We start from the raw sequence: 72,089 nt of genomic DNA, 5'->3' as shown, positions 1-72,089 counted from the left end.
GTTCTAGTCTTGGGTTGTTATCTGATGCTATTGATTCTCTAACCAGAAGACTCCCTTTAATTTCTTCTAATTTTGGTTTGGTTTTTACAAATTCCTTTAACTTCTGTTTATCTGGTAATGCCCTAATTTCACCATCATATTTGAGAGACAGTTTTGCTGGATATATAATTCTTGGCTGGCAATTTGTTTTCTTCAAGGTTTTACTTATGTTATCCCATTGCCTTCTTGCTTGCATGGTTTCCGCTGAGTAGTCAGAGTTTAGCCTTATTGACTCCCCTTTGCAGATGACTTTTCGTTTATCCCTAGTTGCTTTTAAAATTCCTTCTATATCTTTGGTTTTGGCAAGTTTGATTATAATATGTCTTGGTGACTTTCTTTTGGGATCTACCCTGTGTGGGGTTTGTTGAGTTTCTTGGATAGATATCTTCTCATCTTTCATGGTATCAGGGATGTTTTCTGCCAATAAGTCTTCAACAATTCTCTGTATTTTCTATTATCCCCCCCCCCCCCCGTTCTGGTACTCCAGCCACTTGTAGGTTGGTTATTCCTCTTGACAGAGTCCCACATAATTCTTAGGGTTTCTCCATTAAAGAAAAATTCTTTTACCTGATTTTTCTTAAAATAAATTGGTGTTAAGTGCTTTATCTTCAGTCTTACTAATTCTGACTTCCATTGCCTCAATTCTGCTCCTATGACTTTCTATTGAGTTGTATAATTCTGAAATTTTATTGTTAATCTTTTGGATTTCTATTTGCTGTCTCTCCATGTATTCTTGCAGCCTGTTAAATTTGTCATTATGCTCTTGTATAACCTTCTTAAGTTCCTCTGTTGCTTTGTCTGTGTGTTCTTTGGCTTGTTCTGCATTTTGCCTGATCTCCTTCCTGATCTCTTGAAGAGCTCTGTATATTAATCTTTTGAATTCTACCTCTGTTAATTCCAAGACCTTCTCTCCCTCTGAGATGTTTCTTGGTTATTTGTTTTGGTCATTTGCTGAAGCCATCATGGTCTACCTCTTTATGTGATTTGATATTGACTGTGGTCTCTGAGCCATCAATAAGTTATTACATTGATTTATTTTATGTTTTATTACTGTGTCCTAGCTTCTTGTTTTGTTTTGATATGCCCAAATAGGCTGGTCATGTGAGCTACTTTGATTATTGGTGTCTTTGAAGCTCTAACATCCTGTCACCAGGTGGTTACAGCTGTTACTAGGTACGTGAGCCCAGGAGTCCATTTACTTTTCTTGTGTGGATTCAGCTCAGGTGTCCAGGTCATCGTTCACTGAGTGTGTGGTGCAGGCTCTATCTACACTCCTAGATGGGCAGGGCTACATAGGGGTGATTGGAGTAGGCACAGGTATCTGGCTGCAGTGGGAGGTTATGTGCTGAGCAACGTAGGGCGTTGACAGCTGCCCCTGAATGCCTAGGTGGAAGGCATGTCCCTGATACCTAGAGTGCACAGGTGGGTGGGTTTTCCAGCTGAACTTTGGGCAGTGAGTGCTGTGGCTGGGAGGCACCACTTATTCTCAGACCCCTGTCATGTGTGGCTAGGTGGAGTGGGTGGAGCTAACCAATCCTCATTCTCTTGATGTGGGTAGGTGAGGACTCTGCTTAATGGGCAGGGTGCTGTCAAACTCCATGTATCTGCCACTCCGCCATAGCTGTTGCAGTTGAAAATAGGCTTCAGGTATATACCCTGATGTACTATGCCAGTGAGGGCCTATGCTGTTGAAATGGGCCCACACAGTTCTAGGCAGGCATTCAGAGTCCATGGACCACTAATACCTGTGCCTAGGCAATGGGACTGTGCCTGCCCTCAGTTCCCAGTTTAGGAAAGCAGGCAGATTTTTTCCTGTTTGTTAATTTGTTTCATCGCCAAAGTTGAGAGAATAGCTCGGGACATGCAAGGGGTCCCACTTCCAGCCCAGGAGGTGCGGCAATTGCTGAAGCTGGCCCAGGACTACAGTAGAGTGGGGAGGGTGCTGGTGAATGGCAGAGAGGTACTTCCCAGAGGGGGGAGGGTTTTTTTGATCCTGCGCAGTAGTTTAGACGATTACACTTAACTTTCGCAGATTCAGCATCGCTTCTCCCTGGTTCTGGAGGCTTGTGCAGACTCTCTGCCACTCAGTTTCTGCTGGTGTGGAAAATGAATCCTGAGTGCTACTGATTGCCTCAACCTGTGCACTGGCTGATCCAGCCTGCTGGGTGCCAGCCAGGCCAGGTCTGGCAAATTCTCACTGCTTATGAACTGTCTCTCCACCCCCTGCCCCTCAGTCCAACTCCTCAACTTTGTCTTTGATGGTCAGGACTCCTAGATTGTTATATATGATTGATTCACTTGTTTTTTTTTTTTTGATCTTTACTGTAAAAGGGACAACAGGAAGCGTATGACTACTCTGCTATCTTGGCCCCACCCTACCTCATTTTGCTAATTCTTGTACTCCATACAAATGAAATCATGCAGGACACAGTTTTTCATATCCACTGAGCCTTGGTATAAATGTCACTTCCTCAGAGAGGTCTCCCTGCCCTTCTGAGCCATTCCCCTCGGTAACTTAGATCGACCCAAATGTAAATTCATTAATGCATTATAGTTTTCCATAGCTTTCTCTGTCCTTATGACAATTTCTAATCATACATTTATATGCAATTACTTCTAACTGTTGAATTGGTGTATGTTTTGCTGTGTATATTCTCAACAACAGAATAAATAAAATTAATTAAAAATATATGCTATAAATGCTATGGGGCAGTTCTACTCTGTCCTATAGGGTTGCTATGAGTCGGAGTCAACTCGACGGCACTGAGTTTGTTTTTTTTTTTTTGTTGTTGGTATTACTTCTTTAATGCCTGTCTACCCCACCAGACCATAACTGCATGTGTGCAGGGCCTGGCTCTGTTTTGTTCATCTCTGTATCCCCAGCATCTAACACCGTGGTTCTCTCTTAGCAGTTACCCAATAAATATTTCTTGAATGCATGCATGCATGAATGAACTGTATAATTTACTGAGATAGGAAAGGAGCAGCTTTGGGAGGAAAGATCTTGAATGTAATTTGGACATGCTGAGTTTAGGAAGACTGTGAAATTTTCAAGTGAAGTCTCAGCCTTCCATAGCCCTCCAGATCTTCTATTCTGACCCCTGGGTCAGAACTTCCCATTTACGAGTCTGTTTCTCCCACCAGACTCCTGGCTACATGAAGGTAGGGACAATGACTAATCACTTTATGCCCAGTGACCAGCTTGGCACAAAGATTGGCTGAGTGGATGAGTGAGCATGTGGAGTAACTGCCCTAGTGTGCAAAATTTCCAGAGAGGGATAGAGAAGCAGGTAATGTTTCCTGCCTATGTCTTCCTCCAGCTGCGTCCCCAAAGCCCAGTGTCTAAGGCCCAGCACAGAGTAAATACTCAATAAATGGTTGTGGAATTAAATTGACCTTCCTCTACAGTAGTATAAGTATACACTTTGCAGTTCAAGCTACAGAATGACCTCCCCTAGAGTCTTGCTCTGAGATGCCAAGACAATAATGAAGATCATTATTTCAAAATCTGGGGGACAGTGAGGTTATCTGGTTTGAAGGAATCTGAAGGAAATCTCCTTTCTGGTGGTGGTGGAATAAAAATATTTTACAAAACAAAAGACCTTTTCCTGAGCAGTGCTACTTCTTGTACTTATATTCAATCTACTCATCATCAGTACCCAGGAATAAAAATAACCTTAACTTTCTATGAGCAAATGTGAATGCTTAAGGAATAATTAATTCTAAATCCAGAGAATTAAAATGGTCCAGACTCTGGTAGAACCATCATTTCTTGCAAATGGTGAAGAATCATCTGATAAAAAAGGCACAGGTCTACTGGATATGCATAAAAGCACATTGTATTAAAAAAGAGAGAAAATCTTAGGTCAATTAACGTGCTTGAAAAATATATCCCGTAAGAAGTTATGTAAGTACAACGGTATGATTATGTTATTGTGTGTGTTTAGAATATTTTGAATACTATGTTTACAATAAAATAGAATATCGTGAATTAGTGAAATTAAGTGACCATAACTTGGTCAGCAAGAAGATCTATTAGATGCAGGCATGATAAAGAGGAAAGAGCTGTACAGTTTTATACAGCTGATTATCAAGCTGTGTTTACAATTTGCTCTTTGCGTGTCTGTTTTGGCCAATACTCTATCACCATGGTGGCAGGGACTGTGTCTCCTCACTCATGCTGTATCCCAATGCCTGACAATAACAGATGCTTAAAAATGCTGTAGAGTGAACGAGTGAATGTGTGAATAGATACGTTTATAATCACAAAGGGAAGGCTTAAGCATTTATATCAAACACTTATCTCTTATTTTTATCCGATTTACCTAGAAATTTCACTTCCATGTAGTTTGAATTATACACACACAGGCATATATGTGTGTATATATAAAAAAATATATATATATATACATATCCATGCATACACATACATACATACATACAAAAAAGTCAAACCTGTTGGCATTGAGTCAGTTTCAGCTCATGGTAACCCCATATGTTACAGAGTAGAACTGCTCCATAGTGTTTTCTTGGCTGTAATATTTTACAGAAGCACATTGCCAGGCCTTCCTTCTGTAGTGCTGCTCAGTGGGTTTTAACTGCCAACCTTTAGGTTAGTAGTTGAGTGCAAACCGTTTGCTCCACCCAGAGACCTTATATAAACACATACATATCCATATACTCTTAAATATATATATATATATAACATAAAATTAAAAAAAATCAGCAAATACTAAGCAATGTCCTGTTCCACCACAGTCTCTATACGGCCCTCAGTGACTTTGGTGGCCACCCAGAATCTTACCTTGAGGAAGGTCAGACAATCCTGGTTCTCACTCTTGTCCCTGTCTCGTAGGTCGAAGTTGTAGAGGGCGCGGCAGAGCGGGGGTGGCTGGGGCAGTTGCTTGATGATTTCCACAGAGCTCGCTGGGAAGATCCCACTGACTCCATTGATCTCCCCCTGGTACCAGTTCTCATCAAGCTGTCTCCGGAGGAGGATGACATCTCCCTTATTAAACCTCAGGTCACCGGGATTCTGCCCTCGGTAGTTGCACAAGGCCTTTGCTCGAGGTACCTGTAGCGGCACAGACCAATAAAATATGTACTTAACTTAGAGGCTGGTGGGGCAGCGTGTATAATATTAATAACTAATTACTGAGCACTGCTGATGTGCTAAGTGTTGTATGTGGATGATCTTGTTTAGTCTATGTAGTCCTTCGAAACAGACATTCTCATTACCCTCATTATCAGATAGGGTAACTGAGGCACAGTGACTTGCCTAAAGTGACACAGCTGGAAAATGGCAGATATGGGGTCTAAACTCATGCTACCTGATTCTAGAGTTCTTGTTCTTAATCACCATGCTGGGAGCAGGCTTTGGACCTGGATCCACCACTACGTGAACTCGAGTAAGCCAGTGATGTTTTCTGTATCTGAATCCTGATTTGGAATTCTGGCTCTACCTCCTTTCACTGTGCGACTATGGCTAAGTTATTTAATCTTTCCAAAGCTGTAATTCCTTCATTTATAAAATGGGGTAATAATAGCAGTGCCTACTAGAGTTGTTGTGAGGAATAGATAATATTCAAAATGTATTTCACATATTGCCTGACACAGAGTATATGTGCTCAATGAAGGACTGCTCTTATTGTCCTCACCAACTGATGTTGTTAGTTGCTGTCGAGTTGGCTCTGACTCCTGGAGACCCTATGTACAACAGAATGAAACATTGTTCGATTCTGTGCCATCTTCACAATCGTTGTTATACTCAAGTCCATTGTTGTGGCCACTGTGTATTTTGAGTGCCTTCCAGCCTAGCGAGCTCATCTTCCAGCACTATCTTGGACAACATTCTGTTACAATCCACAGAATTTTCCTTGGCTAATTTTCGGAAGCGGATAGTCACGCCTTTCTTCCTAGTCTGTCTTAGACTGGATGCTCTGCTGAAACCTGTCCTCCATGGGTGACCCTGATAGTATTTGAAATACTGGTGGATAGCTTCCAGCATCATAGCAAGACACAAGCCACCACAATATGACAAATTGACAGACGGGTGGTGGATCTTTGTCCATAATGGGGGACCACTGGTGGCACAATAGTTAAGCACTTGGCTGCTAATCAAAAGGAGTTGGTTCAAACCCACCAGTGACTCCGAGGGAGCAAAGATCTGGCAATATGCTCCCGTAAACATTACAGCCAAGGAAACCCTGTAAGGCAGTTCTACTCTGTCCTATAGGGTCTATATGAGTTGGAATGGACTTGACAGCATCTAACAATGATAGCAGTTCTATCTACTCCTCAGTATTGATGGGAAGAAAACTGAGATGAAAACCATCTGAAAATAGAAGTGTTATATGAGAGTGATGTAGTATAATTTCTCTTCAGCCTTCTCTAGAAAGTGTAAACATCATGAATGATTGCATCATTAGGAAGCTCAAATGAGACAAAGAAACAATTAGTCAGAAATCAATCATCGATTTAAAAAAAATCTGCAAAAGAATCCTCATTTGTCAAATCAGTTGTCTGTCTAAATAATTACATCAAATTCTTTTTTTTTTTTTTCTATTTGAGATTGGTTTTCTCCACGCAGAAATGGCCTCACTCTGATCTTGCTCAGAGTTAGTCTGGCAAACTGAAAGTTCAAACAATTTAGGCTTACTAGAAAGCCCTTCAGTGTCACCTGGGATAGTATTTTGTTTTGTGTTTTTTCTTAGCGATGCTGTGAAATAGACCCCGCCCACGGTAGCAGTCTTGCTATTTATAACGGGGTGCAGGGAGGCGTTAGTTCAGCTCTCTGAGGACCTTCCAAATCTGCAATGTTCATTTAAAAAGGGATTTCAAGCAGCTTAGGGGTAGAGACAAGATCTGACCATCACTTTGCTGATGGGATGGTGGAGCGGTGTTTTTCTGCTGCTCCCTGAATACAGTAAGGGGACCCTAGGGAACTAGAAAACCACAGGAACATAGTTTATCCTCAGGAAACTCATGGGCAAGTGAGCAAAGACATGTGTACTAAGAGGTTTATCACAGTGCTGTGACTATACATGGCGAATTGGTTGAATACATTATGATACACCCATACAGTGGAAAAGCCAGCCATCATTAAAATTGATGATGTTGGTTTATATTTAATAACATTGACAGTTACTGACAATATACTGTTAAGTGTAAGAGAAGATGTTAAAAACTGTTATGTAGACTATGCTTTCATTATAAATGCGTATGTATATTTTTACCTGGGGAGACTGCCAGATGACTATATACCAATGTTTCAAGAGTGGTTATTTCTGAGTGGTGAGATTTTGAATATTAAAAAAATTTGTTTTCTTAAGTGCTTAGTTGTGTTTTCTAACTTTTCTAGCATGAAATAATTATATTACTTATTAAAATTGGACAATAAAGTGAAAATGAATGAAGCTGGAGAATGAGGAATGAAAGGTATTTTCTTTAGGAAGAAAACAAGCCAAGCTGAGTAGGATCAGCAAACCATGCAATTACCTATTTAGGGAAGATATTCCTTACCAGAGAATTAAGCAGGTAGAAGCAGGGATCAGGGCAAAGAATGACCAAGAGATGAACCAAATCTACTAGACTTCTAGGTTTGGGTAAATCAGAGAATAATTGTTGTCCCTCCATATTCCTTCTCAAGTTTCCATTGCAATGTAGACCCCGTTTTTCTAGGTATATGAGCACCTGGAATATTGGTCATATTTTCCAATCTCCCTGGAAGCTAAGTTCTGGCCAATGGAATGCAAACAACTTATAGGAAACGTCCTTACTGAAAGAGAATGATTCCCTTTTTCCTTTCCTCCATCCTGCCATGTGGAATGCAGACATGATTGTTGGAGCCCTAGCTGTCATCTTGGACAGATAAGGAAGTGGGTTACACCTAGACAGAGAAGGAAGGATCCTGCATTGCAGAGCTGCCCTACTAGTTCTGGACTGCTTTGCTTCCAGACTTCTGCTTGAAAGTTAAACTTCTATCTTGCCTAATGCATGGTTATTTTGGATTTATGAAAAGAAAAGAAAGAATGAAAAGAAAAAGAAACCAAGCACCTTTGACTTTGCATAGTAATGATAATATCAATACCAGAACCAAACCCATCGCCGTCAAGCAGATTCCGACTCATAGACACCCTATAGGACAGAGTGGAACTGCCCCATAGGGTTTCCAAGGCTGTAAATCTTTATGGAATCAGACTGCCACATCTTTCTCCCATAGACTGGCTGGTGGGTTCGAATCGTCGACCTTTTGGTTAGCTGAGTGCTTAACCACTCACTACCAGGGCTCCTTCTTAACACCAATAACTAATATTTATTGAATGCCTCTTCCTAAGTACTTATTTTTTAATTCTTACAATAACCTTTGAAATATGTATTATTTCTAATTCTATTTTTCAGATTAGAAAATTGGGGCTCAGAGAGGTTAAAAAGCCAACCAAGTTCATGAAGCTAAAAAGTGGTAGATTTAGAATTTGAACTCTGGTCTGCCTGTTTCCAAGCTCAGGCTCTTAACCAATGCTTCAATGTTTTCTCAAATGAAGTCTGTGGTTTACCTGTATCAGAATCCTGGGAGATGTTAAAAAATGCAGATTCCTGGACCTCATTCCTGACCTATTTGTTCAGAATCTCTTAGAGTGGGATTCAAGTAGTTGTTTTTTTCTCAAGGTCCCCTACCATTCAAGTTCGATGCTGCTGGTCTGTGCTATGGAGCCCAGTAATGGTCTGTGCTATGGTGGCATAGTGGTTAAGAGCTCAGCTGCTAACCAAAAGGTCAGTCGTTCAAATCCACCAGCTGCTCCTTAGAAATCCTACTGGGTCCCTATGAGTAGGAATCAACTTGACAGCCATGGGTTTTGTTTTTTTTTTGTCTGAGCTGTACCTTGTTCTAACTCAACTGGGAAGAATGTTGTTTTAATAGGAGTTTTGTAAATGGCTAAGATGTTTTCTTCCTTGTCTTTCTAGAAGATGTTCCAGTGCAACTTGCTTACTTTTTTTAAAATGGTTACTGAGCAAGTATATTAAACTGAAATTGCATAAAATGCTAAGATTCCTTTGAAGATGACTAAATTTGAAACTCTGAGATAGTACTAATTGCCTGACTGGCCATCTTCATTTTTTCACCAACTCCCCTCAGTACAGGGAAGTATTGCGGAAGTGAATCGTGAATTCTACTTTTAACATGAACACCGTCTTTCTCTTCACTTTGGATAATCCGTTTTCTGGTATTTCGAGTTCTACATTCACACTTATAGGAAACACTGGCTTCCATGTTGGAGAGAGAGAGGGACACAGAGAGTGAGAGACACAGAGAGACTGTCACAACTGAAAGGGAGGGAAATGAACATTAATTGTCCTTCTGCCAGGCCACAGAAACTTTTCTCACATTACTGCACTACTGCATTTTCCATGTATCAGCTCATTCATATGATCTCAAAGCCCTATGAAGTAGGTGACATTATTTCATTTTATTGATGAGGAAGCAGACGTTCTGAGATGTTAAACGCTACCAGGCCAAGGTCGCATGGCCAAGGTAGGGGTAGGTGCAGATTTGACCTGGGCTCCTTTGACCTCAGAGCCCCAGTGCTTCTACCACCCTGCACTGTCTCCCATCCCGCTGCTGTCCTCCAAGATGTTTTTCCATCACAAAACTCATCTGGAGCTCAGTTTTGTAATCAACATCTGAAAAGAGTGTGAAGGCAATTTGCTTGCTGATGGCTGTATTAGCATGAATTATTGAACTCCAGAGCCCTCTCATAAATGTTAAGCACCTGAAGAGACTCAGCTGATTGATTCTATCCAGTCCTCAAACTGTTCTCTCTAGGGAAAACGATTCCGAATTCACGTCAGCTATCGTCGGCTGTTCGGCTGTATTGGTGGTAATAGCGTTTATCGCCCGTAATTGTTTTCTGTCTCCAAAGGTGTAGTGGGAGGGAGCACGGGGGATAAAGGGCATGCAGGGGTCCCATAGCCAGGGCATTACCAAACTCTTATTTCCTGTGTTTTTCAGACAGTCACATAATCCAAGTAGAAGCTTGTGTATGTGTAAAAGGCTTACCTTTTCTGATATTCAAAAGGCTTCTGACTTCGCGCTCCTGTAATTTGTCTATTCAGTGAAACATGAGTCCCCTTGGTAGGGTCTGGAAATAATGAGGGTTATGCTTCTGATGGGGAGATAATCCACAGAACCCAGACACAAGGAAACAAGGGCAGCGTACGAAGATATTCATGGTAAAATTATACTGCTGATTGGCCAACCATCCTATTCTCTAAGGAACCACCTGTATCACTCTCCATCTTCTGATGGGTATGTCATTCACTCTGGTCACACCACACACTCAGGGGTATGTGGCCCAGACTGGCCAGTTAGAGTTGCATATCCCTCTGGCATAGTGATTGGTACAGGGGTAGGCATGTGACACAATCAGGGCCAATTAGAATTTTCCCTGAGATTTAGATGTGAAGAATCTTTTTACTTTTACATCATGAGCCTTAAGGTTATAGGCCTCAGAATGCCAGTGGTGATATTTCCCAGCCAGTAGACACACATTCCTGAATAAAACCACAGAGAGTACCAGAGCTACAGATATAGTGTGATAGACAGGTAAATAAATAAAAGCCCTGATGAAATTTGAACCCCTAGATCCAGCTGTGCCTGAAGGATATCAAGGGAAATCAGATAATATACCCAATTTATTGTTTATTACTTAAACTTCTTGGAGTTATTTTCTGACACTTGAAACTCAACAAGTCCTGGCTAATACTTACAGGAACCCAGAACAATAAAACCCTGAAACAATGAAACACCCAAATAGTAGATGCCAGAAACAGCAGGAGGTCCAGATGCCAAAGAGCCCTGAGCTTATTTCCAATTTGAAAGTAATGAAGAAAGGATGTGGATTGATAAGAGGGCTAGGGAAACGGAATCCAGTGAAGAAGAATCACCACAGCAACATGTACAAGGGGAAAAGCTGAGCTGGAGTGAGAACTCAACCTGCTATTGTGTAATGAGCTCTTTGCCATTCACCAATGACGCTTTCCATTTGTTTAGAAAAGGTTGGCCTGGTGCTCTCTACTCCTGGCTTCAGGTAGGGCCAAAATCAACATGCTGAGCTAACTGCTTACCTCCGAGCTGGTTATGAGACCGCCCACCACTGGAGGATGGTGCCAAGAATGAAATGTCCTAGCCTTTGGCTCAAGTTATCAATTTACCAGGCTATCAATTGTCTGCTGAAGGATTTGTGCCTGAAGCACCTCTGTATCTTTATCTCTAAGCCCTGGACCTAAAAAACAAAAAGCCAAACCCATTGCCTTTGAGTTGATTCTGACTCATACTTGTAGCAACCCTACAGAAGAGAGTAGAACTGCCATATAAGGTTTCCAAGGCTGTAATTTTTTTTTTTAATTGCGCTTTAAGTGAAAGTTTACAATTCAAGTCAGTTTCTCATACAAGAACTTATATACACATTGTTAAGTGACTCTATTTGCTCTCCTTACAACGTGACAGCACTCTCCTTCTCTCCAAGACTGTAATCTTTAATGACGTAGATGGAGTCAAGCTTTCGGGACCTTCATTTGCTGAAGTGGCACAACTCAAAATGAGAAGAAATAGCTGCAAACATCTATTAAGTATGGCTCTAGGAGAACTGGAATTTGTCAAACACGAATTGGTATGTGTCAAGGTTGTATCCTTTACCCATGAACACAGCTACCTGGCCAACTGACTGGAAGAGATCAATATTTGTACACATTCCAAAGGAAGGTTATCCAACAGAATGTGGAAATTATCGGACAATATCATTAATATCACATGTAAGTAAAATTTTGCTGGAGATCATTCAAAAGTGGTTGCAGCAGTACATCAACAGGGAACTGCCAGAAATTCAAGCTAGATTCAGAAGAGGACGTGGAACCAGGGATATCATTGCTGATGTCAGATGGATCCTGGTAGAAAGCAGAGAATACCAGAAAGATGTTTACCTGTGTTTTATTGAATATGCAAAGGCATTCAACTGTGTGGATCATAACAAATTATGGATAACATTTCGAAGAATGGGAATTCCAGAATACTTAATTGTGCTCATGAGGTAATTACTTGTACTTAAACCAAGAGGCAGTCATTCTAACAGAACAAGGGAATACCACATGGTTTAAAGTTAAGAAGGTGTGTGTCACAACTTGTACAAGGCAAGGTCATAGAAGCTCCACAGACACATTCAAACTCCCTCAGGGACTGAATTACTGGGCTGAGGGCTGCGGGGACCATGGTCTCAGGGAACATCTAGCTCAACTGGCATAACTTAATTTATAAACAAAATGTTCCACGTTCCACTTTGGTGAGTAGCATCTGGGGTCTTAAAAGCCTGTGAGCGGCCATCTAAGATACTCCACTGGTCTCAATCCTTTGAGGGCAAGGGGAATGAAGAAAACTAAAGAGACAACGGAAATATTAGTCCAAAGGACTAATGGACTACACCTACCACAGCCTCCACCAGACTGAGTCCAGTACAACTAGATGGTGCTCAGCTACCACCATTGACTGCTCTGACAGGGATCACAATAGAGGGTCCTGGACAGAGCTGGAGAAAAATGTAGAACAAAATTCTAACTTACAAAAACAGACCAGACTTATTGGCCTGAGAGAGACGTCAAGAGTATGGCTCCCGGACACCCTTTTAGCTCAGTGAAGTCACTCCTGAGGTTCACCCTTCATCCAAAGATTAGACAGGCCCATAAAACAAAATGAGACTACAGGGGCACACCAGCCCAGGGGCAAGGACTAGAAGACAAGAGGGAACAGGAAAGCTGGTAAAAGGGAACCTAGCGTTGAGAAGTGTTGACATGTCGTGGGGTTGTTAACCAATGTCATAAACAATATGTGTACCAACTGTTTAATGAGAAGCTAGTTTGTTCTGTAAATCTTCATCTAAAGTACAATAATAATAAAAAAAAAAGCACTGCATCAGAGTCGTATCCTTTCACTATACTTATTCAATCTGTATGCTGAGCAAATAATCTGAGAAGCTGGACTACCTGAAGAAGAATGCGGCATCAAGACTGGAAGAAGACTGATAACCTGTGATATGCAGTTGACACAACCTTCTTGCAGAAAGTGAAGAGGACTTGAAGCACTTACTGATGAAGATCAAAGACCACAGCCTTCAGTATGGATTGCACCTCAACATAAAGAAAACAAAAATCCTTACAACTGAACCAATAAACAACATCACTATAAATGAAGAAAACACTGAAGTTGTAAAGGATTTCATTTTACTTGAATCCATAATCAATGCCCATGGAAGCAGCAGACAGAAAATCAAACGATCCATTACGCTGGGTAAATCTGCTGCGAAAGACCTCTTTAAAGTATTAAAAAGCAAAAATGTCACTTTAAGGACCAAGATGCGTCTGACTCAAACTATGGTGTTTTCAATTGCCTTGTATGCATGTGAGTAATGAATAAGGAAGACAGAAGAAGAATTGATGCCTTTGAGCTATGCTGTTGTTGAAAAATATTGAATATACCGTAGAGTGCCAGAAGAACAAACAAATCTGCCTTGAAAGAAGTACACCCAGAATGCTCCTTAGAAGCAAGGATGGCGAGAAGTCTCACATAATTTGGACATGTTGTTAGAAGGGAACAGTCCCTGGAGAAGGATACCATGCTTGGTAAGGTAGAGGTCAGTGAAAATGAGGAAGAACTTCAACTAGATGGATCGACACAGTGGTTGCAACAATGAGTTCGAGCATAACAATGATTGTGAGAATGGTGCAGGACCGGGTGGTATTTTGTTCTGTTGTGCATACAGGGTCGCTATGAGTTGGAATTGACTTGATGGCACCTGACAACAAAAACGATCTTTATGGAAGCAAACTGCCACATCTTTCTCCTGAGGAGAGGCTGCTGGGTTCGAACTGCTGACCTTTTGGCTAGCAGCCAAGCACTTAACCACTGCACCACCAGTGCCCCTCCTGGATCTAAGGATATATTTAATAAATGCTTGATGGAGGGAAGAATTAGTAAATTAATAAGAATCACCCAGGAATTGTCATTCCCACAGGAAAAGGATGTGTGCAGGGTTAATAAATATGAGTGATAATAACGATTTAAGAGCAGATTTATTGGCATGAGCTAGATAAAAAAGCGCGGTTTTGGTCATATTTTCCAAATGACCCCAAATTCTAATGATTTGGTGTTACACACCCCCCAAAAGATTTCATACTCAAATAAGCAGTCAGTCCCTGGGTGGTACAAACGAGGTCATTCAACTGTCATATTGGGGTAGCTATAAGTTGGAATCGAAACAACATTGGTCGAAAGATTGGCAATCCAAATTCACTGAGAGGTGCCTTAAAAGATAGGCTGGGCAATCTGCTTCCGAAAGGTCACAGCCTTGAGAACCCTACGGAGCAGCTCTACGCTGCATACAGGGGGTCACCATGAGTCCGAACTGACTCCATGGCAACTGACAACAACAATCCAAAAAAGGTCAGGAAACACTGAATGAAACTCCTCTTTCCTGGGTGACTTCTCAGATATTTGACTCTGCAAACGTGATTTGTGTATTGGAATCTGAACCATTTTGCAGAATTAGCAGAGCCTGCTTTGGGAATGCTAGGTAAGGTAAATATGACTTCCACCGTGATTTCACTCTACTGCTGAGGCAAGGGATCAGCTAACTGTGTTGCATCCTAACTTTCTAGTTTCTTCTTAACCAACTGAGCCACCCTGCCTCCCTCACTCATGTTGACAATCCTTTTGGAGCAGGTTTGTAAAGGGAGATGAAGTGTATATTAGAAAGTGCTGACTGGCCCTTGTGCATGTTTCTGTGGTGAGGAGGGAGACCCCCAGTGCTCACTCAACTGGATCAGGTCAGCTGGGCTTGACAAATCTCATACCATCTGCTGCTTGTGGGCTTAAGGGAAAAGAGACCACCAGAAAGCCCATAATACCATGATCTTCCCAAGTGGAGACCCTCAAATCTGGAGCATTCAAATTGGAGACCTGTCTTACGTGATGCTCAACATGTGTTTCCTTTTCTGCAGAAAATTTTACTTGTTAGAGGGAGGAACTAGGGTGCAATAGTTAAGAACACAGATGCTAGAGTTAAGTAGGATGTTGGTTTGCCTCCTGGTTTTTGTTACTTAATCTAAATAATTTTGTCTCCCTCATCCTCAATTTGGATCATCTGCAAATTGGGCTAATAACTTCCTGTGCTGTAAAGGACAACACAGAAAGTCTGCATTGTCAAAATCCAACGCATTCCAAAGAAAGCTTTGGCTCTTGACCTGTTCTTGGGAGAGAACTCATAAGCCCCTGGAACATCCTAATAAAAACGTCTTTATCTGGTGGCCTTAGGCCATGCCAGATGGTCATTGCTTACAAGGTGTTTTGTGGCTGGGGCCTTGGGCCATATAGTAGCAGCTTGACCTTTGTAAGGGCTGGGATTAAGGTCAGTTATGTGGGTGGTCAACCATGTCTACAGGACAAACTCCCAATAAAAAACCGTGGACACCAAGTCTTCAGTGAGTCCCTGGTTGGCAATATTTCTTGTGTGTTGTCACACATGGCCGCTGGGAGAGAGAAGCACTATTCTCAGGACTCCACCAGGAGAGGACAACTGGAAGATTGTGCCTGGTCTCCTCTGGGCTCTGCCCTGTGGGCCTTTTTCTGTTGCTGATTTTAATCTATATCTTTTTTTAAACACAGCAAAGAAAAAAAAATTAATCTCCAAATGAATTAAATCTTGAGATTCATCCTTGTTCTTTCAATGTGGCTTTGAAAGTACAAGCAACTAAATTTATAATTTCTTTTTTTAATTTTATTGTGTTTTACGTGGAAGTTTATAGTGCAAATCATTTTCTTATTCAAAAATTTATACACAGATTATTTTGTGACATTGGTTGCAATCCCTGCAATATGTGAAGCACTCTCCCCCTTTCTCTTTATAACCTTGGTTCCCAGTGCCCGTTTGTCTGGGTTCCTTGTCCCTTCCTGCCTTCTCATCTTTGCTTTTGGGCAAGTGTTGCCCATTTGGTCTGAACTAAGAAGCATGTTCCACATGTATGTTATTGTTTGTTTTATAGGCTTGTCTAATCTTTGCCTGAAAGGTGGACTTTGGGAGTGGCTTCAGTTCTATATGAGTATCAATTTGGCTGGGCCGTCATTCCCAGTGTTGTGTGATTGTCCACCATTTTGTCATCTGATGTGATTTTACTGTGTGTTGTAAATCCTATCTCTATTTTTTATGATGTTGATGAGATGGGATTGGCGGCAGGACTCAAAATACAAGATTGAATTGTGTCTTCAGCCAATCTCTCTCTCTCTTTTTTTTTTAATTATTCTTTAGATGAAGGTTTATAGAACAAACTAGCTTCTCATTAAACATTTAGTATACATATTGTTTTATGACATTGGTTAACAACCCTACAACAAGTCAACACTCTCCCTTCTCAACCTTGGGTTCCCTATCACCAGCTGTCCTGTTCCCTCCTGCCTTATAGTCTTTGCCCCAGGGCTGGTGTGCCCCTTTAATATAATTTTCTTTTATGGGCCTGTCCTATCTTTGGCTGAAGGGTGAACCTCAGGATTGAATTCATTCCTGAGCTGAGAGGATATCCGGGGGCCATATTCTCAAGGTTTCTCCAGTCTCTGTCAGGCCAGCAAGTCTGGTCTTTCTTTTTGGGTTAGAATTTTGTTCTACATTTTTCTCCAGCTCTGTCCGGGACCCTCTATTGTGATCCCTGTCAGGGTAGTCAGTGGTGGTAGCAAGGCACAATCTAGCTGTACTGGACTCAGTCTGGTGGAGGCCATGGTAGATGTAGTCCATTAGTCTTTTAGACTAATCTTTCCCTTGTCTCTGTAGTTTTCTTCATTCTTCCTTGCTCCCTAAGGGGTGAGACCAGTGAAGTATCCTAGATGGCCACTCACAGGCTTTTAAGACCCCAGACACTACTCATCAAAGTAGAATGGAGAACATTTTTTTTTATAAACTATGTTATGTCAATTGAACTAGATGTGCCCTGAGACCATGGTCCCCACAGCCCTCAGCCCAGCAATTCAGTCCCTCAGGGAGTTTTGATGTGTCTACGGAGCTTCCATGACCTTGCCTTGTACAAGTTGTGCTGGCTTCCCCAGTATTGTGTACTACTTTATCCTTCACCAAAGTTACCACTTATCTATTATCTATTTAGTGTTTTTCCATCCCCACCCCTCCCCTCTCTCGTAGCCATCAAAGATTGTTTCTTTTTGCATGTAAACCTTTTCATGAGTTTTTACAGTAGTGGTCTCATACAATATTTGTCCTTTTGTGTTGAGCCAATCTCTTTGAGATATAAAAGAGAGAAGCAAGCAGAGAGACAGGGGGACCTCATACCACCAAGAAAGTAGCACCAGGAGCAGAGGGCATCCTTTGGACCTGAGGTTCCTGCTAGGAGAAGCTGCTAGACCTGGAGAAAATTGATGACAAGGACCTTCCTCCAGAGCTGACAGAGAGAGAAAGTCTGTCCCTGGTGCTGGTGTCTTGAATTTGGACTTCTAGCCTACTAGACTGTGAGAGAATAAATTTCTCTTTGTTAAATCCATCCATTTTTGGTATTTCTGTTACAGCAGCATGTCATGGATTGAAATATGTCCCCCCAAAAATGTGTATCGATTTGGCTGGGCCATGATTTACAGTATTGTGTGGTTGCCCTCCATTTTGTGATTGTAATTTTACGTTTGAGAGGATTAGGGTGGGACTGCAACACCCTTACCCAGGTCACATTCCTGGTCCAAAGTAAAGGGTGTTTCTCTGGGGTATGGTCTGCACCACTTTTTATCTTAGAAGAGATAAAAGGAAAGAGAAGCAAGCAGAGAGTTGGGGACTTCATACACCAAGAAAGCAGGGCCGGGAGCAGAGCATGTCCTTTGGACCTGGGGTCCCTGTGCAGAGAAGCTCCTAGTCTGGGGGAGGACTGATGAGAAGGCGGACAGAGACAGAAAGCCTTCCCTTGGAGCTGACGTCCTGAATTCAGACTTTTAGCCTACTTCACTGTGAGAAAATAAACTTCTCTTTGTTAAAGCCATCCACTTGTGGTATTTCTGTTACAGCAGCACTAGATAACTAAGACACAGCACTAGATGACTGAGTCAGGTCCTGTAAGAAAAAGATGAGGGAAGCAGTTTACATTGAGTTGGCAGAGAAAGAGCTGTTCACAATTGGCAGCCTCTTTGCAAGTCGCCATTAGCATATATATACATACATTTTTCCTCCAAACTGCTCTCCTAGATGGTCTTGGGGTGATCTTATTTCCCCATTATAGGATGTAATCCCAGACATGTTCATAGCCATATCTACAGCTCTTAATATAAGTTGGTTCTCAGTAAATGGCTTGGAATTGCTTTCAACATGGGCTGGGAGTCAGGTCCTGGAGATGTTCAATGGGATAGCACTGAACATTCTTCAGGGAGCCAAAGCATTTCTGTACTCATCTCTTCCTCCAGGAGGGCAAAGGGCACCTGTGTGTAGGAGTTAGAAGGACAAGGAGAGGCACTATCTTACTTGGCTGGCCTTGGAGGCTATTCTGCTCCCATCCATTATGCCAGTTTCCACAATGAATTTTTCCAATAGAGATGGCATCTAGTAGATAAGTCTCTTTCAATATGGTTTGAGAAGCTGAGCCCAATCCACCATGCAGAGTGAGGAAAGATGAGTCAAATGGTACTCCCACAACTACCTCTCCCCAGCATATAAAAATAAATAAATAAATAAATAAATGCTCTGGTTACATGTACTCCAGCTTTCTTCCCAGAGTCTTTTTCTCACATTCACCTCCATGTGGAGGTTTCTGGAGCAGAAGAAGGAATGACTGGTGACAGCATGACCCAGGCAAACAGGAATTTTCTGAAAATGGGGAAGCAATCCAGTCCGGCAGCTGGAGGGGTGGCCTTGAGAGCTAGTCCACAATTCACAGACTTCTGTCCTTGATGAGGTACTGAACCTCTCTGGGCCTCATTTTCCTTAGCTGCAAAGCAAGAAGGTGATTTTTTCCATCTCTTCCAACTCTAAAGATAAGAGTATTTTAAGGTGAATGATTAAAGCCCTAGGAGTATCTTTAAAATATTTCAGAAATAAAGGTGATAGATTAGATGAAACCAAATTGGCAAAATGTCAGCAATTGTTGAAGTTGAGTAGTGAGTAGAAGGCTGTTAAATATTATTTTTTCTACTTTTTTTTGCATGTGTATGTGGTACTCTTTAGAACTGCCAGTGAGGTGAAGGTGCACCAGCATCACAGGCTGTCATGGAGAGGAATGAACTGACTGCAAGTGATTGCAGATCCTTGGGGAAAATGACTTTGAAAAGGACAGTGAAAGTGGCTGAGCTTGTCCTCTATTGTCAAAAAGTTATATCTTGATTTCAAGTGGCTTAGGTCTTAATTAGCCTCCGTGCTTTAAAACTTGCAGGTTTGTGTAAGTGCATGTTGTTGTTGTTGCTGGGTGCCGTCGAGTCGGTTCCGACTCATAGTGACCCTATGCACAACAGAATGAAACACTGCCTGGTCCTGCGCCATCCTCACAATCGTTGTTATGCTTGAGCTCATTGTTGCAGCCACTGTGTCGATCCACCTCGTTGAGGGCCTTCCTCTTTTCCGCTGACCCTGTACTCTGCCAAGCATGATGTCCTTCTCCAGGGACTGATCCCTCCCGACAACACGTCCAAAGTATGTAAGACACGGTCTCGCCATCCTGGCCTCTAAGGAGCATTTTGTCCGCACTTCTTCCAAGACAGATTTGTTCGTTCTTTTGGCAGTCCATGGTATGGTTGATACTCTTCGCCAACACCACAATTCAAAGGCATCAATTCTTCTTCTGTCTTTCTTATTCATTGTCCAGCTTTCACATGCATATGATGCGATTGAAAATACCATGGCTTGGGTCAGGCGCACCTTAGTCTTCAAGGTGACATCTTTGCTCTTCAACACTTTAAAGAAGTCCTTTGCAGCAGATTTACCCAATGCAATGCATCTTTTGATTTCTTGACTGCTGCTTCCATGGCTGTTGATTGTGGATCCAAGTAAAATGAAATCCTTGACAACTTCAATCTTTTCTCCATTTATCATGATGTTGCTCACTGGTCCAGTTGTGAGGATTTTTGTTTTCTTTATGTTGAGGTGTAATCCATACTGAAGGCTGTGGTCTTTGAACTTCATTAGTAAGTGCTTCAAGTCCTCTTCACTTTCAGCAAGCAAGGTTGTGTCATCTGCATAATGCAGGGTGTTAATGAGTCTTCCTCCAATCCTGATGCCCTGTTTTTCTTCATATAGTCCAGCTTCTCGGATTATTTGCTCAGCATACAGATTAAATAGGTATGGTGAAAGAATACAACCCTGATGCACACCTTTCCTGACTTTAAACCAATCAGTATCCCCTTGTTCAGTCCGAACAACTGCCTCTTGATCTATGTAAAGGTTCCTCATGAGCACAATTAAGGGTTCTGGAATTCCCATTCTTTGCAATGTTATCCATAGTTTGTTATGATCCACACAGTCAAATGCCTTTGCATAATCAATAAAACACAGGTAAACATCCTTCTGGTATTCTCTGCTTTCAGCCAGCATCCATCTGACATCAGCAACGATATCGCTGGTTCCACATCCTCTTCTGAAACCGGCCTGAATTTCTGGCAGTTCCCTGTCGATATACTGCTGCAGCCATTTTTGAATGATCTTCAGCAGAATTTTGCTTACGTGTGATATTAATGTTATTGTTCTATAATTTCCACATTCGGTTGGATCACTTTCTTGGGAATAGGCATAAATATGGATCTCTTTTAGTCAGTTGGCCAGGAAGCTGTCTTCCATATTTCTTGGCATAGACGAGTGAGCACCTCCAGTGCTGCATCTGTTTGTTGAAACATCTCAATTGATATTCCATCAATTCTTGGAGCCTTGTTTTTCTCCAATGCCTTCAGAGCAGCTTGGACTTCTTCCTTCAGTACCATTGGTTCCTGATCATATGCCACCTCTTGAAATGGTTGAATATCGACTAATTCTTTTTGGTATAATGACTCTGTGTATTCCATCCTCTTTTGATGCTTCCTGCATCAATATTTTCCCCATGGAATCTTTCACTATTGGAACTCGAGGCTTGAATTTTTTCTTCAGTTCTTTCAGCTTGATAAATGTCGAGCGTGTTCTTCCCTTTTGGTTTTCCAGCTCCAGCTCTTTGCACATGTCATTATAATACTTTGTTTTGTCTTCTCGAGAGGCCTTTTGAAATCTTCTGTTCAGTTCTTTTACTTCATCAATTCTTCCTTTTGCTTTAGCTGTTTGACGCTCAAGAGCAAGTTTCAGAGTCTCCTCTGACATCCACCTTGGTCTTTTCTTTCTTTCCTGTCTTTTCAGTGACCTCTTGCTTTCTTCGTGGATGATGTCCTTGATGTCATTCCACAATTCGTCTGGTCTTCGGTCACTAGTGTTCAATGCGTCAAATCTATCCTTCAGATGGTCTCAAAATTCAGGTGGGATATACTCAAGGTCATATTTTGGCTCTCATGGACTTGCTCTGATCTTCTTCAGTTTCAGCTTGAACTTGCATATGAGCAATTGATGGTCTGTTGCACAGTTAGCCCCTGGCCTTGTTCTGACTGATGATATTGAGCTTTTCCATCATCTCTTTCCACAGATGTAGTCAATTTGATTTCTGTGTGTTCCATCTGGCGAGGTCCACGTGTACAGTCGCCGTCTATGCTGGTGAAAGAACGTATTTGCAATGAAGAAGTCGTTGGTCTTCCAAAATTCTATCATTCGATCTCCGGCATTGTTTCTATCACCAAGGCCATATTTTCCAACTACTGATCCTTCTTCTTTGTTTCCAACTTTCACATTCCAATTGCCAGTAATTATCAATGTATCTTGATTGCATGTTCGATCAATTTCAGACCGCAGCAGCTGATAAAAATCTTCTATTTTTTCATCTTTGGCCGTAGTGGTTGGTGCGTAAATTTGAATAATAGTCGTATTAACTGGTCTTCCTTGTAGGCGTATGGATATTATCCTATCACTGACAGCTTCGTACTTCAGGATAGATCTTGAAACGTTCTTTTTGACAATGAATGCAACACCATTCCTCTTCAAGCTGTCATTCCCAGCATAGTAGACTATATGATTGTCCGATTCAAAATGGCCATGTGTCTGTCAGTTTGTCGTACTGTGGGGGCTTGTCAGTTGCTGCGATGCTGGAAGCTATGCCACCGGTATTCAGATACCAGCAGGGTCACCCATGAAGACACGTTTCAGCTGAGCTTCCAGACTGAGACAGACTAGGAAGAAGGACCCGGCAGTCTACTTCTGAAAAGCATTAGCCAGTGAAAACTTTATGAATAGCAGTGGAACATTGTGTAAGTGCATACACATACATATTTGCACTTTAATTTGGTGATACCAAAGGCAAAAGTATGGCATGACCCCTGTTAGAGAAACCAAGTTGTGGGGGAAGTTCAAATTCTTCTCTTTCAGCTCAGGGATTTTTCACCATCAAGACCTTTGCAGATGTGTATTTTGTCTGCCTCTTTCAAATCAAAATTCAAAATACATCTCTCATTCATGCCAAATGAAACACACATGACCTTGGAGAAAAAGTACTTTGCCTACCTACAGAGCTGGACCCCATGGAAGGAGTGAGTGGCTACACATCAATCAGTGAGATGCTTAAGATCCCTATGTCATCTGTCCTACTGGGTACTGGCTTATTTCTTTCAATGTTGTTGTTGTTAGATGCCATCAAGTTGGTTCCAACTCATATGTACAACAGAATGTAACACTGCCCCATCCTGTGCCATCCTCACAATTATCGCTATGTTTGAGCCCATTGTTGCAGTCACTGTGTCAATCCTCTTATTGAGGGTTTTCCTCTGTTTCGCTGACCCTCTACTTTACCAAACATGATGTCCTTCTTCAGGGACTGGTCCCTCTTGATAACATGTTCAAAGTGCATGAGACAAAGGCTCACCATCCTTGCTTTTAAGGAGCATTCTGGTTGCACGTCTTCTAAGACAGATTTGTTCATTCTTTTGGCAGTTCATAGTATATTCAATATTCTTCACTGTCTTAGTCATCTAGTGCTGGTATAACAGAAATACCGCAAGTGGATGGTTTTAACAAAGAGAAATTTATTTTTTCACAGTCCAGTGGGCTAAATGTCTAAACTCAGGGCACCAGCTCCAGGGGAAGTCTTTTTCTCTCTGTCGGCTCTGGAGGAAGGTCCTCACCTTCAGTCTTCCCTTGGTCTGGGGGCACCTTGGCACGGGAACCTTCGGTCCAAAGGACGTGGTTTGCTCCTGGCACTGCTTTTTTGGTGGTATGAGGTCCCCCAGTCTCTCTGTTTGCTTCCTTTATATCTCGAGAGATTGCCTCAAGACACAATCCAATCTAATAGGTTGAGTCCTGCCTCACTAACACAACTGCTGCCCATTCTCCTTCATTAACATCATAGAGGCAGGATTTACAACATATAGGAAAATCACACAACATGGGGAATCATGGCCCAGCTCAGTTGATACACACATTTTTGGGGGGACATAATTTAATCCATGACATTTGCCAACACCACAATTCAAAGGCATCAATTCTTCTTTGGTCTTCTTTATTCATTGTCTAGCTTTCATGTGCATATGAGGCGATTAAAAATACCATTTCTTTCAATAGAAAGCCTGAATATATGGAAACCCTCCAAAAGGCCCTGAGAAACGCTTCCCATACTTGTCTTATAGCAGTCATCACACTGTATTGTAATTGCTGGTTTACTTGTCCACCCATCAGGTTGAGAATTCTGTAGCAGTAGGGCTGGTGAGTTGTTTATCTCTATATCCTGAGCACCTGGCAAAGTGATGCCATCCACTTATTCACTGACCAAAAAATGTATTGAGTGCCTACAATAAAGAAGACTGATATAGTCCTTGCCTTAATGGGCACTGTATTCTAGCAGCACATAATAAACACTCAACAAATATTTGTGGAATGAATAAATAAATGAATATTTAATAACACCATGTCACTTAAACTCAACTCCAATTTGGATATTTTGCTTGTTCTTGGCATAAAACTCCAACATGCCTAAGTAGCTATTTCTCCAGGATTGGGGCATATCCAGGCATGCTAGTCACTGTAAAATACTATAAATATAGTATTTTTCTAGGTCCTCCTTGAAAAAGGCCCAATTACTTAAAACATGTTTTGAGCTAAATTCACATCCCAGTTTTTCCAACTGGTACCTGCTTTGGAGATGCTCACTTTTGGATGACTTTTTTTTTCCCCACATGCCCTCTATACCAAGTAAGTAATCTCCATTGCAGGCAACCATGGTGAGTGACAAAAAATACCAGCTGGCTGCTCCAGGAAAAGGAGCAAGAGGGAGCAAGGAGGTATCTTTTTCCGCCTATTCAGAACATTGAAATCCAATTTATCTCTGGTCATAGGAGCCAAAGAAAGCCGCTCTCGACAGCTGTTGATCTGAGAGGCTCCAATCTCATTTCCACGATCTGGGTATCATTGACACTCCTCTGGCACGGCTGGGAATGGGTTGGCATGAAGGAGTGGCCCTCTTGTTCTCTTTCTTAAGGTCTGGCTTTGGGTGAGTGTGTTTCGGATGGCAAAAAGAGGAATACAGTAACTCTTCCCAACACTTGCCAAAGTATTTTTTTGTTTTTGGTTGTGGGTGTCCATTCCTTAATAATTGCTGCCCAAGAATCCTATGCTTCTCATTACCTTCACCCTCACTCAGTGGTGTGCTGGTAAACCAGCTCTCAAAAGAAAGAGAAAGAAAGAAAGGAATGAAGAAGGGGACAAAGGAAAAAAGGAAGAAAGAGAAAGAAAGGAAGGAAGGAGGGAGGGAGGGAGGAAAGAAAAGAAAGAAAGAAACGTGGCAAATTTCAAGCTGCAATGTGACATTATTCACCGTGGTGAGTTGGGAAGAGATGTGTACTATCACCTTTTGCAAGCTATATGGCTCCTTGTCTAATTCACACTTTATCCAGAGGTGAAAGGTTGCTCCAGACTAAGTACTACTGCCTTTCTACAAATGGAATTTTGGGATAGGGTTTGTAAAATTCTAATGCATCTGCTATGTCATTGGGTTCTCACCCCACATTGTGTGATAAGTATTATTATGCCTATTTGGTAGAGAAAGAAACTGAGGCATGGAGAGACATGACTTTCCCCAGCTCACACAGCTGGGATTTACGCAGTTACTGCTCCACTCTCATTTCTGGCCTCTCACACTGGCCAGTGCAGTGGAACCCAACATTGTTTTGTACTACTCATGCCTTGTACTCTCTCCCAATTAAGTGTTTCCCAGAATATTCTTCTCACACTCTCCCTGTCCCCTCTCCTGCTACTTGTTTTTAGGTCTCAGCTTAAATGTCACTTCCCTGAATGTTCATGTCAGGACTGGGATCTCTCCCATGTGCTTTTATGACACTCTCTAGTACTGCCATCATGGTATTCGTCAAACAATGTTGAAGTGGCTGGTTTATTTATCTGCCTCCTCTACCAGACTGTAACCTTTTTGGGGCAGAGGTTTTTATCTAGGTCACCCTTGATCCTACTGCCTGGCGCACTGTCTGGCCCAGTAAGTACTTTCAGAATGAATGAGTTAATGAATGATGATCTCTTAATCTCAAATCCACTGAATGTTTTGTTTTCTTTATCTCCTATCAGAATAGCCTAGGCCCCAAAGCATCCATTTCCTCATAGATTGGTTGAGGTTTTCTCAGGAACCTGGGAAGGATTCTGCTAGAATATACAGCCAGCTCGACTTCTCCATTGGCTGGCTGCATGTGCTCACCTCCTCTGGCTCCTCTAAGCTTCAAGAAATGGCACAGAAGCAAGTTGAAAAACCTGTTTGGTGTGCTATAAAATACAGTCATTACACAAATGCCAAGATAAAGACAAAGTCAGGAAGAAGCTTCCAGAGCACTTGCACCTTAAAGAAAAGACTACGTAATGTGCAGGAATATTCTGGAGCCAGCATGTCCTATAAAAACTGTAAGACTAAGCCCTACGGATTAGAATTGATTCCCTCTGAAGAGGCAGAAAAGGGGTTTTGGGCTGCTTCTATGCTAGAGAGATGATGATCTTTTATCACTACAGAATCTCATACATACCTGAGGCACTCATTACAAACAGCTAATCATCTTCTGTAAACATAGGCAGCTGCTACTTAGAACAGGCAGGAGTAGAGTCTGGTGCATATTAGTTACTTCCCTTATAACACCCAAGCCTTCCTAGTAATACAAACTTCCGGCTGTTTATCTTTGCTCTTGAACAGATATGAAGAAAATAATTTAGCAATCATTAGAGGATCTGATGACACCTCTAGAAGCATTGGTGTTCAATAGAATTTTCTGCTATGATGGAAATAAGTTCTTCTATGTTATTGAGCACCTAAATTATTGCTAGTGCAACCAAGAAACTGAATTTTACTTTATTTAATTTTAATTAATGTACATTTAAATTTAAATAGATACATGGGGCTAGTGGCTACTGTACTGGACAGCACAGCTCTAGCTGTAACTACCAGTTACAAGAAATAAAGAGGACTGAAAAGCATATTAAATGACACTAGAGAGATACAATAAGAAAAATTGAGAATGTAGGAAACCATAAGACAAATGGTTCAATTCCTTTAATAAATATATTGTAAGAAAAAAAAAGGAGAGGTGTGTGGGGGAAACCTATAAATTAAAAGAGACTTAAGAGACATATCAACCTAATGTACCATGTGGACCTTGATGATCCTGATTCAAACAAACCAACCAATAAAAAGTATGAGACAATTAGAACAGATATTTGTATACCCATGTTCACTGCAGCACTATTCACAACAACCAAAAGATGGAACAGCCTCAATGACCATCAACAGATGAATGGATAAACCAAATGTGCTACATACATACAATGGAATACTACTCAGCCATAAAGAGAAATGAAGTTCTGAGGCATGCTACAACATGGACGAACTCGGAAACATTATGCTGAGTAGAATAAGTCAGTCATAAAAGGTCAACTACTGTATGATTCCACTGATATGAATAAGTAAGTATATGAAAATCAAAGTTCATTAGTGGTTACTGGGAATGAACGAAAGGGTGGAGAAATGAAAACAACCCTTAGGGAACACTGAGCTTTTGTTAAGTGTGACAGAACAATTCAGGAATGATGCTGGCTGAACAACACAATGGACATATTTAATGTCACTGAACTATATTTGTGAAGATTGTTGAAATGGTAAATGTTTTCTTATCTATATATTTACCACAATTAAAAAAAAAGTAAGAGGCAACTGGAGACATCTGGACACTGTCTGGATATTTGATGATATCAAGGAAATGTTTACATGTGATAATGATATTGAGGTTATGTTAACAAAATACAGAGTCCTTATCTTTTAAAGGCATTTTTTTACTGAGGTGTTTACAGATGAAAGAATATGATGTCTGGGTTTGGCCTCAATTTCTTCTAGTAGGGGGAGAATGTGGATGGGGTATACATGAAATAAGACTGGACTTACGTTGATAATTGTGGAAACTGGGTGATATGTACATAGGGGTTTATTATTTTTATAGTCTGTATTTTTTATACTAAAAATTTCCATAATAAAAAGTTTTAAAAAGTCATCAGAGGCATATCAGTGTTGATGAGAAATGGGCAAACAGGCACTTTTCTTCTTCAATTCAGGAGCTTTAAATCGTACATTGAGAAGGCAATTTGGGTATATTGATCAAGATTTTAACCTATGCATTCCCTATGATCCAGGAGTCTTAATTTTAGAAATTTCTCCTGCAGACATTCAGAAGTATGCAGGAATCTATGTAAGAAATCGCAGAGTACAGGATTATTTATAATAACAGAGAACTGGAAACAGCCCAAATGTCCTTCAATCAGGGATCGTCCTTACCATGAAATGCTAAGCAGCTTTACAGCAAATGAGATAAATTGGTATGGACATCATGGGAAAGACGTTCATGATATATTGTTGGACTAAAAAGAAAAGCAAATTGCAAAAAAATAGGTATACTATGACCCAGTTAAAAATCTCTCATGGAACTACATATGTATATACAGACATGTATCTCTGTACAGTCATGCACCGCCTAATGTCACTTTGGGCAACGTCTGACCGCATATATGTCCACGGTTCCATAAGGCTATACAGACTGTTCTCCTGGGTTATAAACATCCGACTTAATACAAGCAGTAGTTACGAACCAACCTCCATGAAGCCTATTATACTAAAAATTTGAGGTACATATAGTGGGTCATAATAACAACTGGACACTATTTTGAGATGAATGCCAAAACACTATTATTATTATTGTATTATCATGTTAAAGATGTTTTAGTGCATCTGGAAGTGTTTCTTTAAAGTTTTTATGCATAGAAATGTACACTATATACGACACATTAAGACAAATATTTGACTAACTGACGTTAGATACAAACCATACCTGACTGTTCCAATTTATGTATAAATTCAGCTTAGGTCAGATTTAGGAACAAACTTTGTTTGTAACCTGGGGACTACTTGTATATAATACGGTGTTCACACAACATCCAAATCATATAACGCTCTATTTCACAGAATATATTGTGGACATTAAGTGGCACGTGACCATGTATGCACAGATAAAGCCTGGAGAAATACATACCAAATTGTGAACGGTGGTTACTTTAAAGTGTAGGATAGGTGAGGTCAGAGGTGGGCTTTCATCTCTTATTTTATACAATTCTGTATTTTTTACATATAATAAGTATGTATTGCCTTTGTAATTAGTGTAAAACTTGCAAAAGCCGGAATCTGCAAGGTGGAAACCTGTCAGAGAAGGAAAACTTAAAATATTTTGCATTAAAATGAGTGATAGAAAAGTGGTAGGACTGCACCCTGTCAAAGATGGAAAACCTGTGAGACCCAGAAAAACAAGGCAGTCCTGTCGAGTTCCGGCTTTCAGAGATTTCACTGTATTTTAAAGAGGGAAAAAAGTAATCGGAGGGTATTTCACAAGGATATAATTACAGGAAAGAGAATCGTTGGCGATGTTCTGCCTTTAGGACCAACTCCGATATAAGAACATCGGTTCTGAATCTGCCTATTCAGGGTGCTAATAATTTAGGTTTTTGATTCCTTTTCTTCCTTGCTGTTTCCTTTTTTGAGAAAAGTTTGACATTTTTCTGAAGGGTGGTCTGGGGAAATCAGATGAGCTGAAACTCAAGCTTGTCTGGGAAATGATCTGAGGAGAAAACCAAAAACCAAACCCAGTACTGTTGAGTTGATTCCAACTCATAGTGACCCTACAGGACAGAGTAGAACTGCCCCATAGAGTCTCCAAGGAGTGTCTAGTGGATATGAACTACCGACCCTTTGGTTAGCAGCCGTAGCACTTAACCACTGTGCTACCAGGGTTTCCCTGAGGAGAGAAGGTGCTTCTAACTCTTCTGAGTTGTTGTGTTATTTGTGGATGTCAATTAGCTAGAGGTTCTCACGATCTATTACCATGAATAATCAACAGCTGGCTCTCCCATCTGGCAATCTGGCCCTTCCCCCCAGAAGAAAAGAAACATGGCTTCTGCAAGCTGAGATGTTTCATTCAGCATCAAATGTCCATCCTTACTTTCAAAGCTGAGAGGCATTTAGGAAACTCATTTATGTCATAATAATAGCTACCAGTTACTGAGCTATGAGCTTTATACATATGTATCTCAACCCATGGGCTCTGGAGTCAAACTCAGGTTCTTCCATCCACTAACCTTAGTTACTTGAGCTCAGTTTCCTCATATATAAAATGGACATAATAATAGTACCTACCTAATTGACTCGACGGCACTGGGTTTGGTTTTTTTCGTTTTGATCTTATTGTTATGAGAGTTCAATGGGATCATGCATATTAAGTGCCTGGCACATTTAAGTGCTCAGTAAAGGTCTGCTAAATTTATTTTCTCACTTCAACATTCTAATAACCAATGCTATGAGGTAAATACTATCATTACATCCATTTCACAGATGATGATTAAGTCTTAGAGATAGTGGCATGATGGGGCACGAGCTTACCAGAACCAATTGTACAATTCCAGGAATTTTGTGAGTTGGCTGACATAACATTGGTACTTGAAATTAGCCATGTTGCAAGTATTTATGTCATGGAAATCAGCAAACACTACATTTCCCCCAGAAAGCTGTTTGTTAAACATTTATCAGCTGAGAGCAATTAGGTAACTTGTCAAAGGCTCCATGCTGATAAGTACCAGAACTTACCATTTCTGAGATTTGAATCCTGCTCTGCCTACTCCCAAGGTCTTAACATACCATATGCTTTGACTAAATCCCTCTTCAAAAGAAACTCTTCTCTCCTGGACCAAGCCTACGGGAAAACGCTCTTCGATATCATGTTTCTAATCAATTTCAGCATGCATGAAAACCACCTAAAAGGCTTGTTAAACAGATTGCTCTCGTGCCCCCTGCCCCCCAGGGTTTCTGATGCAATAGGTCTGGGGTGGGGCCCAGAAATCTGCATTTCTAAACAGGTCTCAGGAGATGCTGATGGTCGTGGTCTGGGGACCACACATTGGAAACCATTGCTCTAGTGCAGTACCAGAAGCTCTGTGTTGGTTATCTATCTTGCCATCATCTTACTCAAAGTCATGGTTTAATCAATTCTTCTCAGAGCTGAAGATGAGAGCTATTACCCCAAGGTTTAAAGACTGGTTCTAGGTCTGGGGGCTTTCACAGGAGATCATTTTGGTAAGATATTTGTGCTCTGAGCACTGTGAGCACAGGGAAACAGGAACCAAATCTTGGTGCCGCTCTCTTCAGCTGGCCCTTATTTTGCTCTGGCCAGCATTCCACTAGCCTGAGCCTCTCCCTACCTGCAGCAGGAGGCAAATAAAAAAGAAACATTTCAAAGTCTATCTTTAAAAGGCTGGCAGAAAACTGGCCTATAATTACACTAAGTGAGCTAGTTACAACTTCTCTGGTATTGATGCAGGATTATTATGAGATTGCTCACACAGTCCTGTGGAATTCAACTAATGAATTTAGAGGAGCTTTAATTTTTTAAATCACATTTCTCTTGAACCACCTACTGCCTCCTAAATATCTTAGAATACAAAGCCAGGAAGGAAAATGAGGTAAACCCTGAATTAGTGTTCCTAATCAGAACATGTTTATTTATTGAAATGATTGCTGCTTCTAGAAACATAGTTTTCCCAGTCTAGTTTCCTGACTTGACCTTTTTTTTCTTTCCTGCCTTAGATGGGTGAGAAAGCAGGAGGGCATGGCGGTATATATAAAAACTCACTTGTGGCCATCCGTTCAAAGGAATCTAGAGAAGCTCGGATGGAGGATTTGGCTGTACCAAGTTTGCATATATTCAACTTATTCTCCCCAAAACACTGTTTTATGAATATGCCTGGCCAGTGTTGTAAAAGGAGATAGACCAGGACAATGAGCACTGGGGAGTCACTTTTATAATCCCAGTTTTGGGAGACGGGACAGAGGCCTTGGCTGAAAATGTACCACAGGCTTTTTACCACTTGGTCTTGCTTTGATTCAGGTAATATGAATTCTTGCAGATAACTGGAATCCCAGTTTCTTGAGAGTAGGAACTAAATCCTCTTAATTTGTGTAAGTCCCACATTCCCAAACACCATAATTAGTGTTCAATAAACTCAACAAATGCCTAGGAACGACAGAATGTTATTATGGAAAGAGCAAGGGCTGTAGAGTCAGAGTGATTTGGATTTAAATCCCAGCTACATTTCCTACCATCTGTTAGGATCCCTAAGGTTTCCTTTTTGGGGGGTTTTTTAAATTAGGATCCCTGGTGGTGCAGTGGTCAAGTGCTGGGCTGCCTAACCGTCAAGATTGGTGGTATGTACCCACCAACTGCCTCACGGGAGAAAGATGTGGTAGTTTGCCTCCTTAAAGATCACAGCCTTGGAAACCCTATGGGCAGCTCCATGAGTCAGAACTGACTTGACTGCAATGGGCTTGTGTTTTTGGGTTGGCGATCTGTTGTTGGTTTTGGGTGCTGTCTAGTGCATTTTGACTCCAAGCGACTGCATGTGACACAGCAGAACCGCCCCTTAGGGTTTTCTAGGCCACAATCTTTACAGGAGCAGACCACCAGGTCCTTTTCCCACAGAGCCACTGGGTAGGTTCGGATGGTCAACTTTTCAGTTGGCAGCTGAGCATTTACTCCTTGCATCATCAGGGTTTCTGAAAAAGCAACCATTGAAAAAAACCCTATGGAGCACAAGTTCTACTCTGATACACACGGTTCACTCTGAGTCAGAATCGACTTGATGGCAACTGGTTTGGTGTGACCTTAAGCAAGTCACTTAGCCTCTTTGACACTCAGTTTCCTCACTTGTAAAATGGGTTCAGTAAGTTCACACTTATTTACTGACTGCCTGCATGTGCCGACACTGTTCTAGACACTGGGGCTGCGTCAGTGAGCAGGAGGTCAGAACCCCTGCCCTCAGGATGCATGTACATGTGATATTAGCACGCAGTCCCGCTGCCTTACAGGGATTGAGTATATTATGGTGGTTAAGGGCATGGGCTGAGGGTCAGACTACCTGGATTCAAATCTGCCTCTACACTAACTAGCTGTGTACAGCAAGTTGATGGTCATAAAAAAACATATAGGACAGGCCATATAGGGTTGTATCCGTAGCACCTTTATGTACATTTGAAAAGAGTAGCTCTTTGGGCAGATGAGTTACAACAAAGAGGTGCTCCTGCCTGGCGTTGATGTGGTCTCATTTCAGGGCTTTGTAAGCAGAGGCTGGAGTAAGCCTCCAGTGTATCTTCTTGACTGGGTACTTTATACATAAAGCCCATAGAACATGCCTGGCACAATGTAAATGCTTAATACATGTTAGCTTTTATTATTGTAGGCTTGTGGTGAGAATTTAACGTAAGCAAGGCATCACAGCACATAGCTGGTGTTCAATACCTGCTCGTTCCCTATCCTCTCATCTATGGACAAATAGTAAACATATCTGCCAAAACAAAGAGTAGGTGGTCTGGCCTGGTCAAAGGAGCCATGGGCTAGGAATCTAAAGACATGGGTTCTGCCTCCAGCTTGCCTATTGCTTGCCCTCTAATTGCCCAGGCGACTGACCTTCATCAAGCCTCATTTTTCTCATCTGTAAAATGTATGGATTGGCTAGGTCATGCACTGATATTATCACCTGAATTCATTTCACTGTAACAAGTCTTTATGTTGCCTAGTGCGTGTATAGACAAATAAAGGTGTGAGCCATACTCAGGGGAAAGTGGTGAGTGGGTCTTAGAGGTGCTTTTTGTTCCAACATGCCTTATTTTGCAGACACAGAGCCCTCGTGGCTCAGCAGTTAAGCACTTGGCTACTAACAGAAAAGTTGGCAGTTCGACCCCACCAGCTGCTTCACATGAGAAAGGTGTGGCAGTCTGCTTCCATAAAGATTTACAGTCTTGGAAACCCTATGGGCATTTCTACTCTGTCCTATTATAGGGTTGATGTGAGTCTGAATCGACTTGACGGGAATGAGTTTGATTTTTTTTTTTGGGAACCGAGATAATAGGACTTGCTCAAGATCACATAGTGCATTAGCTCTAGAAGGGTTTCAGGTGAACCATGGGAAAACTTGGGCAGCTGAAATTCTGTTTCATGTTCTAACTAGTCTTGCCCCAGCTAGCGGTGTGACTGTAGGAAAGTCATTTCCTTCTCTGGTTAATTTGGTCTAAGATTCCATTCATCTCAGACATTCTATTAGTCAGTGTCTAATATCTTCCATTTCTCATTGACTTTTCCAGTTAAGACTAGGCTATTCAAATTCTCAAGCAGGCTTGAATGATGCATTCTTCCTTTCAACTTGGAGAGTGCAACTACTGCAAGGAGGCTTATGATTTTAGCCTTTGGCAAGCACGTTTCAGGAAATGCCTTTTTGTTTCCCCTTCTTAACTCCATTAGTCTGTAAAATAGCTAATAAAAGCTACCATTTATTGAGTGTTTTCTATGAGTCAGGAATTGTGCTAACAAGCATTTAGGTGCAATATCTCATTCAATTCTTACAACCAACCTATGAGGCAGGTTATTACTATCATTTTACAGTGAAAAAATTGAAGCTCAGAGAGAAGTCACCTGCCTAAAGTCACACAGCTGAAAAGTAAGTGGTGGGGTCTGAAGATAAAACCCGACCTCCTTCTTCTGCAGCCTCTTGCAGCAGATATATAATTTAATGATCAATTATTAATAATCCCTTTGTATGCAGCAGTATGGGAAGAGACTTCTTGTGTTATTGCTGTTGCTAGGTGCCATTGGGAAATCCTGGTGGCGCAGCGGTTAAGTGCTACAGCTGCTAACCAAAGGGTCAGCAGTTTGAATCCGCCAGGTGCTCCTTGGAAACTCTATGGCGCGGTTCTACTCTGTCCTACAGGGTCGCTATGAGTCGGAATCGACTCGATGGCACTGGGTTAGGTGCAATTGAGTTGACTCCAACTTACAGTGACCCTGTGTACAACAGAATGAAACACTGCCTGGTCCTGTGCCATTTTCACAACCGTTGCTATGTTTGAGCTCATTGTTGAGCAGCTGTGTCAATCCATCTCTTCCTCTTTTTCACTGACTCTCTACTAAGCATGATGTCCTTCTCCAGGGACTGGTTGCTCCTGATAATATGTCCAAAGTATGTCAGATGAAGTCTCCCCATCCTCACTTCTAAGGAGCATTCTGGCGGTACTTCTTCCAAGACACATTTGTTCATTCTTCTGGCAGTCCATGGTGTACTCAATATTCTTTGCTGACACCATAATTCAAAGGCATCAGTTCTTCTTTGGTCAATATTCCAGGTCAAATAACGTTCCACAAGTATTTACTAAAAACCCACCATGTGCAGAGGAAAGCTCTTTATTGCCGTGCGTGTGATCTGCCACCATCTCATGTGAGATGTGTCGTTGTTTGTTTATATATGCTGTACACTACGGATTCTAAGCTTTTCAAAAAAGGCTACCGTGTTCACTTCTTTTGCGTGCCTACTATGAGTAGCATTTATTGGTCAAATATTACTAAGTCCTCTATGAAGTGTCTCAACAATAATCCAGGAGTAGTGCCCCTGATCATCTCCACTGCATAGACTGGGATCCTGAGGCCCAGAGCGGGGATTTGTCTACAATCCTACTGCTTGAGAACAGCAGGGCCAGGCAGGTCTGAGAACATACTGTCTTCCTTTCCTTTCACCCTCTGCTGAGTGTCCAGGGCCCCTGTGTAATGTCTGAGCTCAGTACACGTCTATTGCTTGGTTAGACTCTGGCAGGGTTGATTGTAAACCACAGGATCAATGGTTTACTCTTCTCTCCCTCTGGGCAGGTGGGGTAAGGCTGGGGCTTTTTAAAGTCAAATAACGCAGGCAGCTGGGCTGGGGGCTGGACTAGTTAGCTGACCTGCCTGCCCTGAATTAGTGAGAGGAGGATCCAATTGCCCAACCTCCCTTTTTGCCACACTGCTGTGAGTCACCTGTGTCTGCTATGCGTACTGCTGTGCCTTTAAGGCAAGAGGCTCAGCCAATTCAGGGAGGATCCAGGGGTGTGCCCTGTTCATGATCCTTCTTAGAGCAAGTGTCAGAAAATGCTGATTCTGACGGCTGACACTGAACAGAACCTTCAGAGCCATCTCATTAAAGTGCTTATTGGGAAACTGAGCTCCTGTGTCAGCTGGGAAGGACAGAGTGTCCAGGAATAGAACGGGGACATTGCAAATGAGCCGTGAAAAGCAAACCCAGGCTGTGCCCTGGCCCGCCTGAGCCCAGATGTGCTCCTGCAGCAGTTTGGCAGAACATGGGCATGGAACACTGCCTGGTTGAGCCAGGCCCATATCCAAGGTTCTGGACACAGCTGGGCTGTCGTGTTTGGCTCTAACTCCTGAAAAGCTCAGGTGGGCCAGCAGAGGGTTCAGAAGCACAAGACTCATCTGTAGTCCCCTTGGCTTTAGTTGAAGATCACGTTTTCCTGACTGGCTGGTTTCTGCTGAAATCAATCCAATATATTGTAGACCTATGGGTCTCCTTGGAAACCCTGGTGACGTAGTGGTTAAGTGCTACGGCTGCTAACCAAGAGGTCTGCAGTTCAAATCCACCAGGCGCTCCTTGGAAAATCTATGGGGCAGTTCTACTCTGTCCTATAGGGTCGCTATGAGTGGGTTTGGTATGGGTCTCCTTACTGATTGCCAAATCCAGTAGTAAAAATTTGTATTTGTTTGGAATCTCTGTTCTCACTTATTTCTCTTTTATGCTCCTTTTTTTTCTTTTCTCATCCATTCTCGCTCTTAAAATACAGCTTAGTAGTTATAAGCTTGCGCTGTGGAGCCTAATAGAAAAGAGTATGAATCTAGGTTTTATTTTTTAAACTGTGTGACCTTGGGAAACTCGCTGCATGTTTCTGAATCCCAGTTTTTTTTTTTTTGTAAAATGGGAAAAATCATGACTCAGGGTTTGGCAGAAGATTCAATGATAAAATGGTAAAGTGCATGCTAAGAAACCTGGCACAGCACCTGTCACATAATACATGGCTAATAAATGCGACACATACCTAGATCCATTTTCCTCCTCCTATTTTTCCTTTCTTCTCCTTGCCCTTTTCATTTCTTTTCCTTCCCTTCCTTATCTGTCTGTGGCAGACAGACTCTAAGGTGGTGCCATGTAACCCACCTTTTGGTGTCATGCGTTTGTGTGTGAGCAGGACCTCTAACTTGTTTCTAACCAATAGAATATATGACAAATACAATGAGATGTCACTATGATTTTTATTATTATTATTATATAAGACTTCATCTTGCTAGAAACTCTCTCCCTTGCTGGCTTTGAAGAAGTAAAAGGCCATATGAGGCAGTCCATGTGGCAAGGAGCATGGGTGGTCTCAAAGACCTGAGGGCAGTCTTTCAGCCAACAGCCAGCAGTAGGCTAGAGTCCTCACACTTAAAGCCACAAGGAAATAAATTCTGACTGTAACCTCGGTGAGCTTGGAAGTGGACGCTTCCCCAGTTGGGCCTCCAGGTGAGACCCCCCAAGCCCTGGCCGACACCTTAATTGTAGTTTCACAATGAATCCAGCTAAGTTGTGCCCAGACTCCTGATCCACAGACACTGAGATAATAAATGTGTGTTGTTTTAAGCCTCTAAATTTGTGGTTATTTGTTACACAGCACAGAAAATGAATACACCACCTTTTCCAATTCTTCCTGTCTTTTTTCCACTACTTCACAGCTTTCATAATTGCCACATACATGTTGTAAGTGGAAAATGTAGTAAAACCACATCATATATTCTTTGCTGAAATATTTAGAACATAATTTTGTCTTGAGGTGAAAAATAAAAACAAACAAAACAAAAATAACAACAAAGGTGAAAGGGCTCAGGTATCCTTGGAGAAAGATCTAAGGAAGCTGCAGTTATTTTTACGGCCAAGTAAAAGCAGAATCTCCTATATGGGCCAACAGAGATTTCAGCAATTTCTCATCCTTCTTAGAAAGATGAAACTGTTTTGAAACATCTTCACACCTAGCACACATATGACCCAAAAGCTTGAAAGAATGAAATAGACTGAACAGGCTTATTTTGGAGAGAAGTTCAATTGGCTTCATATCCATTGCCTTTCTTGGATGGTGTGGAACATAATGCTGAAAATGCTCAATGCCTAAATGATCATATCACTCTTCTCTTCAGAACTCATCAGCAGCCTCCCCATTCCCCCAGGATAAAGTCTAGATTCCATAACATAGCTTAAAGGCCACTACCAACTTCTTCAGCTTCATCGTCACTCTTCCTTCCTCTGATGTTCTGAGTTCTTTCTTGCCTCAGAGCCTTTGCACATGTTGTTCCTCTGCTCTGAGCCCTCTTTGCCATATTTTTCCAATTGGCTAACTCTTTCTCATCTTTTAGGTCCCAGTTGGGATGTCATTCCCTCCAGAAATCCTTTCTTGATTTCCAAGCACTGGCTGGGTGCCTGTCCATGGTACCCTTTACTTTCCCAATCATAGCCCTTATTCCACTGCATTTTAGTTTCATATTTACACATTTGTCTCACTCCAATAGACCATGAGTTTCTTGAGGGTAGGATTCATACCTTGGTTCCAGGTGTATCCCTTATGCCTAGCTATATGCCTGGCACTATGAATACAGCAGCAAACAGGACAAAGTCTTTGCCATCATGGAACTCAAACTAGGATCTAGGTAACATAAACTGCCAGCCCCAACTTCACCTTGGCCCCGACAACCCTCAAAATTCTTTCACCAAATAGGTCAAGCAACTTGCCATAATGCCAGACCATGAGGCAAAGTCCAGGGGTAAAGATAATTCACGAAGCCTCTGTATCTCTTGGAAGGGTGCAAAGGATGTAGGAGCAACTACAGAGCAGATGCCTATCTCTGGGGTGATGTAGCCGAGCAGATACTTCTCCTTCTGGTGGTACTCACCCCTTGAAACAGTGCTCAGGTTGGAATAGGACTTCACATGCAGTCCATTGTCCCTTCTATGGCTCTGGGCAAAGACAGGTCATTGCTGTGTGACTAGCACCCTGAAATCTGAACTACAGGGAGCAGATCAAGTATTGTGGGTAGGCGGTAGTGGTGGTGGTGGGGGCCATATTCTTCTAATGCCTTTACCCACCCCTCATTCCCTTAGGAGGTAGCAAACTGATTTGTCCTGAGGAGAAGAAACAGAGCCTTTGCTATTCTAATGGGATGCTGGAATATTCCTTGTCCTCTCCACCTAGTAGAGCGAAGAACACGGTCTTCCTTTTTCTTTTCCTCCCTTGCTTCCTCGTTCCCTTCCTTCCATCTTTCCTTTATTTTTTTCTTTCTTCCCTCCCATTTTTGTATCATTAGGTTTATTTTACACATGAATGGATAGTAAACCCATTGCCATCGAGCTGATTCCGATTCACAGCGGCCCTACAGGACAGAGTAGAACTGCCCCATAGAGTTTCCAAGGAGCACCTGGTGGATTTGAACTGCCAACCTTTGGGTTAGCAGCCATAGCTCTTAACTACTATGCCACCAGGGTTTCTGAAGGATTTCTGAAGGGATAGTAAGCCATGTTAAATAACCTGCCCAAGGTCATTAGATAATGAATGGTACAGTAAGAATTTGAACAAAGTCTACCTGACTCTAAATTCCAAGAGGCATATTCTTTGAAGAAAGAGAGATCTGGGTTCACAAATCAGCTCTTCCACTTCTAGCTGGGTGACCTTGGCCCAGTCGCCTCTTCTTTAAAAGGGGATAAAATAACACTCGCCTTATACAACTGTTGTGGGACTAAATGAGACAGTTCATATTACAAAGCTCAGAACGTGGTACATACTCAAAAACTGTTAGCCATTATCATTATCGTTATTACTTCTTGACTATTCCAAACCTTACGTTTCATCTAGTGTCTTAACCTTTGGGGTTGATCTCACTTTGGCCATTCCAGAGATGACAGTCTTGTTTGCCAACTCTGCTGGGGTCAGCTAAAACTGGTTGCTGTGAAGTCGATTCCAACTCATAGTGACCCTACAGGACAGAGGAGAACGTCCCCATAGGGTTTCCAAGGAGCGGCTGGTGGATTGGAACTGCTGACCCTCTGGTTAGCAGACGAGCTTTTAACCACTGTGCCACTGGTGGTCTCTGGGGTCTGCTAGGACCATGTAACTTTCTTCTTCAGTGCCCGCCATAACACTTAGCACATAGCTGGCCACAAGTGGTCTCCTGGTCAATCTTTGTGGAGGAACTGGTAGAATGACTGCACTTCATTAATTTTTACCTTAGCCTGCATGCCTTATATTTCTGCTTGGCCTCCCCCTTCCTAGAAAGCAGCGCAGTGTTGAGGAACAAACAGTGTTTTTGTAGCTTTAAGCCACGAGTTGGCAAAGACTATCAGGTAAACTGTGATAGGAGGTGGTCAGTATATACTCTACCATTATTCACTCCCCTACCCCCTTAATCTGACAATTCTCTACTTTCCCAAGAAAGAAAGATTGAGGTGAGAAATAAATCCTACTCGTATTGCCTAATAATAATGATGGCTAATAGTGACCAAGCCCTTACTCACATTAGCTTTACATGTATTAACTCATTTAATTCTCAACAAAACTTCTGGCAGATGTACCATTATCATCCCCTTTTAGAGACCATGGAACTGAAGCTCAGGGATCTTAAGTGATTTGCCCAGATTCCTACTGCCAGTCAGTCATCTGAACTCAAACCCATGCTCTTAACTCCTATGCTGTATCTGCTTTCCTTCCTTATGGGAACTGACTGAAAAGACAGTCAGTAAAAGAAAAGGAAATATTCTTTCTATTCCCAGGCCTCTAGAAACTATGTGAGTTCAGAGCTTTGAGGCTTTTTTTTTCTTTTAAACTGATGTGAACTTTATAGACTTGGTGTCTATCTGATAATTTATAAATGTGTCATTGTCACTGGCATGATTGTAAATGCAATTTGATCTCTACATGATTCACAGGGAAATTGAAGGTGGGGGGAATTAATTTCTTGTGAAACTAGGAGTTGTTTTCAGATCATAAGGAATATTCATGGTCTTCCAAATCTAAGCAGTCTTTGAGGATTCTTCCTCACTGGTCAAGAACTCAGAAATCCAGCCTAAAGAGTCTGGTAAATGTTACCCACATGTTTTCACACCCTTGGTCATGACTTCCATATCAGGTGTGTTCTAGCCAAAGTGGGTTGTCTGGCGGGACCTGAAAAGCAAATTCAGGTACCTGTATGTTCAGCAGTTCAAACCCACCAGCCACTCTGCAGGAGACAGATGTGGCACTCTTCCTCCATAAAGATTACAGACCTGGAAACCCTATGGGGCAGTTCTATTCCGTTCTCTAGGGTCGCTAGGAGTTGTAATCGACTCGACGGCACCTAATAACAACAACATAGAATGCATTAAGAAAATATTCCCCTTTTGCTTTTTCCTCTAGTCCCATTCTCTGGTCAAGATACCCTTTGTCGGCAGTTTGATGTATACACTTCTAGACCTGCACTGTCCGATATGGTAGCCACCAGCCACATCTGGCTATTAAGTACTTAAAAGGTGGCTAGTGGGTTTTATAATGTGCTGTAAATTAAAAATACACATTAGATTTCAAAGACTAAGTATGAAAAAGAATGTAAAATATCTCATAAATAGTTTTTCTTATTCATTACATGTTGAATCAATATTCTTGATATATTTTTTTCAGATAAAATAAAATTTATTATTAAAACTAATTTTACCTGTTTCTTTTCATTTTTTTAATGTGGCTACTAAAGAATTTAAAATTACACGATACTCACGTTATATTTCCATTGGGCAGTGATGTACTAGATTTCTTTTTCTATGAATATACTAACACACATATATAACTTTTAACGAAAATATGTACATAGCAAATGTAGATATTGTTCTTCGACTTGCTTTTTTCATTTAGCAGTACTTTGTGGACATATTTTATTAGTATATTTATAGCAACCTCATTATTTCGAACACCTGTAATATCCTTTGTGTAGATATATCACTGTTTCTTTAACAAAGTCCCTATTGCTGGGTTTCAGGGTTGTTTCCAGTGTTTACAAACAAAGCTGCAATAAGCATCTGTGTACAAATATCATTAAGCACCTCACCGGTATTTCAAAAGTGAGAGTATTAAATCAATAAGTAAACACATTTTAAAATTTGATAAATTAGGCCATATTATTAACACTTTTGGGGTCATGGACCCCACTGAGAATCTGATGAAGGCTATGGACTCTTCCCCCAGGAAATTGTACATAAGCAAACATCCATACAATGATTCATATACTGTCAGGAGGGTCACAGATTTCTTGAAGCCAAACCAGTTAAGAAGCCCACTTCTAGAGAACCAGTTCACCATAAATTCAGTTTCCATGTGTCCTGATTGCTGACTAGAAAGAAAACAGTCCCACATAGCAGTCAAGACCTCTCACTCTGGTGTTAGCCAGGCCTAAGTTACAATCACCGCTCTGCCACTTATAATTTGTACACCCACAGGATCATTCCTGAAACTCACTGAGCCTCAGTTTCCTCCCCCAGGATATGGGGGAATGAGACCTACCTCATGAGGCCTGACACATGGCAGGTGCTAAATAAATATCACTTTTCATTTTTTTGGCATTTCTATTGAATTATTTTATCTTGAAGCATCTTTGTTCCACTGGTAGAGTTAACACATTGCTTGAAGTGCTCAGCTAACATCCAGTGACTGACTAGGGCAGGATTCATAAATGGGCAAATTAAAGGATCCAGCAGGTATTTATTTAGCGATTACTTAAACATTTGGAGTCATTTCTTCACACAAAACTACTGTTTTGAAGCAGCTGCCTAAATAGGAGCCTTAAAAATTATTCAGCTCATAGTAGGACTTCTTTCCCAATATCATTGTTGTAACTAGAGAATTTTCACCTAAAGTATCAAAGTTAGAGAGTTCTGTTTATTCCTCCGAAGTGTGTTTGTGTCCCTATCTATAACAGTAATTACATGTATTTGTTTGATGGGTATTCAGCCTCTGATCTCTTCATTCCTACCCATAAAATTTGGCATATCCTATGTGCCAGAACCATATCTTTCACTTTTGTTCCCACAGCAGTTGGTACAGTGCTGGATATAGAATGTGTATTTTAATCCTTGTGAAAGTGAACCCCTGTCAAGGGACCAGGGTGCTTCCTAGAGTAAAGACGCGAATTTTTATTCAAACTATTTCCATTGGTCTCAAAATAATAAAAACAACAGCTAACATTTATGAGCATTTACAATGTGTCAAGCATTGTTATAGACTCATTAGGTACACTGTCTTCCTTTATTCCCAAAACCCTGTGATATGGTATTTTTAACATTTTTGGAGTCCCTAGGTGGTGCAATGATTAATGTGGCTGGCTGCTAACCAAAAGGTTGGAGGCTTGAGTTCACCCAGATACACCTCAGAAGAAAGGCCTGGCGATTTCCTTCCAAAAAATCAGCCATAGAAAGCCCCTGGAGCACAGTTTTACCCTTTTAGAATCAACTTGATGGCAACTGGTTAACTCCACTTTTACAATGGAGGGAATGGAGGCTCCAAAATAGATTTCAAATATGTCACTTCTCTCTATCTCCTCTTCTACCATCTTAGTTCACGCCACCGTCATCTCTCTTGGCCATACTCTCCTAATAAACCCAAAACCAAACTCATTGCCTTTGAGTCAATTCCCACTCATAGAGACCCTATAGGACAGAGGAGAGCTGCCCCAAAGGGTTTCCAAGGAGTGGCTGATGGATTTGAACAGCCAACCTCTCGGTTAACAGCTGTAGCTCTTACCCACTACACCATCAGGTTTTCCACTCTCCTAATAAAAAATAAAAAATAGGTCTCCCCAATTCCACTTTGCCCTCATCTAAGCCTTCTCACTAATGCAACCTGAATGATCTTTAAAAAAAAGGAAAAAAAAAAGTAAATTGGGCCATACTGCTCACCTTTCAAACCTTTCAGTGGTTTCCCACTGCCTTTAAAATCTGATCAGACCCTTCTTTCCTCTTCCCTCTTCCCTCACAACCCATATCTCTCCTCTTCTTCCCGAAGCCTAAGGTCATGTCCTCTAACAGTTCAATCTCCCTCCTCAGAGCTTTTGCACAAGCTATTCCCTTTGCCTCAGACACTTTTGTCCAACTTTTTAGTAGTCTCATTCCTACTTATTTTGGGGCCTCAATTTAAACTTCGTTCCCTCAGGAAGTACTTTTTTTTTAAATCCCTCATTTTAATTAAATCTTCCTTCTCAAATATTCCCTCCCTTAGCTTTCAGACCTTTTTTCTTCTTATTACTAACCACATGTTGAAATTATATATTTACCCGTGTGTCTTGCTACTTAACATCTCTCTGATGAGACTGAACACACCATAAAAATGTAGTAGTTTGTCTGACATATGGTGGATGATAAGTATTTGTCGAAAAGACGAATGACACTTAGAGAAGTCAGTGTCGACACTGATTATCTTAGTTCTTTTCAACTTTTAAAACTCCTGAATGCCCAGGCTAGTGTTCTCTGTTCAGAAGTCATTCAGTGTTTGTTGAAATGAATAGAACCGAACTTCAATTTTCTTTCCTTCTCTTAGTATAACAGACGACTTCCATCACCCTAGTCCAAAATAATGTTGGCACTAAAAAAAAAAAAAAAAAGGAAGTCGTCAATTTTCTTTCCTTCTCTTAGTATAACAGACGACTTCCATCACCCTAGTCCAAAATAATGTTGGCACTAGACAGCAAATAATGATAGTTCAGAACACTTTTATGATGATTTGTAACAGAGTGTGTCAATTGGTCGTTTACTATGGGGCTAATACGGCCCCAGATAGCCAAGTGAACTCACAGCACTCTTGACTTGATGGCCACCTTCAGAATCAGACAGTGCCCAAAGGTAAACACCACTGACAAAGCAGAGCAGTGCCGTTCCTATGAGGAAAATTGAAAAACTGCAACTAGTGGTTGAAACATGATTCTTCTCGTTTTTGCTTTTGAAAAACCTTGCTAGAAATAGCAAAAGCCTAAAAAATGAGTGTACCATTTCATTTAATTACTCTCAGAACATACAAGAAAATGTCTTTCTACAGGAGCATTTTTTTCCTGAAAACCAAGTGGAGCTCTGAGGTGAATCACTTAAGGACCTAGAGTCAAAACTGACAGGGCAAATCTATACCACCTGCTCACCTCTTGTTTTTGCTGTAAATATAACTTAATTATAACTGCAGTTTGGACTTTTTGGTGATACAGAGATGCAGCAATAAAAACAAAACAAACAAACAAGCAAACCAAAATAAAGAAAATCCTACGGAATCAGAGTTGGGGGTAAGGAATGGAGTTGAGGAAGGTCAACCTAACATCATATTATCCAATCCCCTACCTTCAGGGGACTTGGAAACCAGTTACAAGTGATAGTAGGAGGGGTTTTGGTGTTTAATCATCTTAACAGAACAGAGCTCTTCATTATAATAAAAAAATCCTCTTGTGCAATAGTTTAAATATGTTCTATGCATTTCCAATATTGTTTTGATGCTTTCCATTATGAAATGGTCGTTCACTCAGCTAATCTTAATCCCTTAGTTCTTTGACCTCTTTCTTATTGGGAAAAGGGGAAAATTTGTCAGAGATTACAACTAACTCTATAAAGTCACTAATTCATTCAGCCATCCATGTATCCACTATTTATCTTGTGCAAGGAACTGAAAAAAACAGTTGGACAATAAGAAGTCATTTCCCTCAAGGAACTTCAAGTACAGAAGGAGAAATAGGCAAGATATAAATTTCCATAGAGGGAGATTAAGTGTTATAACAGGGGAAGTATGGAATGCAAAGGAGTTCTTGACTCAGACAGCCCCTTTTCTTCCTTTATTTTGCCCTCTTACTTAGATGTTCTGGCAAAGCTGGCTCTCTCTTTATCCTGCATTCGATCCTGCATTCACCTTGTCATCTTCTGACCTGTGGATTTTGGAACATGAGCCAGCAGGTTGCCACCTGACCCGCAGATTTTGGGTTTGTCAGCCTCTGTTACCACGTGAGTCAGGAGAAGCCTCCAGCCTGATATCCAACCCACAGATTTGGTGCTTGCCAGCCCTGGTGGCGTAGTGGTTAAGAGCTATGACTGCTAACCAAAAGGTATGCAGTTCGAATCTACCAGGTGCTCCTTGGAAACTCTATGGGGCAGTTCTACTCTGTCCTTTAGGGTGGCTATTTGTCAGAATTGGCTCGACGGCAATGGGTTTGGTTTGGTTTTTAGCCTCCACAATTTTCTGAGCCATTTCCTTGAAATAAATCTCTCTATATTTATTACATGTCACTGGTTTTGCTCCTCTAGAGAACCCAGTGTAAGACACTCACCCAGGGCAAATGAATCAGGGATACACAAGGGACACAAGGTAAGTTAATTGGAGTCTCCTTGGCAGAATGGTCATGGAAGGTGTCCTCATTTTCTCTAAGGTTAAGAGCTTTAAGTATAGTGTAGGCTGGGACTGCCAGTAGTCTTTTTCCTAGAAAGAGCTGAGAGACAGAAATACAGAACCCAGATGATTGTGAAACATGGATTCTGCCATGCCTAAAGTCCACCCTTCAAAATTCCATGAACCAACAATCCCCTACTCCCCCTGGTCCCTTTTTGTGCTAAAGGTCCCTGGGTGGCACAAGTAGTTCAAAGTAAACTTGGTGGTTCAAACTCGCCCTGCAGCACTGTGGAAGAAAACCCTGGCAATCTGCTTCTGTAATGATTATCGGCAAGAAAAAACCCTGTGGAACAGTTCTACCCTGTAGCACATGGAATCGCCATGAGTTGGAATTGACAATGACAACAGGTTTGGTTTTTTGTTTTCTTCTTCTTTTTTTGCTTAAGCCAGTTTGAGAAGGCATTTTGCCATTACAACTGAACAAGTTCTCACTCACAGAGCTGATAAACGGTGTTGACGCAAAGAAAATTTTCTTGGATAAGTTGGTCAAATTTGTATTAGTAAAAATTGATATTTCAGGCAAACACCTGGCTTCGCCAACTTGTCTCTTCAGTTAAAATGATAAAACCATTGTGGCTAGAGCCACAAGGCCAAGTGGCTGCCCAGACTTGTATTTTTCAGTCAAAGCTACAAAATTCTTTTAACCACTAATCATTGTGATTTATGTCCTGTACTTTAGGTATTTGAATCTTTTCATTCCAAAGAATCCTGAAATAGTTCCTGTGAATGCAACTTCATCCACTTCTGAAATGTCCTCTGTCTCCTCATCCCTCCCTCTGCCCCAGGCCAGAAAGGGGCAGTGGTTGTCTAGAGTCAAAGAATGTGCCTTCTTGGGAAAAGAGAAATTTCTTATGAGTCATCATGTCCTTAAGTCTACAGCCAAATAGGGAGAACTGTCACAGTAACAACTAAAGATGACCCCTTAGGATTTTCTCTTGTTACAAACTCTTTTGAATGGATAAGAGGCAAAAAAATGAGGAGGGGTGCAGGCATGGTCCTGAAAAACCCTATTGTCTTCAAGGATAATATCCGTTTACCCTCTTCACTTATCTCCATGGGCAACTTTGCAAGAGTCAGGGCTGGCTGGTATTCACTGTAGGAATATATGTTAGTGAAACTAATTTCAGCATCTGTATAAAAATTTCCATTAGTTGCTTGCTGCTATCAAATATCACACTACCTGTGAAAGCTCTTTGAGGGATTGCATTTTAACTTCCTGCCTTGTTTTTGAGTGAAACTGAGAAATTGTATTTGCCAGCTGCCTTGCTTATTGGATTCTTTTTGATCCCAGTTTTGACCCTTCTAATGGAGCTTTAAGTGCCAATAGCAATTTTGCATCCTGTTAGTATTCTTCCTAAGTAAGAGTCTCATTTTCCATTTCAGTAGTCTTCCAGTGTGGAGCTCTGGTGGCACAGTGGTTAAGCTTTTGGCTGCTAACCAAAAGGATCAGCAGTTCGAATCTAAAAGCTGCTCCTTGGAAATCTTATGAGGCAGTTCTACTCTGTCCTATGGGGTTACTATGAGCCGGAATTGACTTGATGATGACAGGTTCCGCCCCCCCCCCTTCCCAGGGGTAAAAGTGCCAGGTTTCCATTTATTGGAAATATAATGTTCCCTTTTCCCTCAGAAAAAAAAATTTAGACAGCCATAAATGTTAAATACAAGTGAGAAGAGGTAGGTCATCTTTAAATGAAAGTTCAGGGAACAAATATTTTAGACATAAGGAAACTACGGATATATAGGACTTTAATTTCCATTGTAGTTTTGTCAGTTCTAGACATAGAGGAGTATTAGGACACAGAATCAGCCCTTATTTGTTAAAGTTTCCAGATCATTTCAGTCCAACAGATGTTTACTAAGTGCCAGTCACCGAACCAGGTAGTGGTGGAAGACACTTTCCTTTTTCTCTGGGGCCGGGAAGCTGGAAAGATGAAAGCCTGGGCTGTCTGCTGCCATGTTTCTTGCAGTGCATATCTGTGATTCTTTCGACTGCCCAGCATCTGAATACCTTTTCTGTGTTTGGGAACGCACCCATCTTGTGAGTTTTAGTGGTGGCAGAACCTGTCTTAAAATAACAAGTTGAAAATGCCAGCTTTGCCAGCTGCCTTAGTCATCCGGTGCTGCTATAACAGAAATACCACAAGTGGATAGCATTAACAATGAGAAGTTCATTTTCTCACAGTGAAGTGGGCTAAAAGTCCAAGTTCAGGGCATCAGCTCCAGGGGAAGGCTTTCTCTCTCTGTAGGCCTTCTGACTAGGAGCTTCTCCACGCAGGGACCCCGCGTCCAAAGGACACACTCTGCTCCTGGAACACTGCTTTCTACCAAGAAAGTATGAGGTCCTCCTGTTTTTTTTGCTCACTTCTCTCTTTTATATCTCAAAAGAGATTGCCTCAAGACACAGTCCAATCCAGTAGGTTGAGTCCTGCCTTACTAACACAACTGCTGCCCACCCCCCCCCCCATTAACATCGTAGAGGCAGGATTTACAACATATAGGAAAATCACAAAATGCCAGGAATCATGGCCCAGCCAAATTGATACACACACTTTTGGGGGGACATAATTCAATCCATGATACCATTGCTTACAACCAAGGATATAGGTGTTGTTATTAAATGTACCTGACATGGAACACCAGATTGAGTGTTAGTGGCACAAAGTGGGCAGAGAAACCTCCTACCCATCTTTGTGTGAAGATGGAGGTGGCTAAAACAAGGTCCCATTGCAGCAGTAGGGGTGGGGTCAAGGGAGGCCTCAGTGTTGAGTGCCAGCCAGGTCAGTACTGGAAGCAAATACTTAATCATTTGAGGTGTCTGAAATCAGGCTTTCCAGCTCTTCCAGAAAGGTGTATGTCAAGGCTGCATCCTTTCACCATATTTATTCAATCTCTATGCTGAGCATAGAAGCTGGACTATTTGAAGAAGAACGTAGCATCAGGATTAGAGGAAGACTCATTAAGAACCTGCAGTACATAGATGGTAGAACCTTTCATGCTGAAAGTAAAGAGGACTTGAAGCACTTACTGATAAAGATCACAGCTTTCAGTATGGATTACACCTCAACATCAAGAAAACAAAAATCCTTACAACTGGACCAATAACAAATGAAGAAAATACTGAATTTGTCAATGATTTAATTTTACTTGGATCCACAATCAATGCCCATGGAAGCAGCAGTCAAGACAATAAACAGATAGGACTTCTGACCAAAATGGCACCGTAGACAGAAGCACTATGCCATCCCTCCACAGCAAAGACCTGAAAAACTAAGAAAAATAGAGACAAACGTCATTCCTGGAACCCGAAGTGTCAAATGAACAGATAAAGAACTCAGCCAAATACTGAATAGGATAAGAAACTGACAGAGAGCAGAGAACGAGGAGAGATAGGTGTGGAGGTTCCCTATTAGCTAACACAGCACGGATACACCTTCTTGAACTCCTGTTGGAGATCGGTGGACAGGGAGCGTGGGAAAGCAGCTTCACAGAGCTCCCAGCAGGAGACAGAGCACCTGGTAATCAGTGATACACATGGTGGCTCAGCTGGCTGGGAAATGCAGCGTCTGTGCTGCTTGGATTCACCCCGTCCACATCAGAGATCAGCAGACAGGAAGTACGGGAAAGCTGCTTCATGAAGTTCTCAGCAGGAGACAGAGCACCGGGTAACCAGCGATACATGCCTTCCTAACCCCTACCCTTCTCCCCCCTCCTTCGGCCTCCTCTGCCTTCTGCCAGTTGCAATCTCTTGGCTGAAAGGCAACTGCTTTGGCCCTGGGGTGCTTGGATTTGCCCTACCCACACTGGCTGGCTCCCTGAGTGCTAGTTGTCTGTTGCTGATATTGCTTTTTTCCGTTTCTTTTGGTTTCTTCTGTGCCTCCCACCACCTCCCCCTCCTTTCTCTCAAACACCTGGCTCTGGGTGCCATCTTTGCTTCTCCCTGAAAGGCTGTGAAGCACTGCTCGACTGGGGAACCACTCCCCTGGCCCATGACACCATGCTGGTGGGACCCCTTGGGCTTTTTTTTCTGTGCTTTGTTCTGTTTTGTTTTGTTTGTCTTCTTTTTCTTTTCATGGCTTGGGAGCCCTTTCTAGTCAGGCTGCACTGCACAGCTTAGGGGCCACTCCCCCAGTCTGTGCTGACCCTGGGGGCATTTCTTTTTTCTTTGTCTCTCTCTTTTTTCTTCTGCCTTTTTCCTTTTTGTCTTTCTTCATTTCTTAGTTCTTGTCTCTCTATACTTACCTTCTTCTCCTGTCTCCTGATTACCTGGTGCTGACATCTATACCCCCTCCAGCCAGGCTATACTGTGCAACCTGGGAGCCACTTCCCCAGTCTTTACAACCGCATCAGTGGGACACCTGGGGGCTTTTTTTTCCCCCCAATTTTTGTCTACTTATTTTTTTTTCTTTCTTTTTCCCTTTCTCATTTTTTGCTTTTTGTTTTTCTCCATTTCTCATCTCATCACTCCAATGGCAAGCTCCCTTAGCACTCTTTTTTCTGGCTCCTGTTTCTTTCTCCTTTCTCTCCTCTTTCCCATACCCATATTAGCTCCACACATTATAACCTCCCCCATCCCTCCTGCCTACCTGCACTGTGCACTGAACATCACACCCCCGAGCAGCACAGGCACAGCCTACCAGAACCTGACTAGCACTGATTCCTGGCCTGCCCTGTTGACACTAGTATGTGCCACAAACTACCCATCCCAACCCCTCCCCTTCAGTTGAACCTACCCTGCTGCACCATAGCTGAGTGATTGGCCCTGCCCCTTGGACAAGGAGGTGAAAAGTATTGTGACCACAGACGAGCAAACAACAAAGAACACACAGCCCACCTACTCAGACATAACCAAATAAAACAAAAAAGTAGGATGAAACAAATAGATCTACAACTAATAAATGAAGAAAATAACTACTGAATGTCCCGAAGACAGCAGACAATACCAAAACATATAAAAAAGAAGGACAGGATGGTGCCAGTAGGTGTCCAAAATAAAACACCAGCTGACTTTCCAGTAGAAGAAAAGGCACAAGAACTACCTGACAGGGAATTCATATCTCTAATATTCAGAGCTACCCAAGAGTTGATGCAAAAAGCAAACAGAAATGAGGGAAAAAAATAGACAAATTCATGGAAAATACAGACAAAAAAATGGAAGAATTCAGGGAAATAATACAGGAACAAAATGCCAAAATAAATTCACAACTAGAAATTATACAAAAATAACAATTAGAAATTCAAAAGATAAACAACAAGATTTCAGAAATGGACAGTGTCATCGAAGGACTGAGGAGCAGATTTGAAATGATGGAAGATAGATTAGTGAAATTGAAGACAAATACTTGGATACAACTCTGAGGAAAAATCAGAAAAAAGAATGAAGAAAAATGAAGCAACCTTGAGAATTATGTGGGATACAATCAAAAGCAAAAATCTGTGAGTGATTGGAGTTCCAGAGCAGGGGGAGAAAACAGAAAACACAGAGTGGATCATTGAAGAATTGCTGACAGAAAACTTCCCTAATATCATGAAAGATGAAAATCAGACCATCCAAGAAGCTCAATGAACCCCATATAGGATAGACCTCAAAAGAAAATCACCAAGGCATATCATAATCACACTCACTAAAACCAAAGACAAAAAAAAAAAAAATCCTGAGAGCAGATTGAGAAAAAAAGTCACATACAGAGGAGAAATAATAAGACTAAGCTCTGATTATTTGGCAGAAACCATGCAGGCAAGAAGGCAATGGGATAACATATACAAAACCTTGGAAGAAAAAAATTGCCAAACAAAAATGATATATTCTGCAAAACTCTTGTTCAAATATGATGGTAAAATTAGGACATTTCCAGATAAACAGAAATTAAGAGAATATGTAAAAATGAAACCAAATTTAAAAGAATTATTAAAGGGAGTCCTCCGGTCTGAGAACAAACAACATCAGACCACAGCCTGAATCTAGGACGCAAGATTGTACCAGCCAGATACCAACCTAGGAAATGAATTTTCTCAAGGACTATCCAAAACCAAAAGAATTGCAACAGGGAACCAGAGAGATTAATCTGTAAATGACAACAACAAAAGAGGGAATAAATGGTGTAGGTATGGAACTTTCTAATGGAGAGGAAGGCAAGGCAATACCAAGTAATAACAGACTGGTTCAAACCTAGGAAGGTAAGGGTAAATTTCAAGGTAACCACAAAGAAAGTTAACAAACCTACTCATCAAAATAAAGAAGAAAAACATAAAGACTCAGTAAAAACAAAATCTATAAAAACAAAAGAAATGAAAAAGAAATCCACAAACAAAAGGAACTCAGCACAGGAAAGTAAGAGGAACAAAGAAAATGTTTAGCACCACAAAAAAAAAAAAAAAAAGCACTGCAAAATGACAGTGATAAACTCACACCTATCGATAATTACACTGAATGTAAATGGCCTAAATGCACCCATAAAGAGACAGACAGTGACAGAATGGATAAAAAAACAGGACCCATCAATACGCTGTCTACAAGAGACATACCTTAGAAACACAGATGTAAATTTATTAAAAATCAAAGGATGGAAAAAAATATATCAAGAAGTTATGAAGATGTATTGTACCAGGCAATTCTGCTGCAAAAGACCTCTTGAAAGTGTTGAAAAGCAAAGATGTCACTTCGAGGACTAAGGTGCGCCTGACCTACACCATGATATTTTCAATTGCTTCATATGCATGCGAAAGCTGGACAATGAGTAAGGAAGACTGAAGAAGAATTGTCTCAGTTGAATTATGAGTTGGCAAAGAATACTGCATATACCATGGACTGCCAGAAGAATGAACAAGTCCTTCTTGGACGAAGTTCAGCCAGAGTGCTCCTTGGAAGTGAGGATGGCGAAACTTTGTCTCATGTGCTTTGGACAAGTTATTAGGAGGGACCAATCCCTGGAGAAGGACATCATGCTGGGTAGAGGGTCAGCAAAAAAGAGGAAGACCCTTGACGCGATGGATTGACACAGTAGCTGCAACAATCAGCTCAAACATAGCAAAAATAGTGAGGATGGCGCAGGAGTGGGGATTGTTTTGTTTTGCTGTACATGGATGGGGTCACTATTAGTTAGAACCAACTGGATGGCACCTAACAACAACAGCAGCAATAAAGTGAACAGTAACACTCGTGAGGAATGTGCTCTTAAGAACAATCAACCATATGAGAACAAAAGGGCAGCATTTGCTCAAAACCAAAGTTCAGAAGGCAGAAAGGGGTAACGAAGATGGGCCAATGGAAACAGGGAATACAGGGAGGAAGTGGGTAGAGTGCTGCCACATTTGAGGAGATCGCAACTAATGTCATGAAACAAGATATGTGCAAACTGTTGAACAGGAAACTTATTTGCTGTATAAACCTTCACCCAAATCACAATAAAATGTTCAAAAGAAAAAAAAAAAGAAAGTGTCATCCAGGTTGCAAAACATTACACATGATCTGGATGTGTTTTTGTTTCTAATGAACTTTTTTATGCTGTAATCTGGTTTGGGCCCTCTGATACAAGCCCAGGAAACTATTTTCAATGGCCTGGGCAAGATACAAGGCAGTTTGGTAACATAGAAATTGTCTGGACTGAGAGTTGTGAAACTGGAGGTTTGGTCCTTGAGCCTATTCATTAACAAACTGTGTGACCTTGGAAAGTCCACTGCTCTTGCTCAGCCTTAGACTCCACAGCTGGACTAGGTAATTTTTTAAGACCCTTTTCAGCTCTCAGTACTGTGTTTGATGATTCCTTATAAAGTGGTCATTTGAAGAAAACCTTGAGAAAAACTTAGTTAGGAGTGCCTTTTGATACAATACCTGGCCCCAATCAGGCCTCAGGGCAGAGTCATGGGAAGACTTTGCTTGGGGAAGTTCCCCTTTGAAGGAAACATGTCCTCAGCGTCAAATCTCCTGAACCAAATCCCAAGGATGCGAGCCTGACTTGGTTCCAACTCTGCTCTAAGCTGGAGGCACGAAGAGGATGACATCTGAGTTGACCCTGTGACAACCTAGTAATTCAGCCTTACAGGGCTTCATTTAATCTTGAGGACAACAATTTGAGGTAGGTGTTAGGACCAAAACTTTACTGAGGGGGAAAGTGACGCTCAGAGAGTTCTAGCGACAGCTAGTAAGTGGCAGAGAGCTGGGATTCAAACTTGGGTTTTTTTATTTTAATGCCAGTGATTTTCTGTCTGCCTGACAGGGGTCCTGGAGGTGAACACTATTGAGGTGAACAGTGAGATGCACATTCAGAAAGAGTGGCATCTGGGAGATCCCCGCCTCTCTTGGTTTTAATATTACAAATTAATATCTTAAGAGCATCAGCTTTGGGCAAATCCCAGTTTCGTCTCTTACTCTCTGTGTGACTTTGAGAAAGGTAATCTTTTTGAGCCTCAGTTTCCTGGAGATAATAGTGCCTGCCTCACTCAGTGGTTGTGCCTCACTAAATGAAAGTGCCCAGCATAGTGAGATTTCAATAGTTAGCTATATGTAAAGGGTTTAGCACGTCCAACTTACAGCATGTTGTTTATACTCCCAAATTTGCTCTCAAATCCATCCACTTCTTTCCATCACCGCCACCACTTTAGTCTAGGCCACCATCATCTCCTGCCTGGACAACTGCAACAGCTATGAATTGGTCTCTTACTTCCACTCTTGTTCTCCAGAAATTAATTTCCCACACAGGAGCCAGATAATATTAAACCAAAAATCATGTCAGGTTATTTTTCTGCTGTAATTGTTAGCATTGAATCTAGAATCCAGGCCTCCTTTCTTACCATGACTTCTTGGTTCCTCTGGATCCTCCTCGGCAGCCTTTTCTCATGCCGCTCACCTCACTGCTTGTCATCCCTCAGTCATATGGGTCTTTGGTCAGTACCCGACTCGTCAAGTTCTCCCCTCCCTCTGAGAACAGGTTCACGGTGTTCTCGTTATCTGGAACACAGTTCCTCAGCTCTTCACAGAACTGCCTTCCTCTCATTCTTTAGATCTCATTATAAATGCTCCCCTTGGAGACGCTTTCTTTGACCATTCTGTTTAAAGATCGTCCCTTTTATCCTCTATCTCGTATCCTTGTCTGTAGTTAGTTTATATAGCAGGTACTTATCACTATTTGTGATTATTTTAGTTACTTCCTGTGTGTGTGTGTGTGTGTGTGTGTGTGTGAGAGAGAGAGAGAGAGAGAGACTGTTGCTCTACCCACATATCTCCAGATCCTGTGACCATTTCTGTGCACTCCAGTTTTACTTCCAATGGCCAGCACCTGCGATTTTGTTGGAAGTCTTCTCTTGGGTTTCTAGAAAGTATTTTGCCCTGGGGCAGCCCTTAACTAATGGCTGACAAATTGGGGGTGTACATACCCTGATCTCTTACCTCTTGGCCCGGATAATTCCAGTATCTCAGTTTTACAGCATTTCCCAAAGCTTTCCCTGAGGATTAAGCTTCGGGTGCCCACTGGGGTAGCTGACTTGATAATATACCCTTACTGGCCAACTTCCCTTCCCAGTAAGACATCCCCACTCTGCTGCCAATGTCTGTATATCCGCCAAATTATCTACGAGCACTCAATCCTCATCTCAGGGGCTGCTTTTGGGGGAACCCAACTAAGACAATGGGGTTTTTGTTCTTTTTGTCTAACCCAGTAGAGTAGAAATTACATGCCTACCTTGTTCACAGTTGTATTCTAGTGCTTACTTTAGCATCTGGTACATAGGGAGCACTCAATATATATTTGTATAATGAGTGAATACCATGGTTATTATTACAATACAGAATCCCTGTATACAGTTTACACCAGTAGACTACCATATACCCACAGAATGTGGAATGTGCCCTCCAAAAAAATCTTTCTTTTCCTAAGTTCCCACCCTCCCGCCCTCCCCAACGGTGCTTTCAGGAGTAGCATTCTTGTTAAGGTGTTTTAGCAAGGTTTATTATGGCTAGAGGCTCTTTACAGGGAAAACATCCCAAGAGAGATTCTCTAGAATGTGGCAAATCTTCCGGGAGCCACCTGAAATTCCAAAGTGGATATACTTCAGAAACTTTTAATGGGACAAAACTCCATTATGCTTATTTGTGGGTGATTTACATAGAAAGCAACTGGACCCTTTACCACGTTTCTCAGCGATGATATACATTGAAAAAAAGATTGGGAAATAATAGCTATGCAGAAGAGAGTGGCAACAATATACTGAATAACAACCATGAATCACTAACCTATGCTAAAAGCATTTCTGGGCCAGACCTTGAATGTGTCACATGTGTTATATAATTTTCAGAACACTGTATGGGGTAAGTTATATGTCATTCCCATTTCTCAGATAACGAGATGAGGCTCAGGGTAGTTAAATGACTTACGTAGGGTCATGTAGCTAGTATAGAGGAAGACCTGGGATTTGAAAGCAGCTACAGTTAAGTGCTCAGTTGCTAACCAAAAGGTTGGCAGTTCGAACCCACATTGCAGGTTCATGGGAGAAAGACCTGGCAATTTGCTTCTGTAAAGATTATAGCCAAGAAAACCTCATGGAGGACAGTTTTACTACGTCACCTGGGGTTGCCATGGGTCGGAATTGACTGGACAGTACCTAACAACAACGTTAGGACTTCGAAGTGTCTTAACTACTTAACTACTCCTCTATCTTGTCCCCTGGGTTGAAAATACGAAAAACCAGTTCACTGGGTGCACTAACTGAAGTACTTCAACCTGGAGAAAATAAGATAGAAGATGTAACCCTCCTGAGTTGCCTTTAAAGAGCTGCAGACTGCCAGAGGAGAGGGAGACAAATTTTTCATGACTCAATTTCAGGAAGACTTATTGCTGTCCAGAGGTGGAGGCAACAGAGTACATCCAAGCACAGAAAATCCCTTCCCCTGCCCCTCCCCCACCACGAGATCTGAATGCACAGTGGCCTCTCTGTGGGGAAGTCACAGAGGGGACTGAAACACAGGAGAGGTGGTTGGCTGGCCTAAAGGACCTTCAAGATCCCTTTCAGATGTGAAATTCTAGAATATAAAACGATTAGAAGACTCATTCAATCCTTGTACACGTGGTTGATACTATGTGGTTCTGGAAAGAGAAGGTCTACACAGATGATTTGAGAGGAATTTACTAATATCATATTAATAAGTAAAAAAGATATGTGTCGTGCATATTCTATGGAGTCCCTGGGTGGCGCAAATGGTTAAGTGCTTGACTGCTAACAGATAGGTTGGTGGTTCGAACCCATCCACAGGGGATCTGTTTCCAAAAGGTAAGGTCAGAGCCTTGAAAACCCTATTGAGCACCATGAGTCCGAATCAACTTGATGACAACTGGCTGGTGCATATTCTATACATAAGAAGCAGCAGAACTACTGTACTGCAAGATGAAACAACATAAGGTAATGGTCAAGAACACGGGTTTGGAATCAGTCTACATGGGTGACCTTGGCAAGTTATGCAGCACTCCTGTGTCTCAGTTTCTTTATAAAAAAAACGTTGCTCTGTGGATTAAACAAGCTTTTGCAGGTAAAGTGTTTAGCACAGGCCCTTGAAAACTGTAAGGGCTCAAAAATGGTGCCTATTCTTCTGAAAACCTTTAAATATATATAGTAATACATCTTTAAAAAAAAGTGAATGCAAATACTTATGTACCTACTGCACGCTCTGTAAAATTTTAAATTTGGGATGCTGGAATCGTGAGACTCAATTTGGTACTTTCCCTATATCCATAGTAATTGTCAACATTTATTAAGTATTCAGACATATTCTAAGTCACATGGTTGGTTTTCAGCTAAGACAGGACTTGAAGTTGAGTTTCCTGAATTTCAGGCTCTGTTTTACCCCACCCAGAATGGACCATCTTGCCTATCCAGGTGTCGGGCTTCAGTAAGGAGTAAAACATAAATATTTTGTTCTGACTCTGTCTTCATTTCAGGAAAAGCAGACCAATTCTGGATCAGAGCTTGCATATCCCCTAATGACTTACCTCCCCCAAATATCCCTCTCTGGCACATTTGATTCCTTTATCGGCTTCTGTCCTTTCCCTCCCTCCTCAGTTTTCGTTTCTCGTCTCAGCCTCACCTGCATGCCTTTCTCCTTCCCTACGCTCCCCTTTTCTCTCACTCCATTTCCCCCTCTCTATTCAGCTAGACTGATTTTGACCACTTAAATCCTTGAAATTTTTGACCAAGCAGTACTCAGTTAAGACACAGCATATTATGAACATGGAACTGGACTTGTTACAGATTAAATCATGTTCCTGAAGCTTATCAACATCATTAGGAGGGTGGGTTCATGCCAAAAGGAACTGGTCTGTAATGGTAGATAATGAAGTGCTCCATAGGGTTCCCAGGAAAAGTCACTCTGGTGTTGGCCACCTTGACTGGTTAAGGACCTAGTCTTTGGAGCCAGGGAAACCTGGTTCAACTCCTGGTTTTGCCACTTCCTAGAAGTTTCCTCTTTTGTAAAAAAGGAAAATATCATGGACCTCTTTGTTGGGAGGATTAAAGCGAACCCTGCTGATTTTGAACAGCGCCTGGCACATGGTGTACACTACATGCTGGTTGTAGTTATTATAATGATAATTAATAACTATGTCCACCTCCTCTCTGGTTTCTCTTTCCTGGTCCCTCCCTCCTTGCCCAAGCACTCAGAACAAGAACTCCACTTGAGTAAGCTTGCTAGATTCTCCAGCCTTGGGATGGTAACTAGACGCAGTTTTTATAATGGAGCAAAGTAGGAACACCTACACATGTCTCCGTCACAAAACTTTAAGGTTGTGAAAAATCCTAGTGTTTCAAAAACTCCAGAAAACAAAAACAAGACAACAGGAAGAAATATGTTTGATTGTAAATTCTTCCCTTTCTAATACAAAGGTAAGTAAAAGAAGGATGGGGAATGCAAGGTCCTGGATCCTGGATCCATTTTTATAATCTCTCGAGAGGAAGAAAATTTCCTTGGATTTCCCTCATTGATGGAAATAAAAAAATTTTTTTTTTTTTTTTAGGAGAAATCTAGTATCCAGAGGGTTAGCTCTTTTCCTTCTCCAGAAAGCTGAGAAGGCATGTTTTCCCTTCTGCCCCACCATTTCTCTGCCATTCCTGTTTATTAAGCAAAAGCCCAAAATAAGATTTACTGCAGCCTTGCCTTTGTCATATCCAGGCAGCTTGTTAATCTTACAGATGAACACCCTTCCTGAACATAGCTCTGCACAGATCTATTCCTGCTCCATGCCCAGTCATTCTGCTGCATTGCCTTGGCAACCAATTAAAATACTTTTATGTGTATAGCAATATCATCCTTAATTCTGCAAGACCAGGGCAACCTGCTCGGAAGGCTGCGGCCCACCAGCCAGTTGGTGTTCTCCTCACTATCTGCCTCCATTCTGGTCTGACTTCTTTTCTCACCTCCCAATTACCTCTGAATCCCCTGCAAGCACCTACATGCCCTTTCTAACCCACCTGGCCTTAAGTCAAGGAACACCCTTGTCAACAAGACAGTGGTTGGAAGGGATTCTGGGGACACAACGATAAGTATGTCTCCTTTCTTCTGGCCTCGGGGAAAGATACAAGGAACTCCTCGGCCATGAAGCCAGTGAACCTAACTGCAGTTTTTTGTGATGTGATGAACACTATTCATTCAGTAATTGAAGATTTATTGAAAGCCAGGTACATTTCAGGCACTGTGCTAGGGACGGACGAGGACAAGATACCTCCTTATACTCACGGAACATATAGTCCAGTAGGAAAGGGATGTGAGCAGGCAGTCCTGTGCAACCTGATATCTGCTGAGGTGGCCAGAGGACAGCACTGGAGACTGTGGGAACCTGACGAGGGACCTAAGGCAGACTTGTGCTTTGGGATGGAGAGTTGACTTCTACAGGAATAAAGGCCAAGCTGAAATATGATGATGGGGTGCAGCCAGCCACATCAGGGCAGTTTCCGGATTGGGTGCAAGATTCCATCGTCCTCTAGCACCAGCAGTTTGGCTGGTCCCCTTAGCTCAGGTGGTCTGTTTATCCCCTGCCTCCAGGCTAAAGCTTTCCTATTGGTCTCTCTGAGGAGAGTGACAGCTAAGGACCCAAGTTCTCTGGCCTCTTCTCTTGGCACTCCATGCTGAGCATGCAAATGGCAGCTGAAAGACACTTTTTCCAAAGCCAGCTGCCTCTGAGCCGTGATGCTAGGACCCACCCCCTAAGACATGTGCCTCTAGACATATTCTGAGATTTACAATCCTCAGCATAATAGGTTTTTGTGAATGCTTGGGGGATCAGGAATCAGATAGTGCACATTAAAGATAAAAATGCAAACTCAGTAACTGCTCCAAACACTCCCCACAAATACAGGGATCCTAAATTTTGATCTGTAACCATTTCTCCCATTTTGTTTTATTAATAATAACACTCACTGAACATTATCTTCTAGGTACTGTGCTAAGTACTTTGGGTACATCTTATTTAATTTCACAACAATTCTTTTGTGCGTAGAGATAATAGTAGTAGCCATCTTGGTGGGTTGTAGAAAGAGTTAAGTGAGATTGCTATGTAGAAGTGCCTGAGACATGGTAAGTCTTCCATAAACGTTAGCTTGAATGGCTGAGTCCCTTGTCTGCTTTCATAACATGTTAACACCTTTATTTTAAGATTTATTAACTACATTATAAGCACTTTAAAGAGCCCTTAGTGGTATAGGAAACCCTGGTGGTGTAGTAGTTAAATGCTACAGCTGCTAACCAAGAGGTTGGCAGTTCGAATCCATCAGGTGCTCCTTGGAAACTCTATGGGGCAGTTCTACTTGTCCTATAGGGTTGCTATGAGTCGGAATCAACTCGACGGCAGTGGGTTTGGTTGGTTTTTGGTGATACAATGGTTAAGCACCTGGCTGTTAGCTGAAAGGTTGGCGGTTCAAATCTACCCAGTAGCTCAGCGAGAGAAAGACCTGGCGATCTGCTCCTGTCCAGATTACAGCCTAGAAAACCCTATGGGGCAGCTCTATGCTGTCGTGTGGGGTCACTGTGAGTCACTATGACTTGGTGGCACCTAACAACGATTAATAGTTTACATGGCTGTCTGTCCCAAAAGTCCATGTGCTCTTTGAGAACAAGGATCATGTCTTATTTATTTTTGTTCTCCTATAGACCCCAGCAAAGGGTCTTGCTCATAAAAGGCATCTTGTACATGTCTGTGGAATGAATAACACATGAGAAATAATAACAACAGTGTCTAGTACTTTCTGTCACTGAGCTTACTCTGTGCCAGGCCCTGGGCTAAGAGTTTTACAGAAGTCATATTGTTTTCTTCTCTTCCCCATAACCCCATGATGTGGGTATTATTCTTCCCATGTCTACATCCCAGTGAAATTGCAGTCCAATGTGGTAAGTATGGCAGTACTTTAAAAGATAAACCTGCCTGGATGAATTCAAGCAGAGTTAACATTTATTAGGAGCTCCTACAGTGCCAGACCCTGTGCTAAGCCCTTTATAGCTGTCTCCTCATGGAATCCTCCCAATAACTCTATGAAGTAGGCCTTACTATCTCCAATGGGCTCTGATACTCAGAGAGGCTAAGTAACTTGTCCAGAAGCACACAGCCAGTACATATGAAGGCAGGGCTTTTGTTCCGGTCACTACATTATTTTGTTTATTTTTCACATTGAAAGTCTAAGGTCAGGAGCAGTGAAAATTGCAATACATATTTTTAAAATGACACCAAAACCTATTCCTCTTATGCAGAAAGAAGTTAAACAACAAAAACAAAAACATATGTGATGGAGGTTGGGCCGCCTGAGAGGTATGGGGGCCACATTCCCTCCCTTCACAAGGCTGACTCAGCTCTAACTCAGTGGCAAATTCTTTTACAGCCTCTTCCTTTCCGTCACTGGCATCCCTGTGATTTAGTGTCAGTTAACTTTAGATGAAGTATTTCTCCCAACAAGCTCAATGGAGCAAATAAAATGTGCGGTGTCTGACGCAGGGGCTTAGCCATATATAGGGAGGCGTTTCCTATCTTCTTAGGGCTAACAATTCATAAGCTAAATGGCTTTGAACCTGGCCCAGAGAGTGATGCTTGCCACCTGAAAAGGTATTTAACAAGGTGACTCACCTCAAGAATACCTCAGAGTCACCACAAGATTTTACACTTAGCACATGGTTCATTCCCCACATAGCTTTGTAATGGCTTGATTCATGAAAAATATTTTTCTGCGTCATGAGTATTGTTCTGTGATCCCATGAAGTCTACTACAGACATGAATGTGGTCATTTATTTACTCGCCTTTTCAAAAAAATGTCGGGCTCTAAATAGGGGCCAGACTGTGGGCTGGGTACTCAGAGCACAGTATTGAGTAAGATGGATAAGACAGGGGCCTGTTCTCTTTGTGCTTGGAACAAAGATTGGAGAAGTGAGGAATCTGAGGTGAACTCAGCTGCTACTCAAGCCCTAGGTTCTGAGCCCATGAGCTTCCCTGGTGTGCACTTTTCAGATAGAGGTTGGCACATAGCAAGCACTTAAGAATAGTTCGTTGAGTGCCCTGAGCCTTGAGGTGGGGATCTGGAGCAGTGCAGCCTGGGGGGGGCTAACACAGACCAAGACTGCAGGAAGTTGCTCATGGTGACTGAACTTGTCTTTCTTTGCCTGTATTCCACCGTTTACTCTGGATGCTCTGGCTGGTGTTCATACGTCCTAGGGTCATCAGGTAACCGGGCCACTTCAATCAAAAAGAATGGCTGTCTGCCAGTGAAGTGGAGAGCAACTCCTCAGTTACCCAGTCAGCTCAGACACCCACCTGGAGCAGAGATGTCATACCCAGCTGCACTGAATCTGTGAGGTTGTTGTCGATATAGCCGAGAGGACACTTGATATGATGTAACCAGTCTAGCTGCTGGAGAGACTTCATTATGGAGAACAATTGACATGTGTCTTCCTAACGGTAGTTTTGAAGCCAGGTATCAAGTCACCTTTTCTCTTCACCATCTGCTTCTGTCTCCCTCATCTCCAACTCCCATTCTAATTTGACATATTCCTGTCCTGTCCTGCCTTTCCTGGCACCCACGTCCCTGACTGGACCCCGCCTTTTCATCCCTTGACCACATCCTTCTCGACCATTAAAACACCGACTTTTTTCTAAGGAGTTTCTTTTTATTGGCCAAGTTTCATTTTCCTCAAACTGAACCCCGTTACTACCTTACCTTTTCATATAAGATCTTTCTTGAATCTAAGACTTTTTTTGTCGTAATCAACTTTATTGGGTTATAATTTACATACAAAATGCACCCATTTTAAGTGTACAGTTGATGAGTTTTGATGAACCTATTTACTCATGTAGCCGTCATCATTGTCAATATAGAGAACACTTTTTGCCCCAAAAAAGTCAGTATAATTTAGTTTTGTCTTTTCTAGAATTTCATATAAATGCAATCAGATAACATGTACCCCTTAGTAAGATATTTATTTTTTTCACATATTAACGTTTCAAAAATTGGATGTGTCTTACAGTGAATATCTAACATGGTACTGTTTTTTTTCCTCTAAGGAAAAAACAAACAAACAAAAAAACCCAAACCCATTGCCGTCAAGTCGATTCCAACTCATACTGATCCTAAGGGACAGAGTAGAACTGCCCCATAGAGCTTCCAAGGAGCTCCTGGTAGATTCGGACTGCCGATCTTTTGGTTAGCAGCCATAGTATTTAACCACTATGCCACCAGGGTTTTCTCTAAGAGCTATTACTAAATCGACAATACCTCTTATAATGGAGAGTATCTTAAAACCAGGGAGATATCATATGTGTGTATGTAAATGTACGTGCATACACATGTACAATGACTAATCTGAGTTGGTTTTACCATTAGAAAATAAGTATTGGGAAGGTGAAAATTTTTACTTTGTTGTGTAAGTTCCCACAGTGCCTCTATACCTGGAGATGCTAGAAGCTAAATAAATACTGCAGAGCATGGTAATAGTGAGTTTCAAACGATTTTCCAAAAATATCTTCTAATGCCATGAGCTTGGAAGGTGTCGACAGTCTCCAAACACAATAGGGGTTCCCTTTGAGGACTTAGCTGCCTCTGCATTAAGACTGAGCATATTGAGTGTCAGAACATATGGTGCTGAGACAGCATATCCCAAACTTCGTTCCATGGGCCATTAATGTAACTCAGGGTGTTACTAAAAAAGGAGGAGTTATCATTGTCAAATGCATTTGGGAAATGGCTCTTATTATAAACTCCCACTTAGAGATTCACAATTCATTAGCAAGTTAAAGGTTCCAAAAAAGTCCTGCAGTAAAGAAAAAATGTTCAGCTTTGTTTTAATCTCAGGTCTGTTGGACCCTGGAGCTTTGTGGAATACCCATTAATAGCTTAGAGAATATACCTTGTGAATGGCTGGTCTAATGTATAATCATGAATTAAAAAAAAAAAGCAAAATGAGAAAGAAAGAGAGAAGAGAAAGAAATGGAATAGAGCTGTTTTTGAGCTGGTCCCAGCTAAGCGCAAAGCTATGTAATGGCACCAGGACTTGGATAGAGGAAGATGCTCTTCACGAGTCAAAGGCTGAACAAGCAGTTTCCCTCCCTCTATAATCTCCTTATAGCATGAAAAAACACGTGGGCAGGCAACCTTTCCTGAGAGGAAGAGAAAGCAACACATAAACATGCATTGGCTAATTCCATAGGTGACATGCTGCCAGTGCACGTGGTGAATAATTGAATTGAGGAAGGAAAACCTTGTGCACCACCCATCTGCTTGCAGTGGGTTCTGAGCCAAGGTTATTCCGTTTGGCTAGACATCTTAAACTGATGAGAAAACTGAGGCAGGTAATAGAAAGGTTCACTAAAACAAGAAGGAGGGATTATCCTCTTCATTTAAATGGTGCCTAATTCCTCCTTTGCAATGGCATTGGTCCAATATACACCAAAAAATACACAGATGGAAGGAAATCAGACAAATGAAAATTAGGCCGAGACTAAAAGAAACATACAAGAGTACCTTTTCCTTTCTTGTAAATAGTATTTTTAAAATTATCACACAGTAAAATCGATGTTTTTCTTTTGGTGTATAGCTCTATGGATTTGAACACATAAACAGATTCATGTAATTACCACCACAATCAGAAATCAGACCAGTTCCATCACCCCATGAAGCCCTCTCATGGCACCCCTTTATAGTCAAACCCTCTCCCAACCACTACCCTGGCAATCACTGATCTGTTTTCTATCACTGTAGTTTTGCCTTTTCATGAACCCCCTTTCCTTTTGCTATTCTTTGCTTAATTTTTTAATGGGGATCACTGCATGTTTATATGTGTATGCAAAAAAGAAAAGAAAGACAACATACTAGTTGCTGTTCACACCAACTTATGGCGACTCTACGTGCTTCAGAGTAGAACTGTGCTCCACAGGACTTCCAATAGCTGATTTTTCAGAAGGAGATTGCCAAGCCTTTCTTCCGATGTGCCTCTAATTAACTCGAATCTCCAACCTTTCTGTCAGCAGTCAGTGATTATGCACATTAACCATTGTTTCACCCAGGGACTCCAAAGAACTCCAAATCTAATACCGGCAACCTTTCTCTTCTATTATTAGTTATTTTGTTATTTAGTGTTGTTAACACTTATTAGCATCTATTACCTACTAGGCACTGTGCTAAGCTCTTTAGGTACATTATTTCATTTTAACTCTCACAGCAGCCTTACGATATACATACACACTGATTATCTCCATTATACAAATAAGGAAACTGAGGGTCCCAGAGTGGCTAAGTGACTTGCCCATGGCCTTACAACTAAAAAAAGATTGAATCTCAACACAAACTCAGCTCCATTTGACCACAAACTCTTAAGCACTATAGTCAGCAGTAAAAGGGAGGAGACTGTAACTAAGAAGGAGGTGCACTGAGAGGGGTCGAGGGGCAGTGATAATTTCAGAATATGTTGTTTTAAAAAATGTCTGCAAATGTGTGTGAAGCTGGAGAACCATCTGGGTCTCCTGACTTCTCAACCTCAACCTTTATATCTTCCTCCACCTGCCACATAAGCTCTTTGCTGTTCCAGGTGGCACCTGCCTTCTGTTTTCAGGGACTTGGGAATGATGCTATTCCCCCTTGCAAACTTTGCAAAAACCACTGTCCGTGTCACTGTTCTGTCGCAAGCACACTATCTGAGACCTAGGAAAACATCTGGATCAACTTCTGGTTTCCACCCAGCCTCAACTCCCTAATGTGATTTCCGACCTCATTTTTTCCCCGTTTGCTTGCAACACCAACTGAAAAAGTTTCTAGAACAAAGCCAGCTGGCCCGCGTGCTGGCGGTGGCAGGTGTGCTCTGGATGAGATGAGGACAGTGAGATAGGAATGGGTGTGCTCAGCAGGATGCTTAACAATGACCTGAGAAAGTCCAGCCCTACAAGATCCAGGGCAGTGACATTTGTATCGAGGATGGAGTGAAAGGCCAGCGAAAAGGGAAACGGAAAAGTTAATGCATTTTCTATGATACTGGGGGAGTGGACCAGGTTCCTGACCTGTATATCATTTTCCACTGAGGTTGCTATTTGGAGAAGTGAAGTTAGCTACGGTGGGAGTTTTCTCCTAGAATCAACTCATAGCTCCTTAAGGGTCCTGGAAGTGAGCTGCAAAGCCAGCACACGCTGGCAAGAATCCCACATCTGAATCATGGCCATAGATCATTGGGAGACTTCTTAGTTATCTAGTGCTGCTATAACAGAAATACCACAAATGGGTGGCTTTAATAAACAGATATTTACTTTCTCAAAGTTTAGGAGGCTGGAAGTCTGAATTTACGGTGCTGGCTCTAGGGCAAGGCTTTCTCTCTCTGTTGGCTCTGGAAGAAGTCCTTGTCTCTTCAGCTTCTGCTTCCTGGTTCCTTGGAGATCTCCATGTGTCTTGGCATCTATCTTACTCCATCTCTCCTCTGCTTGTTTGTTTAATCTTTTATATCTCAAAAGAGACTGACTTAAGATATACCCTACACTAATACTGCCTCATTAACATAACAAAGACAACTTATTCCCAAATGGGATTATAACCACAGGCATAGAGGTTAAGATTTACAATACATATTTTTTAAGGACACAATTCAATTCATAACAGGAGGCAAACTAACCAGAAAGCAGGGTGCCAAGGACCCTCTCTGGATGCATTTGATTAACAAGGAAGTGAGAAAAGGGACGAAATTTAGATTGGGAAGCATTGAGTCAATTCAATAATAATAGCAGCTAACATTTATTGAGCACTTAATATGAGCCAGTCACTGTGCTAAGAGTTAACTGACATGCATCAGTCATTTCATTGGTTTCTCATAACAACCTTAGAAGGGAGGTACTACTGTTATCCTCAATTTCCAGATGGGGAGATGGAGGCTCTGAGGTTTAAGTGACTCACTCAAAGTACACAGCTCTGGAGGTGATGGAACCAGGATTTGAAGTCTGCCATTTCCCAAACCTAAACTTGCAAATTCTTAACTTCTCTGCTTTATGGCCTGCCCTAATTCAGAAATATTACTAAACTGTAACAGAGTAAGGACGAAAAGAGGTCAGCTATTGAGGAACCCATAGTCCTCTAGAAGGCTTGCAAAGTTCCCTTGGCTTGACTACATTCAGGAAGGAATGAGAACCAGTGGGCTTGTGCTGTTGGGGGCCCTTCCAGGAGTTTGTTGCTCTTACCTATTGGTCTGAAATAACTGCATGCTGTAGAAACCCACAGCCCTTTCTCAAGTTTTCTTTTTACACAATTGACTTGAGAGGGTTTTAGACAGGTAGGCACAATGGGCTATTTTTTCTCTCTCTTGGGCTGACACCATGAGGTGTGACTATTGGTTCCACCCTGGCATGCTGGCCGGCACAAGAAGAAACATCAAGCCTCTTTCAGCCAACACAAAGATCCCGATCGGCTTGTTTTTTAGGTGAGTAGAGCAGTCTCTGGGCTTAAAATGCTCATGGACAGAAGTTAAACAAACTCTTTTTGAGTGCCAAATTATCGAATCCTCTGGAAGAGGTGTTTTACAAAATGGTACCCGGCCACAACAGGTTATTTATCCCCCCTTTGGGGATTATTTTATACTTAGTATTATCCTGACCTGGACTCATCATAGAATCAAGTTCAATAATAATACCTATTACATTGTCCTGCGAGGGCTATAGCTCCTTCTGTGTTTTGTAGAATGCCTCATGCATGCCAGGGCACAGTAAAGGGTCAATAATAACGTTTACTACGATAATGACCCTCCAAATACCGTGCATCTAAGGATCTCAAAGTGCTCTGCAAACACTAATTAGTTAAGCCTCCCCATGGCTCTCTGTTTTTATAATCCATTTTCCCATTTTACAGAATTTTAAATTGAGACCCAGCAAACTTAGATGGCTTGCCCAAAGTCAGACAGCAAGTTTAAAATAATAATGACGATGAGGACTTGCATCTTCACAGCATGCATTTTCTAAGGAGACAGAAGTATGTTGCAAAGAAAATTTTCACAAGATCCCAGAAGAAGGTGGATAACAAGTCATAATGAGCTCTGTTGACTAGACTGGATAAACTGAGGCAGGGAGGGCAAGTAGCTTGGCGACAGTTTGACTGAGATGCAAGTCTACCCCTCTGACTCTCAGAATAGTATGGAGCATCCCAGGTAATCCTTAATTCCCTTAACCAAGTGATACATGGTTGCTTTCACACTTACACGAAGGAAAGTTATATTTTTGGGAGACCAGTTGGTCAACAACAGTCATATTGACATTCAGGAACAGAGTTGTTCATATCCTTGCTCAGAGAGGCAAAACTAAAATGCAGGAGAGGGAGGAGATGAGCCACTTCAAGAAAGGATGGCTCAGGAAATGAAGGAAACGAGAGGCAGTGGGGGCAGGCTGCCGGTGGGTGGCTGCCCCATCTCGGCTGTGCTCCTTTGGAGAGTGTGGTTAATAACTTGGGTTCTACCTGAAAGGAGGAGCCCTCAATAGCTTGGCTCTGTGTTTCGGTCTCATGATAGGACTTGATCCTGGTGTAGCTCAGAGGATGGGCACAACTCCACCACGGGCACCTTCGTCTAATGTAGCAAGTCCGAGGAAGAGGTGCAGGGACACACAGGATCTTAGTGGCTGTGTCTTAGATATGTCCGGCTCTCATCCCCCAAGACCCTATGCTAGGAACTTGGTAACTCTGGACCTACTTGTTGCTACCTGTTCTTAGCAACATAGCCACACTGAAAATGATGAAAACGTGAACAAAAATACCAGAAGGTGATAAGGGACATGCCTCCTGCAGGCATGGCAACATTTCCTTCATGAGTAATGATGCTCCCTCTGGAAGGCAGCAAGTCAGGCTTTCGGAGAGGTGGGGGAGGGGAGACGTTACTGGGCCTCAGGAATTCAAAGGGGATTTGGTGACCTGAGATAGAGCCAGTTTCTCTATAAACAAGGCAGGTTGGAGAAATTCGCCCTCCTCTCTCCCCTCCCCCCAGGCTTTTCCAGGTCTGCGGTTTCTGACTGATGACTGGCCTAGGGCTCATGGGGAGATTTAAAGAAGAGCGCCAAGCCTTTTTCTGGAATGTGTTCCCACACACAAGCACAGGAGCCATCAAGGGTCTGCAGTGAAGAGAATCATACGTATGTCCGGCTCTTCCTGTCCTCAGGTTTGAATGTTCACATACTTCCCCATCACATGGGTAACACTTCAGTGTAGTGAGCTGAAAGAGGGTGGACTTTTTGAAAGGAAAATCTCAAAAAATTGTTCTGAATGTGCATCACAAACCTATTCTCCTGAGTGGGGAAGGGATCCATGGAAGACCCCCCTCCCGCCCCACACACACATACACCATTACCTGTTATGGCGGGTGTCCTGGGACTCTGCCCTCCAACATTAAAGCTTGCTTCCTGGGAACACATCACAGAACGCTGCTTCGATTTGCTAAGTATGACAAGAGGCCAGGTCACAGCTTCTAGTACCCACTTTGGCACACTGACTCCAGGGGTGATGGTGCAAATAATTCTGTTGGACTCACCAGGATCACATTCGTCTCTTGAGAAGAGCCCTTACAAAGCATTCCACAACAAGGACTGGAGGGATAAATCGCTATTATTGAAACACCAAGAGCATTACCAGGCCATCTCCTGTGTGACTTGACCATTTCCATTTGTTTACTGCCGCCCCTGACATATATTTTATGCGTGGTCTACTCACTTTGTAAAGTAAGACACATCTATGGGCTCCTTTTCACATCTGTTGTACTTCACGGCCCAGCCTTCGCTATCAATCAGTCCACCCACATAGCCGCTTCCCCTCGCATCATCTTCAGACGTCAACTATCTGGATAGCTTCAGATTATGAATCAGCATTGTCATAATAGTGCTTTATGACTGGGAGTGGGAAATGAATTTGGGTAAAATTCAAACAACATTCGAAAGTGGGAACTTCTCAGAGATCTCAAAAGCATCAAGCAGTTGGATTTGTTTTCTCTCTTTTTCCCATCTGTGCATTTCCCATGCACTGGTTTAACCTAAGAAGGGCAGAAGTGAAAAACAAAAACTACAAGCAGCTGGAGGGGGGATGGGAAGATAGAGAGAGAGGGAAGATGGCAAAATAGGCACGAAACAAGAGACTGAAAGGGCTGACTCAATAGGGGGAGAGCAAGTGGGAGAAGGGAGTAAGATGTATGTAAACCTACATGTGACAGACTGATTGGAATGGTAAATGTTCACTTGAAGCTAAATAAAAATTAATTAAAAAAAAAAAAAACTACAAGCAAGAAGGCTTTCCTTGTCCTACCACCTCCTGGACAAGAAGCAGGGAGAGCCTAGGAAGTTTCAGGAAATATCCAGTTCCAAGGAGAATTCTCAGATTGATTAGACAGGCTTAGGACTCCACCCATGTTAAAGTAAAATGATCACCGGAACAGAAACTTATCACTGGGAATTATCTGCAGTACTTTGAAATGTAACTGAAAAAAGATATTTCTAGCTTCCAGCACGCACAAATCCAGCCTCCACGGAGACACGACATTAACAAACAAGATCTTTCTTACCCCATCCATGTGGATCCTGGTGTTGGGCACCAGTCGGAAAGGGCTGGACTGCAGACCTCTAGGGTTGGTCCTGCTTTTCCGGCTGTCCTGGGAGGTCAGCATGCCGGGCCTGCAGAAGGAGCCCTCCCTCCCTGAGCTCTGCCCAGCGCGCACACCATCCAGAAGGCGCACAAGCAGCAGGTTGGCTGGCAGGGCCTCGATGCTGCAGAAGACCAGGGTCCTGCATTCGGGGCACCTCAGCTCCTTGCGGGCCTTGAAAATCCTCTGTAGACATGGTTTGCAGAAGGTGTGCTGGCAGGGGAGGACTTTGGCTGTGACGTCGAGCTTTTCAAAACACACGGGGCACTCCAGAAGATCAAGTAACGTCAAATCATCCATTTTATTTTAAAACTCCAGTCCTGACCTGGAAGGGCAGAGTCCACATGGTAAGGTGAGCTGAGCCAAGGGGGCAGAGCCGTCTCTTGCGAGCGTCAGAATTCCTGCCTGTTTGAAGGAGAAAGGAAGGGAGGCAAACAACGTGACTGCTCTGAGATGTATATCCCACCTACATGAGGCAGTGTCTCATAAGGCAGTTTGCAAGTACTTTGTTCTGGCACCCAAGTTTCCAGTGACTCATTCTGATTCAGTGCTAGCAGGTACAGGACTCACTCCTGCCTGCTGTAGGGATCAGAGGACACATTCAGCACAGCGGCTCCTCACCAGGCGGAGAAAGGGCCTGTTGAAGCAGCACACCCACTCAGCTCTGCCAGCCTGGGCTGAAAGGGGCTCCAAAGCACTCGGGCAGGTGGTCTCGACTCTCAAGCCGAAGCCCCTTACACAGAATACAATTTCTGTGAGGATACCTACCTATCCCTTTCTCTGGGTTTTTCTATTATCTGCATCACATCGCAGATAAGTTTAGTTAATGTATATAGGTTTACCTGAATAACATACAAATGTAAGGTTATTTCTGTCACAATTATTCTTCCCCTATTATTTTTATTTTAGCCACATACAAGAACATTTTCTAGGAGAAACCCATTT

This window comes from Loxodonta africana, chromosome 2 (assembly GCF_030014295.1).
Source record: "Loxodonta africana isolate mLoxAfr1 chromosome 2, mLoxAfr1.hap2, whole genome shotgun sequence".
NCBI classification, from domain to species: domain Eukaryota; kingdom Metazoa; phylum Chordata; class Mammalia; order Proboscidea; family Elephantidae; genus Loxodonta; species Loxodonta africana.
This window is presented reverse-complemented; position numbering follows the sequence as displayed.